This window comes from Sturnira hondurensis, unplaced genomic scaffold, assembly GCF_014824575.4.
Source record: "Sturnira hondurensis isolate 20B ecotype Veracruz unplaced genomic scaffold, ASM1482457v3 Scaffold0016462, whole genome shotgun sequence".
NCBI classification, from domain to species: Eukaryota; Metazoa; Chordata; class Mammalia; order Chiroptera; family Phyllostomidae; genus Sturnira; species Sturnira hondurensis.
In genome coordinates, this window is record NW_028089093.1 from 13,326,613 (window position 1) to 13,398,701 (window position 72,089).

The following is a 72,089-nucleotide window of genomic DNA, read 5'->3' on the forward strand; positions in this document are numbered from 1 at the left end:
ACTATTATCCCATACTACACCCGATATATAAACAAACAATAGCTGAAATAAAAGCAAACTTTTATATTACAATTTGTATCTGTTTTATAAGTTTCTTGGCCAGAAATTCAATACCCAAGAGGCTAAATGTTTCATAAAGCAGAGCTGCCATAGGGTTGATCTGGATTGACAGGCTTTGGGAATCCCATTAAATTACTTCTTTGTTTGCAAGTCAGTTTAGTTAGAGACATAAAAAAGACTGCTATTACTTTGGCAAAAAACAATGACAACAAGACCCTGTTTTTTACTACCTTCTTCCCAAATGGCAGTGAATGCTATTCCATCTTAAATAGTAGATTTTTTAAAGTAGACTTTTTTAAAAAAGATTTTATTTATTTATCTTTAGAGGGGAAGGGAAGGAGAGAAGGAGAGAAATATCAATGTATGGTTGCCTCTCATGAGTCCCCTGCTGGGAACTGGCCTGCAACCCAGGCATGTGCCCTGACTGGGAATCCAACCACGATCGTCTGGTTCGCAGGCCCACGCTCAATCCACTGAGCTACACCAGCCAGGGCAAAAGTAGACTTTTTAAACTGAAAATGACATCTATGAAAAAAGTCATAGCAGTACATGGTTTTGAAAATCTTCATCAGGGCTGAATTGGCTTTAAATTTTAAACAAGATACACAATTAGTCTGTTTCTCCTTGTATTGCTATTTCTGTATCTCCTTAAGTTTGAAGCGAATACCAATTACCATTTTTAACAAACTTTAAGATTTTATTTATAAAATAGAAAAGAAAATGTTTGGGAACTTTATTTTAAAGAAAAGTATAATCAGTTTTTGTGGTAAGAAGGAACACTGGCTTAATGGTTTCTCATTCTAAGTTTGTCATATCCTTATTAATCACAAAATCTGATCTACACTTGCCCTCTATAATAAAAACAGTAGATATATTGAATATTTTTTCCTATTTTTCTTTCTTGTGGCTGCACAAGATTTTGGTGCAATCCCCAGATGGAAATAGTGTTTTAGTCAAAACAGTATGCAACACACACCCACAGTATCCAAAACAACATTTATAACAAAACTTTCTTTAAAAAAAGTTTTCTCATCATATGAAAGATAGTATGAGGGCAAATTCAAATATTTATATGGTCAACAAAATTTAGGAATATTATTTGGGAAACATAACCACTGTAGAGGTCATTGGCAATAACCTTTTATGTGGATTACCAATGTATAAAGAGAAAAAAATAGTGAAACTATAAAAGCATGGAGTCTTGAATGAAAAAGCATCCACTGTTTGTCATTAATTAGATATATTCAATCATTGCCTTTAATTTTCTTTTTGAATTGGAGAGAGAAAGTCTCTCCCCTTTAATATCTTTTTGATATAGTAGGGAGAGAAAGTCTTCTGAAAAGATGATGTACCATCCTGAGGAATCTTTGTCTAAGGTCTGAGATGAAATCAACTTATAAATCTTTAAAAATGAATGTTCATTTTTAAAATACATAAAATATAGTGAATAATCTGTGTTATTGTTGTCCCTAAGTCTATATAACTACTACTGTTAGCATAGGTAGCTAGATATTAATGAAGAAAAGAAGCATGGGGAATCAGACATTAATCATAATAACCTGGAAAGCTGAATCAGTTATTAAGATAACATTTCACTAAGCATAGCAGGAAGTCACAGCATTTACAGACCAATTCACACACCCCAAGATCCTGCTGCCAGGGAGATTCCACCCTCTAGGCAGACAGGAAAGCCACTCCCCCTCTACTACTGGATTAGCAGTGGGAGGAGGAGGGGAAAACCATTGCTGAGCACATGCGCAGTGGAAACCAAATAAGGTAACAGAATTTGATTCGAGCAGGAGTCAAGATGTGACCATAGAGGTCGATCAGTGAGTGTAGCCTGTGAACAGAATGGATTGGCTAGAAGGCAATCCCAGCACTAGCCCATGAAACCTGGAAAGTTGATTGGTTATTGTGAACAAGTACCTGGTCATTCCTAAACCTGAGATAATACAATCTCAGGGAACAAAACCCTTCTTTCTCGTGTCCACATACTCACCCCATCCATTTGCACGTTCTCTCCGTGGCAGTCATGTGGGTCTAATGGCCATCTGGAATCCACAGCAGACTGTGTGGTCTCCAGTGGAGTAAGCTTTGACACAAAACAAAAACTCTGAACACTGGCCTTTGTTTTGGCCTTGATGAAAAAAAGATTGGAATTTTTTCTAGACAAGACATTAGAAACCCAGGGACTGCCCTTCTATTTCCACCTAAATAAATCTTGCCACTCCACAACCTCCAGTGTGTGGGTCTGTAGAGTGCTTTCCTCATGATCCCATAAAAGACCATGGTCTCCACCAGCAACACTACAATTGGAACTTTAACATTGACACACATCTTGAATTGCTCAATAGATTCTAAAATATTTGCCTGAATCTTGTTTACTTTGTTCAAAAAAGTACGTTTCTTACAGTCACATATCACTAACTTCAAACTCTTACTATCCTTCTGATGTAGTATTTCTCAGCATGAAAATATAGTTTATCTATCAATTAAATATTGAGATTTAGAACTGGTGTTCTAGTAGGACTTTTAAAATTCAATGTGTTTGTCGTTGTGTTTATTATTCTTTTTAGAGTAAATGGAGCAAAGGAAAGGAGTGTATTTGGTAGTAAAGGTTTCTTATTTCACAAATAAAATAGCAGTTCATGAAATATCATTCAATATTTGTGTAGTAGTGAAAACATTGTTTTGATCTGAGTAGCAATATAAAGGTAGGAAAGAAGAGAGCTAAAGGAGATATGCAAGAAAGGAGACATGTCTCAAAATTAGGTTTTGATTGGGTCAACGTTGAGGATCCACCTAAGTAACTGATAAGTGATAAGCAGTATGTACTGACTGGAAAAACAGAGCAAATGAGTGGAAACTGAACTGGAGTAAAGAATGTGGCAGGATCTATAGGAAAATTTTCATTTTAATCATAACAAGTTCTTGGACCATTTGATAGCATTTTTATTAACCTAATTTTTTTGTATAGCTTCTAAGACCTAATATTTATATAGATATTATATAAATCAGTATTTCCCATACTTTATTCTGAAAAATTATTCATATGTGAATGAAGAAAATTTGATGAGTGTGATTAGAATAGAAAAGTTAACCAGAGGATTGCGATTCGATTCCCAGTTAGGGCACATGCCTGGGTTGCAGGCCAGTTCCCTGCAGGCCAACTCCCAGCAGGGGACGCACAAAAGGCAACCATACATTGATGTTTCTCTCCCTCTCTCCTTCCCCTCTAAAGGTAAATAAATAAATAAAATCCTTTAAAAAAAGAATAGAAAAGTTAAATTCATAGGAAAAATGTTTCCACTGATATTGTTAGCATAGGTAGTTAGCTAATAAGAAAGGTTTTAGATTTCAGAAGTGAAAATGGGTGACTTACAGGTAGTTGAGAATGAGGGGAATATGTGTGGCAAATTCTTTCAGGTAACTCAGAAAGAAAGGAAAGGAACACAGGTATCTTGCTAACATGCACCTGCCTGAAATCCTTGTTTTTCATACTGAATTCAAATTAGGTTAAGGAAACATCCCAAGTTCTCTTTCCTGAAACAGGTTTCTCTGTCTGAATCTGTTGGGCAGGAAAAGGGGAGGTTCAAAGGTTCCTTCTGAGACTTGTCTCTTGATAAATAGTTTAAAATCATTGTCTCAAAAGGGCAGCTTCAGGGTGGCAGAATTTTGGTTCCCTTCCCTAGCTCTTTCACATTCACACACTTCCTGTGTGATCTTGGGCATATTGCCTAGCTTCTCTCAACCTTGGTTCTCTATCTGTAAAATGGAGTTAAAACATGTAGCCAAGATCACAATAAGGTAATGTGTGTGTAAGTTCTAGTGCAGCCCCTGGTGAAGTAGTCAATCAGGACATTCATGAGACAGTGAGAATAACTTTGCAATGGTGTGCCATAATGTCAGCAGCTTTTCCTGTTGAAGTGAAGCATTTTCTATGTGACTAGAATATTTCCACAGAAGATGTTATCATTTAACCTGTTTCTTTTGAAAAGGTTAAACTTACAAAATATACACAAACTTTTGATTCATTGTAAGTCAGCCTACCACTTGTCTGCAGGGACATTATGATACGAATTTAAATTAGAATTTCTGAGTTGAACAAAATTTCACTTCTTGTTTGCTCCAGTCCTTCAGACAGACTCAGAATAGACTTTAACATTAGAGAAGAGTCTGGGTAAACCATTTTAAAGCTTTTCATCAGGGTTTTTAAATATGACACTGATTAAACTAGATTAGCTGCCAGCTTTACTGGATCTCTCACTTTTTTGTGAGCATCACATTAACTTGATCTATAGAAATACATAGTAGTATATTATTATGATTCAAAATTTCTAGAAAATATTTGTTCCATTCCCCAGCCAGACGAAGAAAGGTTTCTTTGCAAATGTAGCAGATATATGTGTGTCTGTTAAACTAGTATTGAATTATAAGTTTTTATAACATTAGCGTCTTTCTGTCATTTGTGCTCCACACAACTTGGGTAGATATGGAAAAATAGAGAGAGCTGGAGAGAGAGAGAGAGAAGGGGAGGAAGTGAGAGAGGGAGGAAGGAATGGAGAGAGAGAGAGATTGGGAAAGAGAAAGAAAGAGAGAGAGAGAGAAAGAAAAATCACATCCTCAAATTGGAAAAAATGTAGTGTGCAAATTGTGAAAAATCCCTCAACAGTCTCATTTTTGTACAGTTTTATGCCCAATGTTTAGTCCTATTTTCAAATGGAATTTTTAGCATTAAAAATATACAATTTAAAGGACATGGAAAAGCCACTTGGTCTGTTGTTTCCCAAATGCATTAAAACTATCCTCTCTGTAAAACACATTGAAGAAGCCTGTAAATTTGCAAGACTTGTGAAAGTCACTGTTGGAAAATACTGTGCTGTATCTTTATGTGATGTTTAAGACAATTATTGGAAGTAACTATTACCCACATTGCTTTCAGAATCATTTCCAAGGAACATCTAAAGATGCTGTCAACTCTAAGGGACTCAGTCTGTCAAAATGTGTAAAAGTGACATACAATTAATGCTAGTTCACCCTAAAAAACTCATCCTGTAATGAAATGCTATATATAAACTCAGGAAAGATAGGAAATGCACAGTTCTCTTCTACGTTAGCCAGTATGTGAGACCCATGGTGTTAAAATACAGAAATGGTAATTTGATTCCCTGCAGAGCCTTAGTAATAACACTTTGATATTTATCTGTAAACATGCTTGCTTTTCTGAACATGTCTTAGAGACTTAGAGATGACATTTCTCCAACATGGAGGAAGGATTTGGAAGAAGATATAACTATAAAGAAGAGGAATGTCTTTTCCTGCCCACCCCCCAGCATTTGTTTTAGCACAAAAAATACAGACATTAACACACACACACAGCCACACTTGGAAATGAAGCATGTCTGTAAAGAGCATTTGCAAAGTGACTTTTTTTCCCCAAAATGGGAGCATCAAACACTGAACCCAGTACCACTTTCCTCATACTTGGGATAGTCATCACCCCCATGCAGGTCAGAGGGAAAGACTGGAAGAGACTGACATGACTACAGAGGAAGACCAAAATGAGGTCAAAGTGTCCACCATAATTTAGCTCCTTCTGAATCTTGCTAATGAAGCACCCACCATCAGACTTTCCAAAAGTCAAACTGGGAGAGAAAAAACAGTTGGTGTACTTTCTTAATGATTTATAATTTGACCAAATTCACAGTCTTTATCTGATCAAATTATTTGAATCCAGCTCAGAGGCACAAATCATTGAGGAGTTCCTGCATAAAGACAGGAATGGGGAGAGTTTTCTCTTTGTCACACATGAAAGTCAGAAATAAAAGGGAATCTTCTTCAGAAGCAAAGACTTCACGACCCAAGGACTTGAATGCCTCAGTTCCCGAACTAAAGATGGCTCTACACACAGGCGGAGACTGGATGCTCATCTGGAAAAAATGTCATTTAAAGAGTGCTTTACCACCTTGGAATTGCTTCCTCACTGCCCATCTTGTCTCTGTCTTCCCTCCTTCCTGACTTGAAATTCCCTTCTTTAGGAAGGCACTTTGTCTCTAGAGGTTTGCTATTAAACATGCTGCCTGGGATGCTTTCCTGACCTCTGCTTTCACAGCAGATTCGCTCATCAGATTATCTAGCTAACACTTGTCGTTCCAATCAGATAAAACAATTAAATTTCACTGGAAAAAAAAAGAGAAAATACATATCAAATTGATGTCATTATCATTTTGACTTTCTTAACATTTTGTACAGATATCCCTATTGTCTAGCTTTAATTTGTGTTTCCAACCTATTTTTTTTTTTTGCTCTTCCTTTTCATGTTCTATTCTTTGGCCTTCTGATTCTTCTTTGTGTAAACCTGACACTTCCACACCTGTAACTTGGCTCATTCTCTTCCTGAAGCACTCAAAAATGTCACATCCTTGATAATTTGTCCATTGGTAGATGAGACCACTTGAGACAGCTATACACAGTAAAGATTTTTAGCTTCAATGAACAGTTATGAGCCACTGAGTAGTACTAAAATCGTAATGTGCAGAAGAATCACCTTGCCAATAACGGAGATTTTGTGGATCCATCCCCAGTGATTCTGCTTTAGTAGTTTTGTAAGAGCCCAGCACATGGGATGTTAGTAAGTCCACCAGGTGATTCTAAAACAGTTGAGTCTAGTGCCTCTTCGAAAAAGAAACTGCACTAAGAACATCTCCCTTTGCTTTTTAAATTTCTAGAAAAAGACATTCTAGAAAACAATTTTCAAAATAAAAATGTTAAAATTAGTGTTAAATCTTAGAAATTCCATTTCAGAAATATTACATTACAGACAGGCTTACCCCTACTGCCGTACCTATATTGAAAGTATTTAGGTGGAAGATAGCTAAATGTGAGCTAATGAAATTGCCATTATTAATCACTTTTTGAGAAAATGTAGGAATCCCAAGAACATAATATAATTTGCATCGCTTTTGGGCTGCCTCTGCCAGCTCTGTAGTAAAGAGTAACAACACAACACTTTATGGAAAGGGCAGGTTTACTATGGAATTAATTCTTCTGCAAAACTCAGGAAACAGTATCAGAGCCTGTGAACTGTGCTCTTCCAACTGGAGAATCCTGTATTTGTAATAAATTCCTTTTGCTCTGGATGAGTTCTGCATTTTCAATGAGGTTAACTTGGCAACATTCTAGTTGATTTTAATAAAAATAGCTGCTTTGAGGACAGGGAGCTGAGGTTGCCAAATTTACAGCTGCCTTGCACAATTACTCTTACACCTCCTTCAGGGCTACTTAGAACCAGTAAGCAAATTAAGTGTATCGATTGCAATTTTGTTGGACTAACCTCCCTTTTTTTCTTAGGGAATAAACTTGATTCCTTTCAGTATGTGTCTGTTCAGAGTGATCTCTTTTCTTTTCAGCCATAACACAAAGACAACATCATGGCTGGATCCACGACTTGCGAAAAAGGCTAAACCTCCAGAAGAGTGCAAAGAAAATGGTAGGTTATTAAGTTTTTATGGTATTTCATCATTGCACTTCGAGAATGTTTGTGTTTCTTAAGAGAGGGTCTTGCCTAAAGAAGCAATAATCTAGTTGAAGCAGTTTTAAAGATGTGGTACTAAATGCTCAGAGAGGAGAGAGAATTAACTCGGCATTTCAGCATTGCCATGTGGTTTTCCTTTTTCTTTCTGGGGAGGCTGTGTGGGATCTCATGTCGCTGTCCTCTCTGTCGGTTCTGTTTGACTCCTGGTCTTGACACTGCACCAACTACTAAGGGCTTTTTGTTTGCAGTAGGTCTGTCTGAGTACTCTCATCTTTCCACTGGAGTTAATTATGATATGTAGAGAAATAGGAGTGTGAAACTATAAATAATATTTGATTTTGATAGTATTCTGGTAGTTAAGGAATTGGTGGTATGAAGACCTGTATATGAAGATCTATATCTTTCCTTTAATCAGACATTTAAATAAAGTAATTAATTTCATGAATGTACTGGGTTATCCTTAGTATTTCCCAGTTTCTATTAATTTGCTTAAAAATCGACTGTTCTCATGTATGTAAAGAGTTTTTTAAGCAATTTTGAGTATTAGATGAATATAAATCTTGAATTCAAATTAGAAAATTATACAGATGAAGTGTGTTATTTAAGATACCTCTAACTATTTTAAATATAGAGTCTAATGGTAAGAGAGTACTTACAAGTTATCTAAAGTCATACATATAATAGTCTCCAAATGACTTATTATCTGACTATTCGTAGCCTTTATCTGATCAAATTGTTAGAGCCTTATTCAGAGGTATCTATCATTGAAGAATTTTCAAAAGAGTGCTGAGGGCTAAACTTTTTAAAAAGTCTTTTAAAAATTAAGTTTTTAAAAGTCTTAATGTCAAAGTCCTTTTGTTTTGCAAGCAATTCTGGCTTTCTCAGACAGTTTCTGGAAAACATTATTTATTCCTGTGTTATTGGGGATCTGCTCACAAACTAGTTATATTAATGAGTTAATTTTTTAATGGGAATATTCAATTTATATGTACATATTTGAATGCATATGTATCCAGTTTTTAAATGCTATATGCATGTTTTCATTCATAACTGTATCTCTGTGCCTTCTCTACAATAGTACAACTACATGTGCTTGAATTCCATAAAGTTATTATGTGGCCTGGACTTTTGAGCACAATTAGATTATATCTTTGACAATATTGAGATATGTTGCAGATTGTGATGGGTTATAAATGAATTACCTGATCCATGATGTCTGGAAGTTACAATTTACTTGTGCCTCAGATGTAAAACCTTAGTATATACTAATTAAAGTAAATGTAATGATTTTGCAGTTCTGTGACATTTTGAACTTCTCAACTGTCTTGTTCCTTTGAGTTGTTCTTTTCACTATAAAACCCTATTAAAGTTACACTTTAAAACCCTGGGAGAGATGTAGGCATAATTACAATATTTCAATGTTATCTGGTTTCCCTACATCTGCACTTGTCTATCTCCTCAGGACGGTAGATGACTAAGTGTGATGCCAGGGTGTGTTGTCATTGGGAAACGAGTCCTAGAATACAGTCTTATAGCTCAGAATAATTTATAACTGGTCAATTACTATCTCCACAAAATAGATAATTCATAGGTTTTATTCCATTTATTATTGTAATGTTTTACAAAGGAAGCTGCCATCTAGTTATTTAGAATGTTAGCGTTCTAAACATGTTTTAAGTTTTCTTGCCAACAAAAGTTTTTTTAGGAAATACTGTTATTCTGTTTTACTTTTTTTTAGTAACATAGATTAAAATTGCTTGTTTACAGTTTTGGCTGTTAATGGATTAATGTTGATCCTGCTAGTTAAGTCAGGCTTCTTTATAAATACCACAGTTCATCTCAGATCAAACAAAGTTAGTGGAATGATTTTCTGAATGTTGAAATGTGTGTAAAGTATCTATTAAAATTTCATAGAGGCTCAAGATGATAATATCTTCTCCAGTGAAGATTTACCCTTCTTCTACTAGGGAGATGCAGTAAAATCACTAACTGTACCTTAACCCAGTTTGGAGCTGAGCCTACCTGAGGTTGGGCTGAGTTTCGGTAAGACCCAATCTGTCTCTGCTTTGCTCCTATTCTCAGGGTGTTTGCCCACCCACTCAGGTTTTTAACTAAAAGGAAAAGTATTGCAGGTTGGCAAATTATTTTGTGGAAGAGTCAGGTAGTAAACATATTAAGCTTTTCAGGCCATCCATTCTCTTTATTTTTCTTTTTTTTTCCAACCATTTAAAAGTATATAAACTGTTATTAGCTGATGGACTATACAAAAAATGCTGGCAGGCTGGATTTGATCCACAGGACCAACTCTGGCCTACTGTGTTTGTGTGGAGGCTGCCTATGGCAGGTCTTGAACGCCAATTATTTTTTAAGTGTTTTTATTTTCGGTAATAAAAGACGGCCAAAAAATCCATGGTGTTTTTCAGGGGTTCTAGCTTAGCTTTTTACCTCCAGAGTCTATAGCTTCAGAATTTGACCAATGCCCTCATGGGATAACTGGCCACGTGTTCAATATTTCTCAAGTCTGTATTTTACCACTTCAGTGCCTCAAGACTGCTCAACTCAGTACTGGCTCCTCTGACTCCCAGCAGGGGCCTTCTTCTCAGGCCAACTCCAGTTTATGCCCAGAGCCCAGAATCAACAAAATCTGCGGCAAAATCTTCTCTCACCTCTCCAGGGTTCTTTCCTCTTCAGATTCTTGAAGGTCTATACCTGTTATTTCAACGGTTCTCTGATTCCCTTTAACTGCTCAATTTTTATGTTATGTAGATTTTATATGTGTTCTCCTACCTTATAACCTGCTCACTCCATCCCACTTGGAAGCAGAAATTTTAGTGCAATAATATTTAAATTACACATTTGAGGCATTATTGAGTTGCATACTATGAATTCTTTATTAGTGTTATAATTTATATTTTGTAAATTAATCTCGCCCTGGCCTGTGTGGTTCAGTGGTTGGAGCGTCCTCCAGTAACCAACCGGAGACTTGTGGGTTTGATTCCCCATCAGGGCATGTACCTGAGTTGCAGGTCCATCCCCCTCCCCTGGGGCAGGCGCATGCGATCCCCTCTCCAGACGTTTACTCTTTCTGGTCCTAACATTTATAGAGGCAACAGATCAATGTTTCTCTCACATTGGTGTTTCTCTTTCTCCCTTCCTCTCTCCTTCCCTCTCTCTAAAAAAAGAAAATGAAAATGTCCTCATGTGAAGATAAAAAAAATTAATACCTCAAGATTAAATTTCTAAGTATTAAGTAATACTTTATATTGTATATGTGTGCCTATTATTATGAAGGTACAAGTAATATAGCTTGGGTATGTACATATGTAAATGTATGCTTCTTCAGCTATGTCTACACAGGTGCATACAGTTGATTCTTTGGTCAACTATAAAAGGAAGACAAGTGAAAGGCAGATGGAAGAAGGTATCAACTGATTTAAATTATTCTTGGACTAGAGAAAAAAACTAGCAAATGTTTCATTGGTACCAAGGGGAATGGGGAATGGGGGATGGCTCAGTACAAACACAAATTAGACAACCGCATGTTCTGTTGACACTGAAGCACTTATTTAGCTTTTTTATCTGAAAGATAATAATGCTACTAAACATGAAAACATACTTCCTTCTTTCACAGTACAGTTGAAAGTACTGAAATCATGCATTTGTCAGAGCGCTGTGCATTTAGGGGATTTTAGCACCAGTCTACATGACAAAAAAAAACATCTCCACCCACTACTGGATTCTAATATTATGTTTGGGGGAGTGCTGTTTAGCAAGCCAATACAGTCTTTTAAAAATACCACAGAAATAGCAGCTAACTATTAAATAACTTTGAGGCAAGCTTAGTTGAACTGCATATAAAGCATCATATTGGTCCCGCTCTCAGAACCAGTACCATGGGGTTTGTCTGAGACATTTTCAAGCACAAACACCCCTGTGGTGGCACATCCCACAGAAGTCACTGAGTCCTGGTTAGTACCAAAATGAATTCAATCCTGGTAGGATTAATATTTTCTTAAAGTTTAAATGTAATAATTAAAATCAGTAGGACCATGGTATTATATTCAGAAGAGGAAACTGTGTAGGATTTTTAGTCAGGGAAAACTTTATTCCAAACCCAAATCTGTGGGTTCTTGGGCAACGTAATTAATCTCTGGGAGCCTAGGTTTCTTTACCTATAAAGTGGAAATAATATTTATTTTGTGTTGTACTATACACTTTAAATAACTGTTCCTTTCCTTGCTTTTGTTATGCTCTGAACCAACAAATTAACCTCATAGAAGACCAATAGGCAGAAATTCAGAATAGTGGGCCTACTCTGATAGTTGGCCTACAGCCTTGAATTACTGGGGTGTCCTGGATGGATGGAAAAGGATAAGCCCATGTGAGCTAAAATGATCCAGCTAGCTAAATCCAGCTTAATATTAATAAATCAGAGATTTCCCCCCTTCATTCTATTAAACTGTATCTAAATTATCACAAAGTTAATAATTAAAGTTGTACAAACTAATTGGCTTCCTTTCTTGTTTATTGGTTTTGTACTTATGTGAATTGTGAGCTTTTCATGTTTACTTACAGAAAAGATTATATAATCTCAACCCATTTACCTATATGTAAATTGTATTCAGTTGGCCTTAACTAAACCATTTGAACCAGTTCTTAATATATCTTTTAAAATAACCATATCCAAAATGAACATAAACAAAGATAGTGTAAGCTATGTTTTATAATATTTAGTAAATAGATTTTTTAAAGAGAAGAAAGTTGCCTTTCTAAATATTTAAAAATGCAAATTAATTTATGTTGTTTCTTAAGTGAGTTTTATGGAACTGACACACACTTTTTGGGTTTTTTTCATTTTTATTAAACTTATTGGAGTAACGCCCTGGCTTGTGTAGCTCAGTGGATTGAGCGCGTGCCTGCAAACCACCCGACCACGGTTCAATTCCCAGTCAGGGCACATACCTGGGTTGCAGGCCAGTTCTCAGTAGGGGACTCACGAGAGGCAACCATACACTGATATTTCTCTCCTTTTCTCCTTCCCTTCCCCTCTAAAGATAAATAAGTAACATCTAAAAAAATGTATTGGAGTAACAGTGGCTAAAATAATTATGTATCATTCAAGGGTACAATTCCATAACACATCGTCTGTGTGTTGTAGTACGTATTAACCACCCCAACCCCAGTCTTCTTCTATCACCACTTATCACCATCTTCACCAACTTCTACCTCCCCACACACTTTCCCTCTGGTAAGCACCATACTGTTGTCTGTGTCTATGAATTCAGGGGTTCTTTTTGTGCTTAATCCTTCACCTTTTCACTCAGCCCTTTCCCCACCCTTCCCCTCTGACAGCTGTTAATTTGCTCCCTGTCTCTATGAATCTTTTTCTGTTTGTTTATGTTGTTCATTAAATTCCACATATAAGTGAGATCATGTGGTACCTGTCTTTCTCTGATTAGCTTATTTCACTTAGCATAATACTCTCCAGGTCCATCCATGATGTCACAAATGGTAAGATTTCCTTTTTTTTTTTTTTTAAATCAGTCAAGAAGGGCACTTGGACTACTTCCAAAACTTGGGTGTTATAAATAATACTGCAATGAAATGAACATAAGGGTGCATGCATATATTCTTTCAAATCTGTGTTTTGGATTTCTTCAAATGTATTTCAGAAATAGAATCTCTGGGTCATAAAGCAGCTCCATTTTCTTAATCTTTTTGAGGAAACTTCATACTGCTTTCCACAGTGGCTATACCGGTCTATATTCCCGCCACCAGTGCAAAAGGGCTTCCTTTTCTCCACATTCTCGCCAACATTTATTGTTTGTTGATTTATTGATGATAGCCATACAGACAGGTGTGAGGTGATATCTCATTGTGGTTTTAATTTGCAGTTTTCTGATTATTAGTAATGTTGAGCATCTTTTCATATGTCTATTGGCCTGTATGTCCTCTTTGGAGAAGTGTCTATTCAGGTTCTCTGTCAATTTTTTATTGTATTTTGGGGTGGTATCAAGTTGTATAAATTCTTTATAAATTTTGGATATTAACCTCTTATCAGTTAATACATTTTGGATAAATTTATTAACCATTTATTGGTATTGTATCATTGGTAAATATGTTCTCTGATTCAGTGGATTGTCTTTTTGTTTTGTTGATGGTTTCCGTTGCTGTGCAAACAAGTTTTTAGTTTGGTATAGTCATATTTGTTTATTTTTATTTTGTTTCTATCACCCAAGAACTTATGTCAGAAAATGTGTGGTTATGAGAAATGTCTGAGGTTTTACTGTCTATGTTGTCTTCCAGGATTTTTATGGTTTCAAATCTTACAGTTAAGTCTGTAATCCATTCTGAGTTTATTCTTGTGTGTGGTATAAAAAGGTGATTGGGTTTCATATTTTTGCATGTACCTGTCCAATTTTCCAAACACCATTTATTGAAGAGATCATCTTTACTCCATTGTTTGCTCTTGACTCCTTTGTCAAATATTAATTGAAGATAAAGGTGTGCTTTATTTCTGGCCTCTCTATTCTCTTCCATTGACCTATATGTCTGTTTTTATGCTATTACCATACTGTTTTATTACTATGGCTTTGTAGTATACTTTGATATAGGTAGTATGATTCCTCTAACTTTGTTCTTCTTTCCAAAGATCACTGTTGCTATTTGGGGCCTTTTGTGGTTCTATATAAATTTTTGGAATATTTTTTGTAGTTCTGTGCAATACACCATTGGTATCTTGTTAGGAGTTTAGTTGAATCTGTAGATTGCTTTGGGTACTATAGACATTTTAATGATGTTAATTCTTTCTATCCATGAACATGGTATATGCTTCCACTTATTTCTATTTTCAATTTCTTTCTTCAGTGACACACACATTTGAAAATGCACACTTTTATTTTCATAGTTCAGATTCCATTTGTGCAGCATAATTTATTTGCCCTTAAATAAGGACTTCGGCCCATTGCCTCATTAACTTTGTATTGATAATCTATTCTCTCAAGATTAAATATGACCATATTAATTTCATTTTAAAATATTTGTTTTTCTAATATAATAAACTTACTAAGATTATGTTTGGAAAGAACCTTAACATTTTTCTACCAAGCAGAATTTATAAAAACACTAAAAATATTAACTATTGAAGTACTAAAACTTCAAAATTGAAAATATTAATTTATTTTTCATGCCAATCTCCTATGTTTAAATATTATGAAAATTTGAATGTCAAATAATAAAATTAATCCAAAATATATGGGATGAATATTCCACTGCTGTGTACTGATAACAAATTCTGAGTCATTTGTGGCTGGCATCTGTTCCAATTGGCCCCATTCTGTTTTAATTATTTGGTGTCCAACCCATAACAGGTGTTAAATATTTTGAATATCTTTTCTGCACTCATTATTTGTATAGTTTCCATTCTACCTGTTATTATTTACTGTAGCTATGAAGTAATGCTTATGTAAGGGTTACAAAATTCTGTCCTTTGTTCTTGATTGTTCATATTACTTTTACATTTAGGAATGAGTTTGTCTTGTTCTTACTCCTTACTACATCCAAATTTAAAAATAATGTTGACATCATTGACTCTGTTCTGCACAGTAACAAAGTGATTTCAAAAATTTTCAAAGATGACTTTTTATTTTTTATTTTGAAAGAATTATAAATTCACAGAAAATATACAAATATATAGGAAGGTCCCAAACAGCTCACAAAACCTTCCCCAATGTTAACTTCTTCCATAAATAAAATGCAATGTCAAAATCAAGAAATTGACATTGATACAATTCAAAGACTTTATCCATAGTTTTACAAGTACTTTGTGTGTGTGTGTATATGTGTGCGTAGTTCCATGAAATTATATCACATATCTAGTTCCATGGAACTATGACCACGATCAAGATTCAGAACTGTTCTATCACCAGAAGACTTCCCCATGCTGTCATTTTACTGCCATATACTACATCTTCTCCCTACACAGCCCCTAACCTTTAACGACCACTAATCTGTCCTCCATTTCAATTAGATTGTTATTTCAGAAATGTTACATAAATGCAATTATACAGGGTGGCACAAAAGTGGGTTTACAGTTGTTTGTATAGAAAATAATACAATAATTAAAAAATAATAATACAAAAATAAGCTCTGTGTTTTGTGTACTTACAATTGTGAACCTATGTTTGCCCTACCCTGAACAGCATCTAAACTTTTGAGATTGCATTTTCTACTAAATTTAGTTACATTAAAATTTATTCAAGTGCACATATCAGTTGTTTGCTATGTTTTGTATACAATGTCTATTTAAACATTTACCCAATGTAAGACATCTGGGTGATTTCCTTTTTATAGCTACTACAAATAAAACTGCTACAGACATTCATACAGGTTTCATGATGAACACAGATTTTATTTGTTAATGACTAGTGCCCAATAATACAATGCTAGGTTAAATAGAAAGTGCATTTTTAGTTTCAGAATAAACTGCCGCACTGTTTTCCGAGCTAGCTGTACCCTTTTACATTTCCACCAGCAGTGTCTGGGCGATGCAGTTACTCTGCAGCCTTGCTGCATTTAGTGTTGTGACTATTTTTGTTTTAGCCATTCTATTATATACGCTATGAAAATATTGTGCTTTTAATTTGTATTTCCCTAATCATTAATGATATTGAACGTCTTTTCATGCGATCATTGCCATTTGTATATCCTGCTCAGTAGCATATCTGATCATGTCTTTTGCTTAATTTTTAATTAGACTGTGTTTTTAATTCAGTTTTGAGAGTTCTTTACATAATCTACATGTAAGTTCCTTTATCAGATATGTTATTTTCAAACATTACCTCCCAGCCTGTAATTAGTTTTTTCATTATCTTAACAAGGTCTTTTGCAAAGAAAATATAATTTTGATAAAGTACAATTTATTATGTTTTTCTTTTATGAGTCATGCTTCTTATGTCAAGTCTAAGAAATCTTCATCTAGTCCTAGATGCCAGAAATTTCTCATTTTTAAAAACTGTAGTTTTATATTTCAGATTTAAGTTTGTGTTATCTTGATATTTTGAATTAATTTTTATGTAAAGTGTAAGGTTTAGATTGAAGTTCATTTTTCCCCCTATGGCTATCTAATTGCTCCAGCACTATATGTTGATAAGGCCATGCTTCCTCCATTAAATTGTGTGTACACCTTTGTCATAAATCAATGGGTTCCATTGATCTATGTGTTTATCTGTGTTCTGGTACTGCTCTGTCTTGATTACAGTAGCTATATAGTGAGCACTAATATTGGGCAAACTTATACTTCATCGTTTATTCTTTTAAGATGATGATGACAGATAGATAGATATTTCAATTAATCAGGAAGAGATAATAATTCTAAACTTGTGTGCTGTGCTCTTAATATAATCTCATTATATAAGGAGAAGAAAAATGACACATCTAAAAAATTTTGAAAATTTTACTATCAGAGTATAATGATTTAGTGCACTTCTCTTACTATCCAATACCTTAAAAAGAAAAATAAATGAGATATAAATAACAATAGTATTCTTGATTGAAAAGTCATGTGTAGATACTGCATTTAACAAATGGAGAATATTCCTTTCAAGCACACATAGTACTTTGTAAACATTTAATACATAGTATTCAAAAGAGAAAGTCTCAACAAAATTCAAAAATGACATTCCCATATTACAGAAAATTTCATTATACATCCATGAAAAGAAAACTAAAATACTCTCCATACTTGGGAATTTAAAAATACATTTCTTTTTTCCATAATTTTATTAAGATGTAACTGACAAATCAAATTGTGTCAGGTTAAAGTATTCAATGGGATGATTTTATACACACATATATTGTGAAACGATTAACACAATAAGGTTAGTTAATACATGTACCAGCTCTAATAATTACCTTTTTGTGTTTGTGTATTGGAAACATTTAAGATTTACTCCCTTAGCAACTGTCACGTATATAAATACAGTACCATTAACTGTAGTCATCATGCTGTACATTAGTTCTCCAAAGTGTATTCATCCCATAACCAGAAGGTTTTACCTTTTGACCAATATCTCCCTATTTCCCTTCTTTCTTAGCCCTTACAAACCACTATTCTACTTGGTTTTTATGAGTATAACCTGTTTAGATTCCACATGTTTGTGAGATCATATTTCTCTGTCTTATTATACTTAGTATAATGCCCTCAAGAGCCATGTATGTCGTTGCAAATTTCAGCACTTCCTTCTTTTTTAAGGCGGAATAATATACCACCATACAGATACATCACATATTCTTTATCTATTCATCCCTCATTCAACACTTAGGTTGTTTCCATGTCTTGACTATTGTGAATCAAGCCACAATGAACACAGAAGTGCAGTGCTTTCTTTAAGGTAATGATTTAATTTCTTCAGATATACGAAACTTAGAAGTGGAAGTATTGAATGATATGGTAATTCTATTTTTAATTTTTTGAGGTATCTCCATACTGTTTTTCATAAGTGGTTGTTCCAAATTGCATTCCTACAGACACTGCACACGTGCTTACTTTTTCCACATCCTCACCAATACCAGATATCTCTTGTCTTTTTGATAATTGCCACTCTAAAAGTATGAGGTGATATTTTCTTGTGGTCTCATTTGCATTTCCCTGATGATTACTGATGTTGAACACCTTTTTATATTTATTCAAGCACTTGGCCCTTTTTAAATTGGATTACTTGTTTCATTTTTCTTTTTTTTCCCTTTTTTAAAGATTTTATTTATTTATTTATCTTTAGAGGGGAAGGAGAGAGGGAGAGAAACATCAGTGTATGGTTGCCTTTTGTGTGTCCCCTGCAGGGAACCGGCCTGCAACCCAGGCATGTGCCCTGACTGGGAATCGAACCGCGATCCTCTGGTTCGCAGGCCCATGCTCAACCCACTGAGCTACACCAGCCAGGGCTTCATTTTTCTTCTTGCTATTGAGTTTATGAGTTCCTTATATATTTGGATATTAACCCCTTTTCAGATATGGGGCTAAAACCATAACAAATGGTTTGCAAATGTTTTCTGCCATTTTATAGGTTGTGTTTTCATTTTGTTGATTGTGTGTGTGCTGTGCAGAAACTTTATAATTTGGTAAGTCCCACTTGTTTATTTTTGCTTTTGATGTGGTGTTATATCTAGAAAATAGCTGCAAACATCAATATCAAGGAGCTTTCTCCATATGTTTTCTTTTAGGAGTTTTATGTTTTCAAGTCTTACATGTGCATCTTTAATACATTTCAAGTTAATTTTTTAGAATGGTGTCAAATAGGGGTCCAACTAAATTTTTCTGAATGTGAATATCAGTTCCCTATACCATTTATCGAAGAAACTATTCTTTTCTTATTACGTGTTCTTGGCTCCCTTCTCAAACATTAGTTGACCATACATCCATGAATTTATTTTGGGCTCATTATTGTATTCCATTTGTCTGTGTCTTTTTTTAATGCTGGAACCCTATGGTTTTGAGCATTTTAATTCTGTGACATGTAGTAGTTTGAAATCAGGAACTGTGATGCTTCTGCCTTCGTTGTTGTTGCTTTCTCTTCTGGATCGCTTTGGCTCTTTCAGGTCTTTTGTGGTTCCCTGTGAATTTTAGGATTTTCTTTTTCTATTCTGTGAAAAATGCCATTGGAACTTTGGGGGAGATTGCACTGGATCTACAGATGGCTTTAGGTAGCACAGACATTTTAACAATATTCATTCACTCAGACTCTCAGCATGGGCTGTCTATCCACGTGTATGTGCCATGTTCACGGTCGTTCGTATGTAGCTTGTAGTCTTCAGTGCACAGACCCTTCACCTGCTTAGTTTCGTTTTTACTGTTTTGATGCTTCTATAAGTGAGACTGTTTTCTTTTTTAAAGATAATTTATTATGTGTCTAGAAATGCAACTGATTTTATATGGTATCTTTCTATTTTACAACTTTATTAAATTTGTTGATTCGTTCTAACAGTTTTTCAATGGTATCTTTCAGGTTTTCTATATATAAGAATGTATCATCTGCATATAGAAACAAGTTTACTTCTTTCTTTTTGCTTTGGATGCCTTTTACTTCTTCTACTTGCCTAATTACTCTGGCCTGGACTTGTAGTACTATGTTGAACAAAATGGTGAGAGTGTTTACCCTTGTCTTGTTCCTAATCTTAAAGAAAAAACTGTCAACCTTCTCCATTGAATATGTCTGCTGCGGGCTTGTCAGATACGGTTTTTATTATTTTAGGTACAGCTTTTCTATACCCAATTTTTAAAAACTTTTTATTATGAAAGGATGTCAATTTTCTCATATGCTTTTTGTAAATTATTGAGGTATCATACAGTTTTTATCTTTCATCCTATTAGTGTCATGTATCACATTTATTTTTCAGTCTACCTTTATCAGGTATGGCCTGTAATCTTTTGTTGTAGATTTCTTATCTGACTCTGATGTCAGGGTAGTGCTGTTCTCATAAAATGATGATGACTTGGGGAGTATTCCCTACTCTTCAATTTTTGGAAGAGAATGAGCAGGATTGACATTAATTCTTCTGTAAATGTTTCCTGGAACTTATCCAGGAAACCATCTGATTCTGAGCTTTTCTTTGCAGGGAGAATTTTCTTTTACTAATTCAATCTCCTAACTCATTATTCATCTTTTTATGTCTATTACTTTCTCTTTCAGTCTTGGTAGGTTGTATGTTTCTAGGAATTGTCTCCTTTCTTCTAGGTTATTCAGTTTATTTTTGTATAGTTGTTCATTGTGGTATTTATGAGCTTTTGTATTTCTGTGTTATCAGTTATACTGTCTTCTATTTTAATTTTTATTTTGAGTATTCTCTTTTTTCTTTAGTTAGTCTAGCTAAATATTTGTCAATTTTACTTCTCTTTATTATAAAATTTGTCTTAGTTTTCTGGATTTTTCTGCAGGGTCACTTTGTCTCTATTTCATTTATTTCTGATCTGATCTTTGTTATTCCTGTCCTTCTGACTTTGGGCTTATGTTGTTGTTCTCTTTTTAGTTCCTTAGGATAAAAAGTTAAGTTCTTTATTTGAGTTTTTTTTAATGTAGGCATTTATTGTCATAAATCATTCTTGGTGATTCTTTTGCTGTATCCTGTAAGTTTTGGCATGTTGTATTTTCATTTTCAATTGTTTCAAGATATTTATTTTTCCATTTACCTTTTGATTTCTTCTTTGGTCTATTTGTCTTTCAGGGTTGTGTTAATCTCCACATATTTGTCAATTTTCCCATTTTCCTCCTATTATTTATTGATTTCTAGTTTTATTATCTTGTGGTTGGAAAAGATACTGGGTATTATTTCAGTAAGTTTACATTATCTAAGATTTATTTTTATACAGAGAATGGTCCATGTTCACTTGGGAAGAACGTGTATTCTGCTGCAATGGAATGAATGTTGTGTATGTGTCTAAGTTCATTCGTTCTAAGTGTAGCTCAAGTCCAATGTTTTCTTATTGATATTCTCTCTGGATGACCTATCTATTGATGAAAGTGGGATATCGAAATCCCCAACTATTATTGTATTATTGTCTCTTTATTCTTTAAGACCTATAAGTACTTGTTTAATATATCTATGTTCTTTGATGTTGGTGCATGTATATTTGCAATCATTACATTTATTTGACTGATGTACCCCTTGGTCATTATGTAATGACCTTCTTTGTCTTTCATTAAAGTTTGTGACTTAAAGTATAATTTGCCTAAGTGTAGCTACCTCTTCTCCTTTTTTGACTTTTAAAATGGACATTTAAAATTAAATCTTTTGCCCAGGCTGGTGGGGCTCAGTGGATTGAGTGCCAGCTCATGAACCGAAAAGGTTGCCAGTTCATTTCCCTATCAGGGCACACGCCTGGGTTGTGGGCCAGGTCCTCAGTTTGGCGTGTGTGAGAGGCAACTGATTGATGTATCTCTCACACATTGATGTTTCCCTCCCTTTCTTTCTCCCTTCCCACCTCTTTTTCTAAAAATAATTTTTTAATGAGTTCAATTAAATCTTTTATTTTTGTAGGCAGTGTCCCTGTTTTGTTTTGGCATATAGATTCCAGCCTATTTTATTGTCTGTGTTTCCAAATACAATACAGTTTTCAGAGCCCTTCCAGTGCTGTTTTGGTCAGCTTATTTCTTCTTACTTGGGAGTTCCTGATAAATCCCTGCTGGTGCCATCTGCAAAGTATGAAAGGCTCTTTCCTGAGTTGCCCATCACTAGTATGAATGTGGGACCCTGTATCTGTGGGATAAAAAGTTTCCCCTTCCTATATTCTCTGCCTACCTAGTACTGGCAGGTGTAGAGCAGGGGATGGATCACTGGCTTGGGGTCAACTGATGCTACCATGGCCTCTATAGAAGGCCTCCACTCCTGATGGAGGATTTATTGACCTTCCTGGGTTTTACAGATGACACCACTATCGGTGGAAAGGGACCCACCACTGTGTCTGGTTATATGTGGTAGGATAAGGCTGTCCCCTTTCCACCTACAGTGGCTTCCCTTTCCCTGGTCCTATGACCAGAAAGAGTAGACTTTCTCATTTGTTTACATGCTTTTTGTTTATATATGTCTGTTGGTGTTCCAGGCAGAAAGCCTCCCTGGAACTCAAGATACATAAGAAATAAGGAAAAACTTGGGAACTCATAGTGATGTCGTTCTTCAAATCATGAGGTCCCTAGCCAATCTACTTTCTTTTTTCTATCTTTCCAGTATTTTAAATGTTTGTTGAATTATTTCCATGGTATTTAAAGGGGACAAACAGGGAAAAGTAAGTCAAGTAAGTCTACACCATCACATCTAGGACCACATACCTAAATATGATTCCTCATACTAAATGATTACAATACTTTAAAGCTAAAGAGTATTTTCCCTACATTTTTTCTGTTAAATCTACCAACACTCTGTGGGTTAGGTTAAAATTATTCACTCCCATTTTTCAGGTAATTATGCTATAGTTCAAAATTTTAAGGACTTTTGTTAACAATTTTAAATAGAAAATAAGGCATGAATTCAGGCCACATGGATTTAAGGTAGATCTGAATGTTAACATGTTGTACAATATGACAAGGTGCTTTAGCTAAAGACATTAAGCCCTCAAAATATCTTTTTAAAGTAGTGAAAAATATTTTTACTTTAAAAATTTGTATTTAAAATAAATAAAAATAAACTTTTAAAATATAAATTCCATATGATTTATGTTTTTAATTAACAGAATAAATTTAGCTCTAAAAGATATTTTTAAAATGTGTATTAATTTATAGTCTGTATTCCTCACTTTAAAAAACCAAACAGGGGAGAGGGGAGAGAATCACAGGGGAAAAGGGGAAGGACTCACATGAACAAGTATAAAGGACACATGGACAATAACTAAGGTGGGGGGTGGAAATGGGAGGGAGGTGGGGAGCACTGGCGGGGGTAGGAAGGGCTGGTAATATAAGACAGAAAACTGTACTTGAACAATAATTAAATTAAAAAGCAAAAGAATTACTTAGCAAAAATAAAAAATAAAAAAATAACAAGCCTCTATTAAAAAATTCCTAAAAAATGTTCACTACACTTCACATAATGTTGGGCAAATTTCTCTGAGAGCTAAATGTGGGTCTCTATCAATCATACTGTGAGGCTCAGCATTATGCATCTATCAGAGGTTAGATCTGTTCACTAATGGAGAAAGCAAAATAGAAAGGTAAAGCACTCATCTGAATATTACAGACAAGTTATTTCAGAAGTGGGAGAAATAGATCCAGCTCATCAACCCTAAGCCAAGTAATTACACATTAACTATTGCCTTGTACTTAAAAAAAGAAAACATGCTTAATTTCTGTTGCTGAAGTGAAATGATCTGATTTCCCATCTTGGTACATGTAATTTTAAGGTTTCCTAAATGCAATGCACCACAAAGCAGTGCTTCCCAAAGCTGATGATTATTTAAAAAGTAAACTTTTGATAATATAATCTAATGTATAATTGTGGCCTAACCACCAAGTATCTCAAAGTGTCTGAAATATATACACATACCTGTAGTTAAGGGCCTATTCACATTACTATTTAAAATCCATGTCTTTAAGGAATTATATTTCCATAACCTCAGGATTTTATGTGCTTTTTTGTAAAAATACATTGAGCTTAAAAATTTGCCCTTAGACAAAAAGGAGCATGCATTATTCATTGTTTTCATACCAAAATTATGTAAGGAACCCAAAGAGATTTAGAATCACCACTTTGAATCAGCAATCAAAAATCAGTGTGAAATCTTAGACTGTTATTTGTCCTTGAACTTCTTATTAATAATAATAAATCATGAATATTATACTATTATCAGTTTTTAAAATATTTTATTTATTTATTTTTAGAGAAAGGGCAAGGGATAGAGAAAGAGAGGGAGAGAAATATCAGTGTGTGGTTGCCTCTCCCAAGCCCCCTACCAGGGACCTGGCCCCCAACCGAGGCATGCGCCCCAACTGGGAATCAAACTGACAACATTTTGGCTTAGAGGTTTTGGCTCAATATGAGCTACACCATCTGGGGACTGTTATCAGTTTTTGATTCATAGAACTAAATCTTAACATTTTATATTGATATCTCAGTATTTGTTTTCATTTTAAAAAGGATCTTAGCTCTTCATTTCCACACTGTGTTTTCATAGCTTATTTTAATTTATATCCTTTCTCTTTGTCTTTATACTTGTTTGCTGAACCCAAATCTTTCCTTTCAGCTGTTCTACTTGCTCTTCCAGTGTTAGGAAGCTACAAAAAATGGCCTTTCCCTTCTTATTCTAGTGTTCAATTCTTATACATAAGTCACTTTGCTTCTTTTAAGATAGACTATCTACTTGCAAACAAAGCAAGTTGACCCACTCGTCCATATGACAACTATTTATTGGGTATCCATTCTGCTAGTAGAATTGAGCTATGACCCTTGAAAAATGCAAATAAATACAACACCCAAACCCATTTTTCAAAGAGCTGTGTAGTTGAAAGGACAATATACTAACCTCTCCAATATAATGAGGAAAGTTTAATAATAATGTGAGGAGCATCCATCACACAACAGGAAAATAAAGACAACTGATTCTGAACAGGAATGTTCAGGGAAGGCTAGATGAAAGAGATAGAATTTGAGCAGGATTTTTCAAAATATACTTTAGTGATTATGCTCTTACAGTTTTCCCATTTTTTTCTCCTCTTTATTCCCCTCTACCCAGTACCCTGCCTCCCACCAGCATTTCCCTACTTTAGTTCATGTCCAGGGTCATACATATTAAGTTCTTTGGCTTCTCCATTTCCCATACTATTCTTAACCTCCTCCTGTCTATTTTGTCCCTATCATTTATGCTTCTTATTCCCTGTACCTTTTCCCACATTCTGCCTCTCCGTTTCCCCACTGAAAACCCTCCACATGATTTCCATTTCTGTGAATGTCTTCCTGTTCTAGTCATTTACTTGGATCGTTTTTGGTTTTGGTTTTGGTTTTGGTTTTTTAGGTTCAGTTGTTGATAGTTGTGAGTTTATTGTCATTTTACCATTCATATTTTTATCTTCTTTTTCTTAGATAAATACCTTTAATATTTCATAGAATAAAGGCTTGGTGATGATGAATTCTTTAACGTGACCTTATCTGGAAAACACTTTATTTGCCCTTCCATTCCAAATGATAGTTTTCTTGGATAGAGTAATCTTGGATGTAGATTCTTGCCTTTCAGGACCTGTAAGGTTTCTTTTGAGAAGTCATCTGATGGTCTTATAGGAACTCATTTATAAGGAACTGTCTTCTTTTCTCTTGCTGCTTTTAAGATTCTCTCCTTTTCCTTAATTTTCATTAATGTAATTATGATGTGCCTTGGTGTGTTCTTCCATGGGTCCAACTTTTTTGGGACTCTCTGAATTTCTTGGGATTCCTGGAAGTCTATCTCCTTCACCAGATTAGGAAAGTTCTCCTTCATTACTTGTTCAAATAAGTTTTCAATTTCTTGCTCTTCCTCTTCTCATTCTGGCACCCCTACGATGCTGCAACATTTAAAGTTGTCCTGGAGGTTCCTAAGCCTCTCCTCATTTTTTTAAAATTCTTCTTTCTTCATTCTGTTCTGAATGAATGTTTATTTCTTCCTTTTGTTCCAAATCGTTGATTTGAGTCCTGCTTTCCTTCCCTTCACTGTTGGTTCCCTGTACATTTTCCTTTATTTCATTATTCATAGCCTTCACTTTTTCCTCTTTTGTGACCATACTCAACCATATCCTTGAGCATTCTGATTACCAATATTTTGAACACTATATCTGATAGGTTGACTATCTCTTCATTACTTGGTTGTATTTCTTCTAGTGCTTTATCTGTTCTTCATGTGGGCCATATTTTTTGTCTCAGTGCACCTGTGACATTGTAAGGGGTGAAGTCTTAGGTATTTGTCAGGGTTGGCAACTTGGGTTGGGCAAGGCAACCCAAGTTACTTCTTGTGGCTCTATATGTGGGGGAGGGGTCCAAAAGGGAACAATGTCACTTACCCAGCTCTCTGCCAGCTTTCAGTCACTTCCCCCACTATCCACAAACAAATTGGACCCTTGCGGTGCTGATTCCTGGATGGGTGAGATTGTGTACTATCTCACAGGGGCCTGTGGGTCTCTTCAACAAACTCTCCTGTGAGGCTAGGAGTTCCTCCCAGGATCTCAACCCCCACAGATTTTTTCAGTCAAATGTTTGAGATTTTATTTCCCCATGCTGGAACCCTAGCTTGTGTGGTCTATCTTGCACCCTAGCTAGTGTGATTTATCTCCATGTAAATGCTGGACCCCCCCGCTCTGCCAGCTGCCACCTTGTCCACCCCAGGCCGGCTGCTGCTGTCTTGCCACAGTCCTCACTACCTGAGGTAGTCCTCACCACCTGGCTGCCAGTTTCCACCCCTCCTACCAGCCTGGATAAATGTTTCTTCTTTAACTCCTTGGTTATCAAACTGCCCTACAGTTTGATTTTCTGTCAGTTCTGGTTGTTTTCTATTTTTTTAAATTTGTTGTTGTCCATCTTTTGGTTGTGTGAGGACACAAAGTGTACCTACCTACACCTCTATTTTTGTTGGATGGAACTTCAGCAGAATTTTAAGGATGATTGGATTTTTAGTCAGTCTTAATGTTCAGCTTCTGCTGAATTGCTCATTTGGTGACTTTCTCTTTTCTCTCCACTCCTCCTCCCTGGATGTTGCTTCTTTTTCCATGGCTTGACCTACTATTTATATACTGATGATTCTCAGTTTTTTCTTTCAACTTTTATTTATGTTTTTGATTCTAAACACAATATTGTATCCATTCCTCATTACTCCATGAGGTTTTGTTTTATCATCTTTTTATTGCTTATGTAATTTTGATAGCTCCATTCTCCACCCCTATTCTAACCAGATCTATATTTTGTATATTTTCTTTCCTTTCAAGTCCTTCTTAAAAAACTTATGAAACCAATTTTTCCATCACCCTACTGTTACTCATACATGCATTCTTTTAATCTTTTTTCTGTGTTTTCTTCTGTGAAATCCTTAATGCAAGAAAATATTTCTTCAGCTTTATGAAATTTATTTTTTAATGTCTCTTTCCAAGTGGATATGCCCTTTCACCAGTCACAATAATGGACCATTCAGTTACTCTCTCAGTCCTTGTTTTACATATTCAATCATAAATCCAGAATTTGTGTTATTATATTCAAGATTCCACATGATTTCTGTTTCACTAAATTTGGTTTCTTTTTCTAGGGAACACTGCCAGCTGTTGTTATTGTTTTCTCTGTTTTACTCTGATTGCAAATGATTTATGAAAAAAGTTTCAGAGACAAGCATTCTTGGATCTTCCTTTAAAGTAAAGTTTAAAAGGTTCAAGCACCAACATGGTGTATTGAAAAAGCATAGATCTGATCTGCAGGTGCTGGGGAAACTGCTTACAAAATTAGGACCCAAGAAAGGGAAAGAGGAACATACAACTTGACATATCATGGTCATCTTGGACATCATAGTACTTTTCATTTCACTATAACTACAACAAAAAACATCAGCTTCCAGTAGTTTAAACAAGAATATCAGGGGATTCACCCTTGAATTGAGTTCTGTGTGTCTGTGTAAACACTTTTTTTGAGTTTAATAAATCTGTATTTTAAAAAAGCATTACATTTGCTTCTCCCCCTCAAATGGAGAAATTACCATTAATTTCTATAGATGGAGGATTATATGTCTTCATTAGTATATGTATGGGTTAATGTTCCCCTAGTTTTATTTGTCCACTTGCCATTCAAGTTCCTGACGACATGAATTGCTTTGTACAAGAACCTGGCCTCTTGGAAACTGTAGCTTAGTTTAGCCTTATTTAAAATTTCAACATCTCACTTCAAGTTTTGAATTTGTGTTCCCTTTTGCTTTGTCTAATAATAGGGCCTGTCAATTTTCAATCACTGTTCATATTCAATTTAATTGGAATCCTAGTGCCTGGAGCTATATCATATCAGCTCTTTTTCCAACATAGTTTTAAAATTGCCTTTTCCTACCGTCCGAAACTGCCTTGTGAGTTTTCCTGAGACTGTAACTGAATGATTATTCCTTTTCCTAAGCTGATGTAATATCATACAGATTGTTAAAAAATCATCTTCAGGAAACTTATAACTCACAACTCACCAGATGTCTGAAATCATAAAAGCAATGATGCCTTTACAAAATTTATTGGGAGAAAGCCCAATTTGAAGGTAAATAAATAAATATATGTAAAAGTATATTTTTCTCAAATAGAATAACATTTCTATTGGTCAGTTCTCACAGTAATACCAGTATCTGAAAACACCTTTGTAAACTGGAAGATACAAAAGCATGTAAGTGGTGTTTTACGTCACAGTGAGGTAGTGCATGTGAACTGCTACACACTAGAGTCTGTGCCTGGTGTTGCGAAGGACTCAGATGGTGAAACAAACCACTGAGTTTGAGGAGGATGTAGCTGTTTCATGGCTATTTCACCTTTTATGTGTATCTGATCAAAGAGCTCATTTAATACCTGTCCTCACTCCTTTCCTTCCACTTTCAGCCTCTTTCATTTAATGGCACCTGACTTAGAGTTTTCTATTAGTGAGTGTATTTGGAATAAGGAATATAGAAGTATTGGGTTTAGATCCCTAAAAGGAAACCATTGCATCCATGTATTATGGCCTAAAAGGTTAACATAGGAAGTGTGTATATATGTGTCTGTGCCTGAGTGTGCTGTCTATCATTGGTCACAGTGAAGTAGTGTGACATGAGTAATGCATCTGGGTTAACTGCAGAACACCTCTTTTTTTTTTTTACAAAATGGGCTTTTGTGCTAAGTTTTTAATGAAGAGATTTTTCAGGAAAGAAAAGGAAAACAAAACAAATGTGTTATACACATAGGTTGACTTGAGGAAGATTTTGAATAGAAGAAAACAAGTAGGTTTTCCTAACTAACACTGAGATTAAAGCAAATATCGTCATATATAAGTATAAAAGTAGGTGAGCATAGTGATATGAAAGGCAGAAAAGTTTTAAAATTGTAGGCAATCGGGAGCAAGTGTTTGTATAACAGAAAAAGTCAGCAGATAAATTCCTTTATCCTGTGTATGATGGTCTTAAGCCATTGAAAATGTAGTGCTGACTCCAACCAGGGAGCTTACAGGATGCTTGAGGCAGGAATGGCCAAAGCGACCAGATGGTAACAATCCAAAGACATTTACGTGAGTTCTTATCACATGTTATGCGATTTCATACTTTACCTGCTTTTGCGGGTATTTGTAGTTTACAAAACATTTATTTTCTTAAGTATTTTTATAGATATAAAATTTTATCTTAGTGAATATTCAATGAAATAAGAAAAATTATGTTCACATTAAGAGACCAAGACCTAGAAAGGTACAATGATTTGCCCAAATGAATAGCCCTGCAGTTTGCATCCTTTCCTTACAATTTCTTAGTGACCTTTCCTCATACTATACTGCCACTTTGCCTGGGACAGAGCTCAGGGATAAACATCCATCAAAGTGTCCCTAGGATTATAATGCTCACTTTGCAAGATGTGAAGCATCACTGCCAGTGTAGCTATCTATCATAAGCAGAAACTGAGAACAAGAACAACATATGTTTAGGATGATGCTATTTAGCATTATTGTACAACTTGGGAATTCTTGCTTAGAAAAATGCATGAGTACTCTCCCAACATTCCATTGGGTTTATAACATCCCTTGAGGGTGGGATATTATTATGGTTACCATTTGCTAGCATCGTTCAGTGCACATGTTGCCTGCCATTCTTAGAAATACAGTATTCCTTAAAGAATGGTAAAAGCTGGCTTAAACTTATTAAACGCTTGCCTTGCTTTAAGAGAAATTTTCAGTCATTCAAAGAAAAAAGGCTTTCTTTCTATTAAAAGAAGGTTTTTATTGACATTCCACAAGGCAGATGGATCTAATAAATATTCCAGGCTGCTCCTTGGTTCCATAGTCCTTATTGTCTTCATAGTCCTTGTCTTGAAAGTTGTTGTTTTTTATACAAATGATACTTTAATGTTGTGTATACTGTATGTATATAAATTTATAGACAAATCTAGCAAAGAAACAACTTAATTTTTTAAAATAATTTTTTAAAGATTTTATTTATTTGTCTTTAGAGAGGAAGGGAAGGAGAGAAGGAGAGAAATATCAATGTATGGTTGCTTCTTGTGAGTCCCCTGCTGGGAACTGGCCTGCAACCCAGGCATGTGCCCTGACTGGGAATCGAACCGCAATCGTGTGGTTCACAGGCCCACACTCAATCCACTAAGCTACATCAGCCAGGCCAAAACAACTTAATTTTTAAAGCTGAATGTGAGGTAACAGTTTTAAGATATTAATATAGATTGGGGAACTAAGTTTTTCTATGAAAACAAATTCATTATAGCAGCAAAAATGTGATGCAGTGTTTCAAAAGATAAAGAGATGACCATCTTCAAGCCCAGTTATTATAATAATTTAACGCTGTCCAGACAGCTCAGACTACCAGTAGGACACCGAGGACAGGCAGTAAGGATGTGGAATACCTCTGGAGCCACACTACTTGAGTTCAGTCGCTGATTGTGCCATTTACTTGCTGTGTGAACTTGGACAATTTTCCAAATCTCTGGGTACCTAGGTTTTCTCATCTATAAACAGAATTAAAAATTAATCTTCCTCACAGGTTACTGTGAAGATTGAATGGATTAATATATTTAAAGTGCTTAAAACAGTTCCTGACATGTAGTGAATTACTATAGAAGTAATTCTTCTTATTCTTCTAATTATTATTATTATTAAGCAAAATATATCATTTTATTTCTAATAATCTTTCATCAGACTCCTATTTGGAAAAAATACTGTGAAATTTCTTGAAAATATATATTTAATCATAAATAAAACCCACAGAGTTGATTTTAATATATTCCTGTCATCTACTGCATAGTTTCTCTTATGTTATTATCATTTTTTTTAATATTTTATTTATTTATCTTTAGAGGAGAAGGGAAGGAGAGAGGAAGAGAAACATCAATGTATGGTTGCTTCTCGTGCATCCCCTGCTGGGAACCGGCCCCTGCCGGGAACTGGCCTGCAACCCAGGCATGTGCCCTGACTGGGAATCGAACCACGATCGTCTGGTTCACAGGCCCGCGCTCAATCCACTGAGCTACACCAGCCAGGGCTTATGTTATTATTTTAATATTAGTAACTCCCAAGTATTAAGTGATTAGTGTGTGCTGTCATCTCACGTAACCTCCATAACAGCCCAGTGTACACATAGCATCATTATCTACCCACATTTTGCAGAGGAAGAAACTTATGATCAGTTGATTCTTCTAGTAGACTTAAGAAAGAAGACTTAGAAAATAAAATCTAGGCAAATGTAGTTCCATGTATGTCAGTCTTTTTAAGTCCCACTACATTTTAATTTGATTGTAGCATGTAACTGCATAACATACTTCCTTTTATAAAAGAGCAATAGATGGTGTCATCCTAAATGTGGCCTTCTTAATGAAATAGAGTTGATAAACATAATTCACTTTTTTTAAAAAAAAGTTCACTTTCTGATACAGTATAGTAAGTACTCTGCTTCACTTTTGACATGAGATAATTAAAAAGCAATATATATTTTCCATTCTTAGGCAAGTCGAAGATATGTGTTGCCTTATGAAACAATTTAGGTCAGCCACTGAAATGTACTGCAGTCACAAAACACAAAGAATCTTAATTCTCACAAAAAGTTTAATAAATGTTAGAACCTTTACAAAGAAACACTGGGGTGTTCAATTTTTCTGAGAATTATTTAATTTTTCCTTAATATTACACTTTTTGTATTTTAAGGCTTTCCTTGAAGACATGTCAACATGCATCTTTTGCTGATTTGGTATATCATGAGCTTAACAATGCAGCTGACTTTACTGTTGAGTCTTTTTTCCCCCGAGGAAGTGACAGCTGTGTGTTTATTTATTACCAACCCCACCTAACAGACCCATTGTGTTCAGCCGATAGATTGAAATTTTCTTTTTGTAAAAGTCTGTTCCTATAAACGTAAACAGATTATTACTTTTCTATTTTTCTGTGTTCTATGAAAGGAGCAAATTTAGTGGCTAACCCAAATTGTTTCAGAAATCTGTGTATATTTTATGAATTCCTAAAAAGCAGAAAACGTATATAGTTTTTTGATCATCACAAGCCTAAACTTATCTAGAGCATCAAAAGTGGACTGCAGGGGAAAAAAGGTAAATTATGCTGATCAACTTTACTCCATTAAAAAAGAAGCATAAGATTCATTAAATATCTTTGTATAACCAATCATGCATAATCTCTATCACCAAATGAAGAAAAAACAATGCTTTAAAGCATTTTGATATATTGCAACCAATTTATTATGATTAATTCTGCCACAGTTTTAATTTTAATTAACAATGCTGATTAAATCTGGTTTCTATTGTTTAATGAATGTTCTGTATGTAAATGACAAGTTCTACAGTGGTAGAGTAAAAAGGTAGAAAATGTGGAATATTTTTTAAAGAAAGAGTAATAATCTCTCTTTAAGTTCAGTTCCCTTTTGAGTCAATAATGATTTCTCCACCTGTGTCATGCCAGGCAGAGTTTGAGGCTTGCGCTAGAGAGATGAAAAAGGTGGTCCTCAGGATGGTTTTACTTATGGATAACGAGACAAACAAGTGTTGTGATCTTTTCAGTGCAAAACCGTGGAGGCTGATTTCACAGAGGACTTAGGGCCCACAGGAGGAAGACTGAATGATCCAGGGCATTTTGTAGTTTCTGCATGACTTTTATTGATTGCTCTTAGATTTAAGGCACAAAGCTAGGCACTGGGTAGAAGAAACTATGCAGACAAAAATCACAAAGACAGTGGTTCCAGAAAGGATGAGAGGATGGGAATTAGGACTATTTAAGAATGAGCTGAGATCCAGTATCCTCAGGATTCCAAATGGGAACATTGGGAATTCCATCCCAGAGGCAAAGTCAATATAAAGCACTTTTCCTGCATAGGAACCAAGTTAATAAGCTCCAGATTGGTAGTACTATTGAAAATAGAACATCTCTAAAAAGGTAATTGGGAGAAACACAATCAACCATTTCTTAAGAGGAACTCCTTAGATTAGGGAGGTGAGAGTTCTTGCACCTGGTACGTTACACATTTTTCTTTACCTGCCTGATTCTAAAGGGAAAAGAAATGCCATCCCATTGGTATGGGCTTAGGGGCATTTTTCAGTTCATCAAGTATATGCACATTTATGTAGCGCAAGTTCCTCACTCCGTCACTAAAGAAAAATGAGGTAACGTGAAGTTACTTCCCCTTACATCATTTGTGAAACACTTTCTACTACCTAGATTTTAGGAAGGTATTTGCACAGAATAAATAATCAAAATGTTTCCCATTTGGCCCAAGTCTCCAAAGGTTCAAATTCTAGGCTATTTCACAAATATTGGTCAGCTATTTTTGTCCATACAAGTTTTCATTTATTTTATATAGAAATTAATGGGTGATGCACCTGGTTTTCATAGGGTGTACATATTTGTGTAATACAATAAATGGATATGTATTATGACTTGTATCTAAACTTGGCCCCTGAGAATCTACAGTGTCTCCCCAAAATCGAGTGTTATGTTTTTAATACTTTATTGTTTATTTAACCTTGGCTTATTCAAAACAGGAAGTTTGTTTAGGCAAGGACTACTGAATCATTACTCGCCTAAATCTGACCATAGTACCTGAAATTTTTCTCTCATAGCTTTGGACCATTATCTTGCCCACTTGCGTGTGATTTTGCTGTTGTTAGTGTCTGACTTGGCTTCACTGTGTCACCTCTGCCTGACTCCTACCTCAGTCAGATTTATTAGCCGCAAGCAGCAGTGTTCTCTTTATCAAGCCTGTCACCAAGAGCGATAGCCACGATCTTAGAGTCACCCTTCACTTTGGCTTCCCAATTGTGGTCTGCAATCAGTAGCTACATATTTCTCTGAATATATTTTTTCTGTGAAAAAGCAAAGCTAATAATGTTAAATAACCCACCTTAGAGAAAGGTATTAAGAAACCTAATTCGAAAAGAATTAATTATTTTAATTTTAATGTTAGTGTGATGTAGTTGAAATGATTTTTAGTGGTTTGAAACAGATGCTGTATATGACATAATTTTATAAAATGCAGATCCCTGTGTAAAGCAAGAATGACAACAGAACAGCCAACAGACTTTATATAAGTGTGTAAGCTTTATACTTTGATATACATGTTTAATAATGTGAATACCTGCCATTCAGTGGTAGGTACTCATAGTTGGTCATAGTCCCTACATGCAACCTGTGTCACATGTTTATATTACCTGCGTGGACCAGTAGCTATTGGATTTTGTGTCATCAGAGGAAGGAAAAAAACAGAGAGATGTAGTATTTGTCTACTATGAGTTAGAGTCTGTAGTAGAAGCTATCTATATATCATCTTATTTAAATATCATAAACCTCTGTGAGGCAGGAACTGTAATTACCATTTCACAGATAAGAAAATGAGTCTCACTATGACTGGTGTGGCTTAGTTGGTTGGATATCATCCCATGCAACAAAAGGTCACCAGGTTCAATTCCCAGTCAAGACAGACATAGGGCTGGGTTGCAGGTTCAGTCCCCAGCTGGGATGTGTACCAGAGGCCACTGATCAATGTTTCTTGCATCATTGTTTCTCTCCCTTTCTTTCTCCCTCCTTTCCCCTCTCTAAAAAATAAATAAATAAAGTCTTTAAAAAAAAAGAAAATGAGTCTTCAAGAGTTTAATAAAATTAGCCCTAAATTACCCCAGGTAAAAGCTCTGGGAGTCAAATCAAGATTTGTTTTGTTTTGTTTTGTTTTGTATTTTTAGTGTGACTGTTTGAATAAGTGATTCAGTACATGGCCTAAAACAAGTAAGCAGTGAAGAGGTTTCACCACTTCTCATCCTAAGCTACCCGGTTCCCTTCCCCAGAAAAAAGCAAACTTATTGGTGCCATGTATTATTCTACAGGTGTGTTTTATTCTTAAACAAAAATAAAAACAAAAAAGAAAAATATGCCACGTCAATTTATATATAGCTTTCTCAGTCTTGTTTTTTATTTTGTTTTTAAAACATAGTGTTTTCACTGTGTATGTATATCAAATCATCACATGTTATACCCTAAGTTTATGCACTTTTTATTTGTCAATTATATCTCCATAAAACTAGAAAATACTGTTTTTATATGCAAATAAATAAATAAGACTATGTTTTTTAAAAGTGTTTATTCTAATATTATAGCATTATTTATTTGCTTATTTAAACTTTGTCCAACTTGTGTTATTAAAAATCATACTACAGCTTGGCCAGGTGGCTCAGTTGGTTGGAGCATCATCCTATACACCAAACGGCTGTGGGTTTGATTCTTATCTCTAGGGTTCAGGTTTAATCCCCAGTTGGGGTGCTTACAGGAGGCAACTAACCACAGTTTCTCTCTCACATTGGTGTTTCAATCTCCTTGTCTCTCTCCTTCTTCCTGCCTCTCTCTCTAAAATTCAATTTTATTTTTTCCATTTACCACCACAGTTGTCCCAATTTTATTTAAGAAGTCCATGCTTTTCCTTCTAACATGAAATGCTGCATTATAGACTAAACTGAGTTTTGCATTTTCAAATTCAACTCTTTCTGACTCTGTGTTTTATACAGTATATGTCCCCACCAATAATAATACCCTATAAATATATTGTTAGAGCATTCTAGATATCTATTAATTTCAGTTCTAACTTACATTTCTCAGGTCCCACTAGTTTAACTCCTGGTGCTACAGATAATATTTTGTTTTAATTAAAGTCTCTTTTGTGTCACAAGATGTCTGAAGCATAGCAATCAGCCAATTAGTTCTGATCAGTGAAGTATAAGTATCTCTTTGGCTCTGTTTCTACCAGGGCACAGCCATGCTCACAAAGGACCATTTCTTAGGATTAGAGACTGAGACTTCACTGTGTGCCCTAAGGGGCTAGTTCCTTATAGGTTATATGAGGACTAAGGAGTTAATGATGCAAAATTCAAGAGATGCCAACTAGCATGGGGAAAGCACTCCAGACGTAACAGAGAAGCAGCACAGTGGTGAGCTGTGCAGACCCTGGAGCCCAGAGCCCAGTTTGTACCTCATTGCTGTTGCCCATTAGCTGTGTAACCTTTGGAAGATTTCTTAATTTCTTTCTGTCTCCATTTTCTCATCTGTAAAATGGGAATAACAACAGAGACTACCTCCAGGGACACCACTGGCTTATTGTGTGCCTTTATGTGAATTTGAAAAAAGGCAGATGCTGATTAATTTTGCCGAAAAGGTTCTTTGTGTGGAGAAACAGGAGCCCCTTCATTCCCAGGCAAGGGCAAGGGCAAGATGCACTGAATAGGGGCAAGATTTCCACGCTGTCCTCACATTCTACATGTGCCTTTGTGCAATACAACAGTGCCAACCCTACTCCATGATCACACCTACACTGTAGCATTATTGTGCTCATTAAATGGGTTAACGCCTATGAAACACTTAAAACCAAGCTCAGCCCTTGTAAATATTAGCTGTTCTCCAACCTAGTCCTTCTCACAGTTTATTTCCCAGCCCGGTTTTACCACTGACTGCCAATTGCAGCACCATGGTATTTTAAACCCCAAAAGGCAGGTAGAGAGCTTTTTCTAATACATCTTTATTTTTATAGCCACTATCCATTCTAATTATTTGTAATACTACTTATATCTGATGTAATCCAAATAACTTAATTAAATCATATAGGTGTGAGTGCTTTTTTCTCCTTCGGGGCAAATTAGAATTGACCCAATCATTCAATTGAAAACCTGAGCTGAATTCTCAGTTGATATTCACGACTGGGTCTGAGCAAAGCACTTCCAGTGCAGAGTGCAATGGGACACAGAATTGGACTTCTTTCTAGAGAAAGCAGTGCTTACAATTCAGGGTGATGTATGTTAGGCTCAGGTGGAGAGGAAGCACAAAGTAGGGGCAGATTAGAAAGTGGGTCAGGAAAGACCTCTGTAAGATGTGATGCCAAAGTTGTTCAAAAAGGTAAGGAAAAATCAGAAAAAGGTAAGTTCAGGCAAGTCAAAGGAATAGAGGTGTTGTCCAATTCCATTTCACTTGGTCTGAGGCTTTCAGTAGTAAAGAGAAGGTTGAAAGAAAATGTTGAAGCCAGATTGGTATGGATCATAAAACAAGTCAGAATACTTAGAAGTTGGTCCTGTGGGAGAGAGCCATTTAAATACTTTGTGCTTGGAGTTCACCTGTCTAAAACTGTATTTCTAATTTTATGGCTGATTTGTGTAGACTATGTGGGAACAGAGAAATAACGGCAGTAGACCACGCCAGAGATGATGAGGAGCTTGAAGTGGGAGAGACTCTGAAGGAGGAGGTGGTGTGGTGGGTGTGGTTTGAAGATGCCACTGCATGATCATGGGGCTCGCTGTCATTTACACTGTAAAAGTTAAGCAGAGAAATCATAACCAAAGGATGACATACTCTTTTTTTCATTGTATGCCTTGCATGTAAGGCTCTTTTCGAAAGATGTTATTTGATTTCTCTTTCAAAAAACAAACTATATTTCTCAGGCCCTGGTTATCTGGAAATAACCTCAGATTTTCTAGATTGGAGCAAAGTTACTTAGAAGATTTTCTTTCTATGAGAATCTACATCTTTTCATAATTATCTCCTTATCCATGGCATATGGGACACCTACTTATGTTTGAAGCAGCAACATCACCAGATAATACCCTAACAATTTCTCATCATGAAATGCATCTGTTAACAGCATGATAAACCACATTGTGCAAGGTGAACCTCATGTGCTGTAGTTTGGAGCATGGCACAAATCCCCCATCTGTGCATATGTCTGTGTGTGCCTATGGCCATCATGTGATACAAGTGTCTACAGACTAAGACTCATAAGCTAGGAAACCTGCCCTGGTTTATGATGACTTTCAATGACCTACCTATAGACACCTGCTCCTGTCAACACAAATTGGGTTAGTTCTCTAATGCCATATGTGTATGCATTTGAAGCCTAGATTTGCTGATCTTCATTGGATTAACAGTGAGGACACTGAAAGTGTATTTATTTGATGAATTTCTTCTGTTTTCTCCAAGTTAACTATAATCATTTTGGATATGTTATGTCAGGTAATTTTTCTAATTAGTATTCTATAATAATAACATGGAGAAAACTGAACATAAAAGCAAAGTATAATATACACTGTGAAAGTATTATAGAATTTATAAAACTATTCCTGAGGGCTAATAGTAATGGGATTAAAACTCTTAGAATAAAAGATACATACTTGCCTATAGCTCATCATCACGTATTTCTGAAAATTGTAAAGGATAGTATGGTCATTTGAAAAGTTTAAGTGCCATTCAGAACAACTGACTATACCTGATTGAGGGCTTCCATTTCTTTGCTGTATCACTTGCAAAGAAATCAAATTCCTATCATTTTATTTTGTGAAAAATATATTTGATCCAGTATAGAAGTCTGTGTGGGCCATTAACATGTGCAGAATAATTTTTTCTAGAATCTGGTCTGCAAATTAATGTAGGCTATTATGGTCATTTTCTCTATTCTTAAAATTAACTAAATTTTAAGAATATAAATTAAATTTTTGAATTCTTTTGTTCTCGAGCTCTGAAGAATCCCACTCCTCAAGTTGTAGCTTCTCTGGAGCAAGAAGCTCAGGAAGGAGTCTCAGTGATGGCTGAAGGCATAGGAGGAATCCAGACAGGGTGTTGACACAAATGCCAGAGCTGAGGGCTTCCAGAAGTAAGAGTTCAGGAACAATGATGAATGATCAATGAAGCAGGCAAGACGTAAATGTAAAATTCCCCACTGGATTTTGCAACTAAGAAGTTAGTAAATGTGCCAGGCGTGGATTCTTGGACTGCCAGTGGTTGATCAGAAGCTAAACTGAAGAGGATTGTAATGGAAGTAGGAGGATTATTGACACATATTAGTAGGTCATGGCAAACCAAAGCATTGCTGATATTTTACTTCTTGTTAAAGATGCTCCAAGGAGATGGTGATGATGATGATGATGATGATGAATTTTAGCATTTCTTGAATGCTTCCAGTAAAGCAGATATTGCAGTAAGCACTTTACTTATTTCATCTCTCATAAACTCCCAATTCCCATTTGACATTAAATGAGACACTGGTAGATTAACTCACTTTGCTTCATCTGTTTCTGCCCTTCCTGCCCCCATACTTGCCTACCTTTCTTTCTTGCTTTATTTCCTTCTGTCTTCTTTCTTTCTTCCTTTATTTCCTTCTTATTCTCTAGCAAACATTTATTTAACTCTTTCTAGAATCTAGGTATTTCGTTATATGCAGGAAATACAATAGTGACTAAAATACTACTTATTCTGCATAGAGTAGACATGAAAAATAATGGCAGTCTTTATTCTTTTTTGCTTCCTGAGCAAAAACCTTTTCTTGTGTACTTTCAATTTCTCTGACTCATCACTTTCTCTATGTCAGACTACCTGCATCTGCCAAAGGCAGTTTCCCCGAATGCTGTTCTTATGTCTTTGCTACCCTCCTTACATGATAGGGCCTTGCAGAGTAGCATCTACTCCCACGTGTTTAATTTTCTGCGAAAGCCACACAGTTAGCAGACATTGATACTTCTCATGGAAAGTCACTGTGTTTATGTACAAGGCCTCAGGTGTCTGTGATTAGAACAAGTCCAGAAGGTGGTGAGAGAGGGGGGAGAGAGGGAGAGAAAGGGAGATAGAGAGAAACATCAATGTGTGGTTACCTCCTGCATGTCTCCTACTTGGGGACTTGGCCAACAATCCAGGCATGTGCCCTGACTGGAAATTGAACTGGCAACCCTCTGGTTTGCAGGCTGGTGCTCAAACCACTGACCCACACCATCCAGGGCTTTTTAAATTTTTTTAAAAATTTTTTATTTAATTATTTTTAAAGAGAGGGGAAGGGATGGAGAAAGACAGGGAGAGAAACATCAGTGTGTGGTTGCCTCTCACACATCCCCAAGTAGGGACTTGGCCTGTAACCTAGGCATGTGCCCTGACTGAGAATTGAACCTGTGACCCTTTGGTTCACAGGCTGGCACTCAATCAACTGATTTACAGGAGCCAGGGCTATTTTTTTCATATTTTTAATGTCTTTTCAGTCATTTATACTACTCACTTAAATGCAAACCAAATGAATGGCTTTTATTAAGTGATGTAGCACAAATAATATGCCCATCTCTTAGTAAAGGGTAAATGCATAAATATGTCTTGAATGTAGGAATGATAAGTGGGAAGAAAGATGAGTGAAAAGATGGTAAAAGAGAGAAATATTGGAAGAGGGAATGAGAAGAAGAAAGGTAGATGGAAAGTTTGTTAGAAAGAATGAAGAGATACAGAGAAAGATAAAGAAATAAGAGGATATCTATGAGTCCATTTCTGTTTCATTGGCTCATTTTTTAGATTCCACATATAAGTGAAATATTTGTCTTTGTCTGATTTATTTCATTTAGTTTAATACCTTCTAAATCCACCCATGTCACAAATAGAAAGATTTTATTTTTTAAAAGATTGTATTTATTTACTTTTAGAGAAAGGGCGAGGGAGGGAGAAAGTGAAAGAGAGAAACATTAATATGTCACTCAGTGCTCAATCCACTGAGTCACACCAGCCAGGACAGATTTTACTTCTCACGGCCAAGTAATTCCACTGTGTATATGTACTACAGAGACAGACTCATAGATGCAGAGGACAAAATTATAGTTGCCAAAAAGGAGATAAATGTGGGGGCTGGGAGAGAAGGTAAAAGAAGTACACATAGACAGTTACAAAATAGTCATGGGGTTATAAAGTACAACATAGGGAATATAGTCACTAATTCTGTAATAACTGTGTGGTGCCAGGTGGGTACTAGACATATCGGGGAATCACTTTGTAAACAATGTAAGTGTCTAACCTCTATGCTGCACGCCTAAAACTAACATAGTATTAAGTATCAAGTATAATTGAAAAATAAGAAGAAGAATGAAAGAAAAAGGGTAGGAAGCTGCGAAGTGTGTGCACATGGGTGCAGCACACAGTATTCTGTCTGAACCATGTGTTGGTAATTTAAATGACAGTATTTGGTGCATCAGTATATCATAAACAACAAAAATGCCCCTTTAGAATTTTCAAAATAACTAACCATCAGTTTAAAATAACAGACTCTGGATCTAATAAATATGAGTTTAAGTATAGAATTCTTCTAATTGCTAAAACTGAGGAAGAACATGTGAAGCTGAAGGGCAGTTTCACGATAAAATATAATGAGTTACTTCGTTTCACAGACACACACATGCAGATTCTTTCTGACCAGATCGGGCGTATTCAGGGTGGTATGGCCATAGACCAGATTCTTTCTGTAATATGCCAGTAAACCTTTGTGCTAGCCAGCCAACGCTCAGACAAGTCTGGGAGTTTCTGAATAATTTATTTGAACGAGTAGATATATAATCACATGGTGCCAGGTCAAAATACTAGGTAGAGTGAATGCCAGCTATGTTTAGAGGTTGAGTATCAAAGTTCATGTTGTCTCTGAAAACATTAGAGAATTTAAGACAAAAATCAGATGACCTGAGGAGCAACTGAGTGGATGTCCATTTGTGAAAAGTCATCATTGGCAAAATGTGCAGCAGTCATTACATCTGCATTTACCAAGATAACTGTGGCTCTTCTAAATGCCTGGCTTGTTTAAATGTACTTACATGTTTACATTGTCGGCTTAAAAAGGTAAAACATTCTCCTCTTCAAAATCTGAAGGCCATGCCCAAAATTCCATAGGGAATTTGAAAGCACTGAGTGGCCCTAAAGTCTTTCCTTATTCTTTGAAGTATTAGCTTTAAAATATTTGTACACAGCATGGTTGAAAAGCATTTGAGTAAGAGAAAATAAACACGTGAAAATAAAGTATTCAATTAAGTTTTATGGAATTCATTGCACACTTAATTAAAGTAGTCTTTATCTCTACTGCTCACAGGGCTCACTTAACAGGAAAATAAAGGAATATTAAATTAGTGGAATATGTCTCATATTAATATATTTTCTAAAATGTGCAAGTGTGGAATAATTGAAAATAACTTTGTTCTTAAGAGGTTTTAAATATTTGGCCCCTGCATTTATAATTAATCTAAAGACTTCATTTTTAGAACTCTCATAGATGTGACTAAAAAGGAAAATGAGCCATAACAGTGTTGATACTACCTTTTGTTCAGGACAGTCTGCTCACCAGAGCACAACTAGTTATCACAAGAAGGCAAAGATTCTGCATGTAATTGTTATTCTCCACTCTGCAGGTTATTATGCAACTCCTAATGAAATGTTTATATTAATCAAGTTCAAAAGTTACATTGCTATCTCTCTAAAATCTTAATTATCAATTTAGTATATGTATTTTTAAAACATGGGAAATTGGTGAAAGTAGAAAGCAGTTTCTATTTCTATTTATAAAATATAAAAACACTCAATTATAATTTCACTATATAAAAATGTAGAAGTACTTTGCATGCTTTGTCATCAAACCGAATATCTATTATCAATCAGTAGCTTTTAAGTTAAAGACAAAGTTACTTCAATTACTCTTATAATTTAACTTTTAGACTCTTTTCCCTTCTAAACACAAACCAGAAAAAAGAACAATTCATGGCCCAGAAGTTTCTTTTCCACTTTTGAGAAAAACAAAACAAAAAAACAAACAAAAAAAGCATGCCAATAACAAATAGGTTTCTGTTCAAGAGAGATATAAATACAAATATATATGTGTGTGTGTATATATATATATTCTGAAGAGAAGATTTACCTTTTACCTTTATTCAATTGTTATTTGTCTAAGATGAAATATTAGAAGGGAGATATTATATATGTGCATATATACACATGTGTATATATATATGCAAATATACACATAAAAATGTATGCATATAAATCCATTCTTCAGAATAGAAGGGCATTCATAAGGCAGTGCTTCCCATTCATTTGCCAAAAATAGCAATTAACAGTTTTACTTTGTGATTGCCCTTCATGCCTGTTGGTGTTGAAAATAGTAGTGTTTCATGGTTTCAATAAAAACACAAGATGTTTGATTCAATTTTATTCTTTTTTATTGCCTTCATAGTTTTGCCTTTTCTAGAATACCATATAGTTGGAATCATACAGTATGCAGTCTTCTCAGATCAGCGACTCCCAGATGGGCTGTACTTTGTTGGTCAGGGCACATGTGGAAAATGGTGGACAAGTCATTTGGGGCACATGGTACATTGACAGCTCACACATGTTCATCCAGAATGTTGAGTTTGTGCTTATATCGGTGAAAAAGTGGAGAAAGAGAAGAACAGGACAAAGAGAAGTACATATACAAAATGTCGAAGGGATTGCATCTGTGTGAGATTTCAGATTGCTAAAGAAAGTCTCCCTACTCTCAAATATAAAATGGGGTTAATTTTACTAATCTTCAGCAATTTCTTGATAAATTATATGGGATAATGTCTACAAAGTGCTTAGCATATTGCCTGACACATGACAAGTGTTCATCATTGCATCGGATACCCAATGGGGATCTGGAGGTCAGGAGGGAGGTCTTGGCTGCAAAGCACATAAGTGATATTTGAAGTTAAGTGACATTTTCGTGAATTGACTAGGTCACCAGGGATGCATAGAGAGCAAAAGAGAAATGGCACAAGACTTTGTCTGAAAAGATCAGGAACAAAAGGGACTATATTCCAAGAACAATATTGCAAGATAAAAAAATGGACAGATACAGACCTTTTGTAGTTCTTGGCCTCAAATACCTAGGGAAACAGTGGTCTCTTTATGCAGATTTGCTTCGGCTGCTTTCTTTCCTTTTATTCCTGATGAAAGAGTTTCCCCACCCCTTAAAGTATCAGCCATTAGTGAGATTATGTGGTGTTAATGAAGTCTTTCAGTTTCTCCATCTGTGTATTCGCATTGCACCTGTCACCACAGTACCTGGGTATTTACCCGCTGTACTTGCAGGGAAAGGTTCACATGTGCTCATTATGCAGAGTCGCTCTGGCAGATTTAGGTCTGCATGTGGCAATCGGGAGAACTGTGCCATCGTAAGATTACACAGTCAAAATTAAAAGTAAAACCTTAGAGGGTACAAAGAACAGAGGAAACAGCTTAAGGTCAACATGATGACATGTACATATTACAAATAAAAATAATTTCAAAACTTATTTTTAATTATGATGTTAAAAATATGATTTTTTAAGACAATTGCAATTCAGTATGGATTGAAATGACCTTATTTTCTAAAATTTAAAAATATGATAATAAACAGTAACAACATTCTACTTTTGGATGTTGACAATGAATTTGTGTATTTTTGATTTAATCTTAAGTAATTTTAGTGTTTATTTAAAAGTCGTTTTCAAATTACTAGATATTTTTATACTGTTTGTCTGCTACCTGGTACCCTGGTATATGTGTTAAGTTTTTCTCCATATTTCTTAAAAGGATAGTTGTTTTACATGTTCTGCATGGAAAATTTCCTATAAAAGATTAGATCTTTCTTATCAAAATTAGTCAAACAACACTTGATCACTTGATTTGGTTGTTCTTCCAGAAAAAATACATTTTTATATTTTGAATCTTCATTGGTTTTATATCTTCTACTATTTATTTTGAGAACCTTTCAAAACAACTAGCATATAAGTAGTATACTGTTTTAATCCCAGAATTAAGCTAAAATATCATAAGCATAATTTTAATACTATTAATACCCTATACTCATTCTGTGCTCTAAAGAGTTTTCAAAGCTCCTTAATGTATGTTACTCTTAGCCACCCAAATTGTGGGTATTATTATCAAAATCCAGGAGACAGTACCACTTCGTGGTTGGAGATATGGGCTTTGGAACCAGATAAAAACAGATTCACACTGTGATTCTGCAACTTGTGAGCTTGAATAAATTATTTAACCTTCTAAGCCTCAGTTTCTTCATTTTGACTAAAACTCATAGAGGTTCTATAAGGAGTGAATGAGATAGCACGCATCCCACACTCGTTGCAGTATTTGGCACAGAAAGGCAATAAACTATTTTAGTTATCATCATCATTATCATTACACAGGTATTGTTATATCAATCACCTTAATTATTCAACCAGATCTAGAATCTTGGAAATAAAGCAAAAGCTCTTAAGTCAAGATCCTCTGATAAATGTGACTCTCTGTCATTTATGCAAAACATTTTTAAACACCTTGTATTTCCCAAGCATATACCCCAAGGGAGCATTATTAGTCTTATAATGATGTTCCTCAGCAAAAGGCCAAATGATGTGGGGAAATTCTACAGCACTTCACCTTCTCGATTATTCACAATGTGCATTAGTATATCGAAAACCTTGATACAGAAAATAAACTTTACTGTAAACATGGCTAAATGTGCCAAAAGTGCTCCCTCTATGCCAGACTATTCTGAGCTCTTTACATAGAAATTCATCTAATTCTCACAAGCTTAGAAGGCAGGTGCTATTGTTATCCTTGTGGTAAACAGGTGGGGTATAACACGCCCACGGCCCTCAGCTACTTAAGGGTCAAAATCAGGGTCAGAATGCACTCAGGCTCCAGCAGGTGCTCTCCCAACCTCTGCCTCTGTCATCCTCACAGGACACTTTATGATCAACTAGGTCCTTGCTCAGTTCTACCACCAGAAACTCTCGAGTCCTTTGGAGACTGACACTGCATACTTTTAATGCCATCAATACATTTTTTTCTTTTTTCACACGCAGAGTTCTTTTAATAAATGTTTTTAAGTAGATTATAAAACAATTGTAGTTTTATTTTTCTTCTGCATTCTCAGCATTGAGGAATGCCTTCATTCTAATGCAATATTTAAAAAGTAAGTTCTTAGAGTAGTAGGATCATCAAAAATTTCTGAAGTCACATGCATTCATATATGCAGAACAGAAATCCTACAAAAATAGTGCTTATTTTGCACAAAATCAATATTTAACACTGGAGCTCATCCAGTTCACGCATGGTGACTGAACTAATAGAGAGAAGTCCACCAAAATGATGATTTTACTGAAACTCTTAAGGGGTTTCACTGTAACTAATGCAGGAATGCTTCTAGAAATGACATTGTTGTCAACATTTCACCACTGCTGCTCACCACTGAAATGATAACTTCTGGTCTTTGTCTTACTTGTCATACTCTATCATCATGTGAAAATTGTATCACTGTTACATTTACCATGATACCGTGACCACAGCACGAAGCTCCAGGCCACTGTTCATTGCCTGAACCTGTCACTGTGCCAAACCAGGTGCTGAATGAATGAATGAGCAAACAAACAAATGAACTAATGTCCACCAATGGTAGAAAACACAGTAGATGAGAAGCTGGAGTGACCTAGTGTAGTCTTAGCTGCATCACTAATCATTTTGTCACATGTTATAAATTACTTCCCTTTTGACTCTGAGACTCTATTTGCCATCTGTGCCAACAAAAGTGACAAAAAGTGCAAAAAGAAAACATTAAGTGAGAAAATGAAAAATGTTCTTGTCACCATCAAGTTAATAAAGACCTGTTTTAATCACAGACACAATCTCCCTAAGAATGGTTCTTTTTAAGCTCAGAGAATCTTCAGCATTCTGTCTGAAAAGAACTCTCATCACAATGAAGCATGTGCTTTCTGCCTGCTGTATCCAACTTAGTCATCTCATTAATGAAAGCAAAATTATAGAACATTTGTTTGAGTTGATTAAATTATCCCTAAATGGGGCAATTTTGAGATATGAATAACTTTCCATCTTTTATATTTCTAACTAGATATTTCTTTTCTCCTTTATTTTGCCCCAAGGGTATATTAAGTTTATAAATAATTTAAAAGAATATTTCCTAAAATGTCTTGCAGCTTAATGAATTCCAAAGATTGAATACCAAAAGGAGTTTAATGTTATTAGATCATATGAATGATACGCATCCGTATTTTATGTTGTTCATGAAAATGTAGTCCTTATACTAGTACAATTTGATAATATAAAAGGAAGGAAAGATAATACATTGTGAAAATAGTATAAATAACCATTGGAATGTAGAAGTGAAGGGAAATTCTCTTATTTCTTCAAAAGAAAAATCTCCACTGGTTTCCATAAAGAATACATTCTTAAATGAATCAAATATGTTGATAACTATCTCAGAAAGTTACGAAGATTCATTTGTGTGGCAACTGCCATAGGCGTACCCCCTAACTCAGTGTCACTCTAAGTGTGGAGAATGTGCTCTGAAAGACGATTTTAATTGTGAAACAGATGCAGCTTCAGATTAAATAAAATCATAAGCGAGGAAGTTATTTTTAATCTCTTTTGATTACTTAGTTGCAGTAAACTTCAAGTCTGAAAATCTCAGTTTGGTGATAACATTTCTATATCACCATTTAAACATGTATCAATGGCTGTTTTTAGCATGTCAAGCCCTTCATTCTAATGCAATATTAAAAATGTATAATCTAATTTACCCATATTCACAGTTTATATTACCCATATGTTTTGAATTGGTTCCTTGTTTTGAAAGCTAGATCAGACTCCATTACAACCTACTTTGTATTTTGTTTATAATTTTTTATTGATTGATTGATGTTAGAGTGAGAGGAAGGGAGAGAGGGAGAAATATCAGTTTGTTGTTCCACTTATTTATGTATTCACTGGTTGATTCTTGCGTGTGCCCGGACTGGCAATCAAACCTACAACCTTGGGATATTGGGACAATGCTCTAAACAACTGAGCTACCTGGCCAGGGCTCTCACAACTTATTTGAAAGTAGGCCTACACAATGGCAGTGTTAGCCATGGAATTTGGGATAGCATACTAAGATTCGGTACATTCCTGTTCAGAGGGGCTCCTTTTCCAAATGCCTATTCATAAATCAGGCTCGCTACCTACACTCTTTTGATAATATGTATCAGCATTATTACACCAAATATTGTCCTATATTTGAAGATATAGATAGTATCTCTCTTGGTAGTGCCAGAATCTTTCCAGAACCATTCTGATGACAAATTTGTTGTGACTGATGAGCTGCCTTCCACACAGGAATCAAAATGACTGATTCTTCTGAGAGACTGTTAACGGTGCTTTCTATAATGGGCTATGGTTGATTGGTCTGACCCGAAGTTAAGTATAAGTGTCACAACTTAGATGGGTTTTATAACTTTTCTGCTGCTAAGTATATAGTCACAGCCTGGTTGTTTCATGCTTATGAACATAACTGGGATGCCAAAAATAAGATGAAATTGCTGAAGCTTCATTTCAAGAGCTGAGAGAACTATTTAACAACTTAGCATTTCTAGTTTATGTGTTTGTACATTTCAGTAGCAACAATCCATTTCAGGCTATAGGTAATGTTCATAAGTTCAGAGCCTTTTAAAAACATTTTTATAAATAGGGCTGTTTCTCTGCTTGCTCACTTTGAGCACCAGAACTTGTCTTCAGAGGACTCATAGGACCTATCTGACACAGGTCTCTATCAGTGACACAATCTGGAAGGATCTCTTTAATTGGTACTGTATGAAGACAACTAAAAGATTACCTGGATATATCCATTTTGCTTTGAGGTAACTCATAATTGTTTGCATCAAAGACTCGCTATTATTTATGTACAGTTCCCTTTGCCCAAGGAACTGGTAAAATTCTTAGCTTGGATTCCTCTGTTCATTTCAGATTTATTATTTTTATATGTTCATCAAGTATATTTTTATTATATCTTTGAGAGTTCCACATTGAAACTTCCCCCATTGAAATTAGCAGTTTTCTTGCAGAAAACTTTAAAATCTATAAAAATTAAATCTTGAGAGCATCTGCTGAAATATGCCAAAGTAAAAATATTTTTAACCCACTCTCCTGCTCTTGTATTCCACTAAAAATTACCATAAATAATTATATAGAAAAAGGAAAAGTATCATCATCAGAAGTTAAATTTATCATATTTTTAATTTCAAAAATCCAGAAAACATTTTCAAAAAATATTTAAAACTACATACTATATTTTTAAAAAGAAATTAAAGACTGAGACAAGATAAACATGAAATACAAATCAGGACTGCAAAAAGGAAAAAAGGAAAAAGTATTAAGGATAGAAAAGCCACATTAAAGCAACAGAAAATAGTAAAACATGATTTTTAAAAATCAAGAAAGACAAGATAGATTTGAAAGAAATGTATGAATGGAGTACTAAAAAGAGCATGCAGAAGATGATATGTGTGAAAGACAGACAAGGTAAATCTCACATTTGCATAATTGATGTTTCTAAAGAGGAAAATACATCAATAAATAAAATAGAAGAAAACTTTCCCAAAATTGTTAGGCTTGAATTTATAAGTAAAAACATTGGGTCTCAGAAAATCTGATGTTACATAACCAACATCAAGGTGAATCCTGGTAAATTACTGGAATTTTCTAAAATATACATTCATATTTGTACCTAAGGTTTTAAAAATACAGTACATGTACAGATAATGAATGCCAGGTGTACCTTCTACATTTAGGTAGCAACAATCAACTTCAGACTATAGATAATGTTTATTAAGTTCTGAGGCAAAGTAAGTTTAAACCAAGAATTTAATTAATTTGCAAGTATGTATGAAGAATTATGTCAACCAGTAGACATTCTCAAGCAAGCAAGTATATAACACTGGGTTCCTTTTTTTAAAATCTTACTGGATTTTACAATTAAGCTATTTGAAAGATAAATCAATATAAAGAATTCAGGGCCCTGGCTGGTGTAGCTTAGTGGGTTGAGCACAGGCCTGCAGACCACATGATCGCGGTTCGATTCCCAGTCAGGGCACATGCCTGGGTTGCAGGCCAGTTCCCGGTTCCCGGCAGGGGTCGAATGAGAGGCAACCATACATTGATGTTTCTCTCTCTCTCTCTCCTTCCCTTCCCCTCCAAGACGGATGAATAAAATCTTTAAAATAAAAAGAATTCAGGAGGAAAAATTCATGATTATGATCATTGATTAATTTTAACTTTGGGGGAATTAACTGAAAAAACAGCATGAAAACACAGTAATGCCTGATAATTTAATAAAACTTTAAATAAAAAAATTCAGGCAGAGGATGGCCAGTGGTCAGAAGCTGTATGCTTTCAATGCACTGAGAGAGGTTTGGTTTGGCTAGAACAGTAGATACACACAACCAGGGTGGAAGCTAGAGACTTACCTGAAGATTTTATCACTCTGGGCTTTTAAACCACATTAAGAAATTTAGACAGTTTTCTAAGAGCGTTGGGAAGCCATTGTAGGCTTCACACTGGGCTTCCAGTTTTTCTGAGAAAACAAGGCAAGGTCTTCTGCTAATAGTGATGAGGGGTGTCAGAAGGAAGAGAAAGAAGGAGGTGTAGAATGCTTGTGTGAAGAATGACAGAGAAAGCTCATTATAGAAACAGGAAAGTGGTAGAGCTTGCGGTTGGTTTCCTGCCCAGATCCTTTCCTGTGCTGGTGCTGCTGTGCACATTGTCTGCTGATGGCCATGGCTGTCCCCTTCTGGGGGTTGAGACCTGCTTCTTCTGGGTGTTGAAATCTTCACTCCCCTAAGCCCTACCTTCAACCCGTAGGTGAGGGGAGCTGGCTGGCATCAGAGTTCAAAAGTTCTGCCAACAGCTTCCATGGAATAGGCAAAAGCTACTTTCCAGCTAAGACCACAGCTTTGCTTAGTGTCCCTCCTCCCATCCTACACTCTCATGCTTTTGTTTTTCCCATTTTCCTGAGTGCACTCCCTCAATAAATCCTTACACAAAAATTTCTGTCATGGGTACTTCGAGAAAACCCAAATTGAGACAGAGATTTCACAGTAGTAGTTTTGAGAGCTAAGTTGAAGTTAAATACTGCAAGTATCTAGTGGTTTTGGTCTGTGTATCTGTGCTTTTTTCACCAGTGCTGATCAATAGCCCAGGGGCAGATCTGAAGATTAAACATTTAAATTAATTCATGGTTGTGAATTTTGCCACCTGGTGGGATAGAGTGACTATGGAGTAAAAGAATGGCAAAGAAAGCTAGATTAGGTAGTGAAGAAGTGCAGACCCATGAAAATGAGGAATAGAAGGAAAATAAAGGAGAGAAAAGATTGGAGTTACTAATAATTTTTAAAACTATATATAGGTACACACACATACATGTACAGTATTATATATAATATCCTGCATATACATTAATGTGTGTATGTGTAATATGTTTGTGTAAATTGAGGGAGAGCAAGAATAAAGAAAAGTAGAAAGACCGAAGTTGAATTTTTAAGAGATAGGCACTTCATTTAAAGTAAATGCATAAGGATTATATTATGGAACAATTTTTATTCTTGTTTTGCCAGGCTTTATTTGAAGCAGTACTACCTCCCCAATACAAGGAGGTAATCAATTTTTTTGATGAAGCTAAATCCTTAGGCCAATGAAGCATTCATCCTTAATGACAACTATAATTAAGTAAGAAGTGTCACTTCCTCTTTCTGTGCCCAGCTAGAGCAACAGGAAGAAATTTCTGGGTATAAGTTCGGATTTTTTTCTCCTCTGGAGCAGAGATTCTTAAAAGGTGGCCTAGGGCTCCTAAGTGAATTGTGAAGGTCTTATTAATAGACCAAGAAGGGATTCAAAATTGGAAGTCCTTTTTTTGTGGCTTTTCTGATTAGCTGCCTTACTATTTCATAAGGTTTAGTTATCATTTATGATCTACAGCTCTGTAAAGATAGGCAACTGAATGAGCTGGTAATCATTACTAAATTCGTAAACTAACATTTGCACATTACCCCAGTTTATTTATTTCTTTTTTTAGTTCTTGTTTGTTCTATTACAATTGTCTCAGTTTTTCCCCTTTGCCCTCCTCTGCCCAACCTACCCCCTGCTCTCACAGTCAATCCATGTCCACAGGTCATTCATACACATTTTCTGCTAATCACTTGTCCTTCTTTCCACCATGCCCCACTCCCCACTTTCCTCTGGCAGCTGTCAGCCTGTTCAATGTTTCCATGTCTCTGGTTCTATTTTGCTCATTAGTTTATTTTGTTTATTAGATTCCTCTTATAAGTGGGATTATGTGGTATTTGTCTTTCACTGACTGGTTTATTTCACTAGCATAATAGTCTCCAGTTCATCCAAGCTGTTGTAAAAGGTAGGAATTCCTTCTTCTTTCTTTTTGCTACATAGCATTCCATTGTGTAGATGTACCACAGTTTTTTAATTCATTCATCTACTGGTGGGCACTTAGGTTGTTTCCAAATCTTAGCTACTATAAATAGCACTGTTATAAACATAGGGGTGCATAAGTTCTTTTGAATTGGTGTGTTGGGATTCTTAAGGTGCATTTCCAGCAATGGAACCTCTCAGTCAAAAGGCAGCTCCATTTTTAATTTTTGGAGGAAAATTCCATACTGTTTTGCACAGTGGCTACACCAGTCTGCATTCCCACCAACAGTGCACTAAGGTTTTCTTTTCTCCACATCCTTGCCAGTGCTTGTTGTTTATTGATTTTTCTCCACATCCATTCTGAGATGTGTGAGGTGATATTTCATTGTACTTTTAATTCACACCTGTCTAATGGCTAGTAACTTTGAGAATCCTTTCATATGTCAGTGGAACATCTGTAAGTCGACCTTGGAGAAGTGTCTATTCAGGTACTTTGCCCATTTTTTAATTGGATTGTTTTGTCTTCCTGGTGTTAAGTTGAATGAGTTCTTTATATCTTTTGGAGATTAAACCCTTGTCCAATGTATCATTGGCAAATATGTTCTCCCACACAGTAGGTTTCCTTTTCAGTCTGATGTTTTTGTTAGCTGTGCAGAGCTTTTTAATTTGATGTAATCCCATTTGTTTATTCTTTCCTTCATTTCCCTTGCTGTAGGAGATATATAGGCAAAAATATCGCTACATGGGATATCTGAAATTTTACTGCCTATGTTTTCTTTTAGGACTCTTATTGTACCATGACCTATATATTTAAGTCATGGTACAATAAGAGTCCTAAAAGAAAACATAGGCAGTAAAATTTGTTTCGATGAATGAAAGTTTTGTCTTTTATCTGTTTTGAGTTTACTCTAGTGTATGGTGTAATTTGGCAGTCTAGTTTATTTATTTTTCGCATGTGCCAGTCCATTTCTCCCAACATCATTTATGGAAGAGACTATTTTCACTAAACTGTGTGCTCATGCCCACTTTGATATTAATATTAAATAGCCATGGAGACATGGGTATATTTCTGGGCTCTCTATTCTCTTCCATTGATCTATGTGTCTGTTCATATGCCAGTGCCAGACTGTTTTGATTGCAATGGCTTTGTAGTGTAGCTCAATATCAGGTAATGTGATTCCTCCTACTTTGTCCTTCCATCTCAAGATTTATGAGGCTTTCAGGGTCTATTTTGGTTCCACATAAATTTTTGAAATATTGTTCTAGATCTTTGAGATATGCTATTGGTATTTTAATAGGAATTGCATTGAATCTATAGCCTGCTTTGGCCACATTATCCCAGTTTCATTATGATTTAAATTCAGCGATGTGACTGCAGCTCAGCTGTGGAATACAGAGCTGAAATTCGAAGGTCTTTAGACAGCGGGAATAGGAGGTGGGCCACTTTTTGAGTGACTTCACTTTGTGGAGTTCAAGTAAATAGCATCTCCATTTAATAGCAGAGTATGAAAATTTAAAACAAAACTCCTCAGAAAAATCATCTGTTACCACCATTTCCTCTTCTGCATGCATCAGCTCCTATGGAAAGAAAGAGGGAAAAAAAGGGTCATGTTCTCATCTTGTTTAACCAAAGAGCAAGATTCTAATTTTGAGACACCTTTGATGTCTCCATTCCCAAGCCAATTCAAATTAACTCAGCTTTTGGATGCATGGTCTGGGTATACAGATTAATCAAAGACATGAATAGGAAGGAAACTATTGGATGTTTTAAAAATCCCTATGAAGTTATTATAAGATGAATGTAGATCAGAAGATAATTGGTTATTTTCATCTAGAAAAGAGAAAAACATATGAAAATGGCTTTAATAGTAAAGGATTAGCCATATGTTACAACGGAAGAATAAAAGAATAACACTGTTATGAATTCATTAGGTTTAATTTATTCAGAAAATATGTATGATTGACTTACTATATTCCAGGCACTGTTATGAATACAACAGTGAACTAAAGTGATTAGGCTTTGTTCCTGGTGGTTATAGGTGAAAGAAAGAAGACCAGATGTGCCTAATCTGGAAGAGGATACTGAACTTCAAATACTGATTGCTACTACTGTTTCAGGTCCCACCCACCCAGCACTACCCTAACCAATTGTGTTAAATGTGAATCATATCACTACCTTTGATCTTTACCCATCTGTTGTAAGTCCGCAGGGATTTCAGAATATTCAGAAATGCTCTTCCCAAAATATTTTACAAAGCTCAAGTGATTAATGTATAAAATGTATTTTTATTTACATAGCTCTGCTTAGTGGTGTTGTAAAGATGAATAAAGGAAATTTGTCACAAAGAGGGAGACACAGGGCCATACACTCACTGTGCAGTAACTGGAAATAGGATACAAACCATGTTTTGTTCTTCAGTGTCAGGTTAACTGACAGTCAGCCCATACGGTATGTATTTGATTTGTTTAAACGTCCTTTCAAATAAAAGAAGAAAAAATTATATTTCACCTAACTTGTTTTTCCCTGAAAGAGTAAACTACCCTTTCTAATCTGTTGTAGGCAGCAACAAAAGGTTTCCATTAATAACTTCTGTGTTTAACACATATGTTAAAAAAAAAGTGAATACCAAATCAAACCGTTTTAATGCTTCATTATGTTAAATAGCCCCCATTTGTATTTCTCTTTCAAAATAAATTTAAGTAAATATTGATAAGCAGCAGAAAGCATATCCAAAATTTGTTGTCAGAGCTTGCTATTTGGGGGATTAAAATCATCATCTGAGAGAGCAAATAAATATTACAAGTTGTACTGCATGGTATTTGTCAATCTTCCTAAATTATTGGCAAATCCACTGGGTAAATGCAGTGGCAAACCACACTCTGTTTCCCATGCAAATTTAAAGCCCACTTACAAAGCATAACAGGGTGTAGATGGGATTTCAGATAGATAACTACAGGGGAATTATTGGTTCACCATTTTCATTTCCAAACAAAGTCATTCTAAGAATCATCTTGTACACTTACCCAAAATGAAACAAAAGAAGAGTATATCAGGTTTTTTATTAATTTCTTCCATGAGTACAGATTTGGAAGTCAATTTAATCAACTTGTACCAAGAAGACGAATGGTGTGAGGTATGCAGAGCCTATCCTCAAATGAAGTGCATAAATACATGGGAAGTATATAAAATACATGCACAAAACGCTATACAGAAAAGAGTGAAGGTACCTATCAGCAGTATGAGAGCTGTGAGGGGAGAGTATGTATTTAGATGGGAGAGTAAAACTGGCATTCTGCATTTTTCAATTGAACTGAGTCTTGAATTGGTTACAAATTTAAGAAGAAGCAAAAAAAGCAAAGACTTCGGAAGAAAACTTTGTGTGACTAAGGATCACAGTCACATTTGCCTTCCAAGTAAGGAAGATTCTTTCTTTTTTCTGAGGATCTTAATGAGCAAAAATATGAAGAGGAGGCCCTAAAACTACCCTGGGGATAGGTTAGAGAAAGCTGAATTGCTTTGCTTAAGGAAACAAGACATCAGACATTTGCTACTAAGAGGATGAGGGGAGAGGAAAGAAAGGGAAAGAATAAAAGAAGAGGCAAAAGCTAAAACTGAAGGACTTTCTGCAACAGGACTATCTAACACAGAATGTTAATTATTCAATTCCTACATTGTAGGTCTTAACATCTCCCCACACTCCCATATTTCATTTCTTCCAACTAATATCTGGTATGAACAGGGTTTGTTTGGTTTTTTGTCTGTTGTATTTCTGTTTTACTTTGGTTTGCTTTTGATTTTGGAATCCCCTTGTCCCCACCACAGCCCTTTATTAAAAAAAAGGGCTGAAGAAATTTCATGACTGGTTAACTAATATAAAAATGAGTCTGACTACATTAGCAGGAAAGTAAATAGGGCTGTAAACTAATCACAGGCCCTTCTTTAGTTAAAATGAAGCAACATTTGAGGTTCAGTTCCCAAAATTATCAGGGCACATCCAGGGAATGAAAAATTCAAGAACACTGTTTTTTGACTCAGTGCTAATGTTCAAACTGCTTCCTAAATGGCAGGCTCTGAAATCAGTTTGGACATAAATCAGGTGACCAGGAATGTGGAGTTTCTGCTTCCAACTATTTTTCAGGTTCACCAGGGACAGAGGGTTCAAGGTGCTTTTCTTACAAACCTTAAATTTCTTAGTGCACTTTTCAGTTAATTTATCTTCAGAGGAAGATGTTTTCATCCCTTAGTCATGAACAGGAAGAAATTAATTTTAAAAGCAAGCAAAAGAGGAGAGCTTCAACAGTCTGCTAATGATGCCTTTTTCCCACTTCCTGCTCTTGATATATTTTATTCCCGTGAATGATGGGGTGAACTCCAGCTTTATAAATTCATGTTTTGTGGAGAAAATCCATTTCTATGCCTTGCAAATCAGAACCACAGGTGCAGCAGGCAAGTAAACAGCACAAGCTGCTGCTTGGCAGTGGTACTTTCAAGAGAAATTAAAGACTAAGCCCAGGTTTGGAAGCAGTGCAGAATCACAGGAGGATAGCAGCAAATTTCCCACGACTGTGGTCCCACCCGAGCGCCTCCACCGTGGAGCAGAATGCTCAGGATGCGTGTAGCGGGGACATGTCAACGCTCGTTTCTGCCCATACTCTGGTGAAGTTATGCGGTGATAATGTCTGGGAAGGCGTTGTTGACTTAACCAGGTTCACATATCAAAGTGTTCAGTAGCTGATTTGGGATATTATGAAGAGTGTGTAAAAGTATAAACAAGTCACTGAAAGAAAAATGAATTCATATCATAAATTCTTTTAAAAGGTCATAGTCCTGAGGAGGTAAATGAATCCATGTTTTATTTTGTTTTTTTTAACTTACAACATCAATTCACTTTTTGTGACTAATTTATGCTTTTAAAAAGAACATTCGAACAGAGTATATCACGATAAAAAGGAATATGATATAGATATCAGAAAAACATGACTACTTTTACTTATAACATAAATTTACTTTTTTAATGATAAGCATATTTTTAGAGAAGAACCCTTATACAGAGTCTATCAGAATAAAGAGAAATATATGAGGTCTGTCCAGAAAGTATCCAGCCACACACCGTGAAGAATAGAGATATTTATTGAAGAAGATACAAAAGAACATTGAACATATAATAGTGACGCTTCAGTTCCCTTTAAAGTGGGCATGTTGGGACCTCACATGGTTCTTGTCATCATCAGCTGCCCCATCAGACTTCCCTGAATTTCACTGATGGTCTGAAATCTCTTCCCTTTCAAAGGCGATTTTAGTTTTGAGGAAAACCAGAAATCACAGGGAACCAAATCTGGGCTGCAGTGGGGCTGAGTCACTTGGGAAATTTGATTTTTTTATGTGAGACATGATGCATAAGCAGGAACATTGTCATGATGAAGCTGCCAATCACCAGTTGGCCGTAGCTGCAACCTTCTGAGTCATCTGAATAGTTTCCATGGAGGAATGTTCACACTTAATGCAAAATTTTATGCAGTTTCATTGCTTAATCCACTCAGTCATTTTGAATGTGATGGCCATCCAGTAGGTGAGCAATCAAAGCAGGGCTTGTGCGTGTGGCACCTGGGTGCCTGACCCAACAAGTAGATTTGAGGGAAACAGGTTTTTACTTACCAGATTCCGACCTTGGGCACTTTGGGAGCATACCAGCTGGGAGCCCTGTTTCCCCATATTCTTATCTGTTCTGAAGCTGTAAGCCCAAAACACCAGACGTTCCCCATATTCTTATCTGTTCTTACACTAGCTATGCAAACAGTTCTCCAGTTCCTGCAGAAGGTACAGTCATGATTTTCAAAAATGCCATCTTCTCACAGCAGCTCTCCCCTTCAGAATCTGGGGTACATTGTCCTCTGCCTCCATGTAATAGTCCAGGAAAACTCATGCCATGTTGCACTGGATCACGGTGAAGTTCAAGAAGGCACAAGCCCCAAGAGAGTGGCCCCTCCGTGTGTCCTAAGTCCCAAGAGCCCGGAAAGAATCCAGGTCTGCAGAGCAGCAGGTCAAAGTCTTGCAAGGCAGGGTCCTTCGTGGCTTTGGACTCAGAGCGGGCACGATCAGAGCAGCAGCATGCCATTCGCTCCCTCTCGGTTGCTGCTTCCTTACTACAGCAGGCCACATGGTGGAATCCTGATTACAAACTACATAACTGTGTGCTGCTTTCTCACTTGGACTTCATGAATGAATACTTCCCAGCTCACAGCTCCTTTCTCATGGCTACTTCTTTTTTTTTTTACTAGCCCAGGCCTCATGGCTACCTCCCTTTCATACCACAAGACCGCATCTTTCTCTCTCCCATGTCTGACCAGCTCTTCTCTCCCTGCCTGGGCCATGTGGTTGAACCCCTCAGAGAAGCAGAAGTTGCTCCTTTCTCACTACAGGCAGCGTGGCTCCATGTTGCTTCATCCATATTTCATGGTGGACCAGACCTGACTATCTGCCTGTCCTTTAAATCCTGACCTAGAACTTCCTACATGACTTCATACTCAGCTCCTCCCACAATGAGCTACATTTGCCAGTTTCCCCATATCATTTACATTCTTTTGGCTGCCATCTTTAGTCAGGGCAAGAGTGACTCACTGATGCAGGGGCCTCCACCTCCCCTGACTATGTAATGAGTCCGGATATATTCTGAAAGTCACCTACATCTTTTGCCAGGTCAGTAGCACAGCAATTATCCTGCTCCTTGTTATGCAAAGTATCTTAAACACCATATCCTCTCTCTCCCTTCTCCCACCCCCAAATATGGGCTGTAGGGGACATCTCTTATATTTTAGGGACCCTTGCTGTGTACCTCATTTCAAGTACACATACCCATTCAATGGTGTCTGTGGCCCCCAATGATAACTACAGTGAAGTCATCATTGTCCTCTCATGTGCATTCCAGTCCACTCTCCTTGGGTGCCAGGTTACAATAAGGGTGTGCAAATTATTCTCATTACAGTCCAGCGATGGTTGGACTTCTTCCGGACAGGCCTCTTCATATAGAATATCAGCCTCCAAAGTGTTATGTAGGCATCGTTTTTCTTTATTCTCATCAGAGACACATAAGACAGAGACACCTTCCCTCTGTCTCATAGCATATGTTCAGTTCCACCAAGGGTCAAGGGAATGACACTACATGTGACATAAACTGTGACCAGTAATAAAACCGTTGCTTTTATTATTGCTTCTGAGTCATTTTTGACATGTTATTACTTCATTTGACATTTGGAAACCTTTCATGATTTATGGTAAAGGATTTTCATTAGATACAGTCAGTGATGGTAGAAGCTGAAATTACTATACCATTTCTAAAACATAAATATGGAGAACTTTTTCTACCTAGATAGCAAATTATAGGCCTTCATGGCTCTCTTTTTTAAAAACTTTGTAGTAAATGCTGTGGACTGTGGTATGTCCCTTGAGAATGCAAAACAAATGCTAATAGAACACTTAGTAGGCATGTCATACCATTATCTCTTTAAAACATGTTAGTAGTGCTGTAGTCATCACTTGCAATGCAGTTTACTCCAATGCAACCCACTTCCGTGTCGCTACCCTTACACTTGTACTGTCATTTCATTTACCCATTGCTTTCATCTGCTGTCAAGACAAGGGTGCAGAGGCTAGATGAAAAGGTAAATGGAAATACCAGGACACATTTTCTGCATGTGAGTGGAAGGCAAGCTTTATTTTTAAACTGGGTCTTTTCAGCCTTTGCCCTGCTTTGTACATTGCTTTCTGTTTAGAATCTGCTGTGCCCTGGGAGAAGAAATTCTTGCAATGTACAAGTTCCTTTTGCTTGACTTCCTCCCCAAGTTTGAAAATGTTCTTGTGAATCAGTCTGCAGAAAATAGAAAGGGTAAGACCTTGCCTGTTGAAAGGATTGTGTTGTGTTGTGTGAGGAGGGGCCCCTGCTAAACTGTCATCTGCCCCACTGCAGAGTGAGGGTTGCAGAAACAGACAACTAAGAAGCTGCTGAAAGGCAGCCATGATGCTTCATGGGTGGCTCCCTGCCCCATGAGCATCTGAATATTTTCACTGGCACAGAGAAATAACACTCCTGTTGCCCTCAGGAGCAGCTTTCATGTTTTCAAGTATGATAGGGAATTTTTCTGTATTCTCCAGGCTCCTGCTCAGTCAGACATCTTTCCCGAGAAATCCTGTTGTTACACTCTGATTCTACTGTGCCTTTGGTATAGATGAACCCTGGAGAAAGCTGCTGGGATCTTTGCATACTTGTGCTGCACCAATATCACAGCAGGTGACTGAATGCCATCTCTGCCCCCCAGCTATGAATCAGTCTAAACATGTATAGGTCCCTTGCATGCCTCAAATATTTGGGTGTGGGCTCTGGAGGGCATCTGGATGGCTTCTGAGGACTGGCCAGCTCAGGGCTGTGGCTGGGAGTTATGAGGTGTGATTACCAGGGGAACATAGTAGGGTTAACACAGAAGAGTTGCATGTAGACGGGGGTTCTGCAAGCAGAGATGTATGATAGAGCAGATCCACAGAGCAACCTGTGTGTTCTGCTAGGAGTGCCGCTAGGGAAACTCAAGTTGTAAAAGCTAAGTGGAGGAGACAGAAAACCTATTTGATTTTTGTTGTTTGTTTGTTTCTGGTTTCGTTCTTCTTAGCCATAAACATGGCTTGGTTTGAGTTCCCATGTACGGAGCCCCAAACTTCTCAAGTGTCACTAACCTCTCAGACCACTGGCTTCATGATGACTCCAGGTAGAACTGAAAGTTGAAGAGGAAGTCTGTTGCATGGACTTCCTCCTCATTAAAATGTCTTCTCTACAGCGTTCTCTGAGACTTGGCAGCCTCAGCCAGAAAGGATCCAAGTGACTTTTACCTCATTGGCTTTCACTTCATTGCTTTTGGCTTTCGTGAGAATTGTTTACTTGGCTTACTATTGTCTCAGGGGCAGGAACTTACAGAAGGGCCTCATTTCTAAAACAGAGTCTTCCTCTCCGAACCTGAGCTGGCTTATTAAACAAATACAGCCCCTTGACCAATCTGACTTTCATATAAGCATAAATGTGATCATAGGCCATATTCTTTACCTGTATACTTTTTAAAAGTAAGAACTCTCTTGAATTAAAAAGACTGATGAGCTAGCTTCCTCCAGGATCTTTTTCTGAAAAATCTCGGGAGACTTTATTATGTGAAGAACTTTGTTCAAAATAGCATTTTTTTTCCTGCTTCGTGTTTCACCTGGTCATATGCTTTGAGAATGTGTAAAACTCTCAAGGAAAGTATATTTACATCTTTCTGTAGGACTTACCTTGGATGCGGTTTTAGACAAAAGTAGACACTACAGTAATAGCAGAGAGATCCAAGATAAAAGTCCCCTTGTCAGTGGAAAGTTATTTATTTTGCCTTTATCAGGGAGTTCTTTATTTCCTGGGCTCCGGATTTTCAGTCTGCTGATTGAGGAAAATGCCCCTAAAGTATCGGAGGGTGAGCGTGCTGGGTGCTTTATGGCTGAAACAGAACCATTTCCTGGGGTTCTCTGGGACCTCGTGTACCGCTTGAGAACGAGGTGGTGTATGCAGCCTTACTGCCTGCAGACTCCTGGGTTCCTGGAGCTTCTGCTTGCCGTTCTCAGCTTGTGGGCCCATTTGTGCATGTTTTGTTTTCTTAGCTTACAGAGTTCTAAAAATACAGAATGTACCAGGACAGGCTCCGCTGGAGGTGACTAAAAGGAAGTCTTGGGGGAACTGGCAGAGGTCCACTGGGGAGAGACAGGGACAACTGAGACCTTTTTGATCTTCTCTAAAGGAAGGCAGTTTACTGAGTGGTTGATAAGGAGGTTAACAACTTGAATTTCAGATCTATAATTCTTCCATTAATATTTCAAGGTTCTGGTGGAATGACCATTCACAAAATATATCTGTTAAATAAAGAACATAATAATGCTAGCTGGCATTGATTGAGCATTTATTATAAGCCAGACACTGTGTTAAGCCCTATAAACACATTGTCTCATTTTGATTCTCACAAGAGTTCCTAGATGCTAAATACTTTAATTACCCCATGTATAGGTAGGAAACAATCATAGAAAAGTTGAATGAAGTATCCAAAATAACCCAGGTAGTAAAGTGGCAGAACTGGGATAAACACCCAAAACACACTCCAGAATTCAAGCTCTAACACTGCTGAGGCATTTAATTATATAGTCTCTGTCCTAGGCAGGTCCCAGTTGCGGGATGGGAGGCAGAGGACCACTAGGAAATTAGTGAGGATCATAATGGCCAGACAGCAACTTCTCTGATAGTGGGAAGATAGTGGGTTTTCAGCCAGTTATTAACCTTACACTTTCATTTTGCTTTAAAGATTGTGTTTCTTGTCTTTCCTTATTTTTATTTCTTCCTCTTCCTGCAAGAGGTGATATATGTTTCCTTCTATTTGTCTCCCCAATTTTTCTACATCACCAGATTTTAAGCTTTTCTCCTTTTATACCTCACTGTCTTTCTTGATTCTTATCTAGAATTAACCCAATGAATGGGTTATTTTAGAACAACCAGGGTCTCTGAAACCCAGTCTCTCATTATTTGTAGAGGAAAGGGGATAATATAGGAGATGGAGTAGGCTAAAGTCATTACTATTCATCCTATTAAATAACAAAAAATCAACCAAGTAAATTTTACAATGAACAATAAGCAATTATGAATCAGGCAGCAAATAGAAAAGAGCTCCAAAGGGTTTTACAGAATGGAAGGCCTTTAAATACAAAAAGGTGGGGGTGGGGGTAGAAATTATTACCAAAAAAAATGCATTGTTTCAGGCAAGTTGCCCTCCCAAGGGAAACAGGAAGAACCTATCAGGCAGATTACTCACTAGTATTGTCCAGGTAATTCTATGATGACTGGTTAAAGGTTACATTTCTGGCAACCTGATATTTCAGTTAGGCTAAGTATTAAATCTTGCTTGGCTAGTAGTGAGGGGTAGCACAAGTGGTTTCATTTTAGGCTTACTATCACTTTTTAAATAGGCTCTCCCCTCTTCTTTCATTCCCTCTTTGTAAGAAAGGGATGACACATATTCTACTCCAATAAAAAAGAAGAAGGAATGGAGGTGTTTCTTGTCTTCTTTCCAGAGACAGCTACCCAAGCCAGTAACCTTCCACCCTCTGTTTCCACACCTTCTTGTAGTAAGTTATTGAGGTCTTCTGTTTGTCTTTTCTGAAAGCGGGAAGCATGTTTTGACTCCCAGAGATCCTTGCTTGTTATTGTATAGCTATTAGATTTGCGTATATGGTTGTAGTTTTCCACAATAAGACCTTTCTGCTTGATCTTCCAGGTTCTCATCAATATATGATTGTTGTAATTTGCTTAATTGCCAGTCATGCCATGGTTCTGACATGGAGGGGTGTGAGGGGGGAGGAAGTCCATCTGCCCTTCTAGGTTCTTGGCTGAGACCCCCTCATAACAAAAGGCAGATTAATAGGAAAAAAACGCACGGAAGTGTAACACAATGCATAACTTCTATAGAAATGGGAGACACCCAGGAAAATCTGAGCCACTTCCCAAGTAGCCCAAGCTACCACCTTCAATACCATCTCCAGCTAAAAACAAAACACATTAGGGAGTGAGGAAGCCCCTTATGGGAGGCTATCAGGAAAAGCACAGTAAAGCAAGATAAGGTTGTTATGCAGAGTGAAGTTCCGTAGCTCTCCACTTGATAAGAGTTTCTAAAGTCATCTCCCTCTTCCTGGCACAGAAAGGGACACACCCTTACAGATGGAGATTTCCATTATAAATGTAAATATGTCTTACAAAAGGGTAAATTTTACAAGGTTGTCAGAGCTTTTCTGTGTCTGCTGTTTCTTAATCAGCATAAAATAATCCTTTGTCAAAGAGGCATATTTTGGGGTGGCAAATCCTGCTCCCCTTGACAGATCCAGTATTTATTTTTCTGTCAATGCAAAGATTATCTACCAGAGCTAAATATTTACACTTTGGTCTTGGTAGAGTCTAATCTTTGAATCTGTACCTTTAAGGAAAAAGAATATTTGAATACTATATTTGAATTTTTTACTTCTGGGAGGAATATTTATATCAATCTATATTTTCCTCCTGCAGTATAATAATAATTTGATCATAATATTTTCCTAAATTAGACTGTGACCCTCATGCTTCAGTCATTTATTCAGTTACTGGCTAAGTGAACTGTATTAATTCTAGTCCTTAGAAACCAATAACATAAAAAACCCTCACATTCTACAGTATAGGAAAAATATGTGCATTGAGTCTAAATCAGTTATATTCTGGCTCTAAAAATTGATGTAAAGAGAATCAGAGTTTTATTTTTTTAAGATTTTATTTATTTATTTCCAGAGAGAGGGGAAGGGAGGGAGAAAGAGAGGGAGAGAAACACCAGTGTGTATTTGCCTCTCATACACCCCCAAGTGGGAAACTGGCCCATAACCCAGGCATGTGCCCAGGCTGGGAATCGAACCCATGACCCTTTGATTTGCAGGCTGGCATTCAATCCACTAAGCCACACTAGCCAGGGCAGAATTTTTTAAAAAAGAGAAATTTTATCTATCTTGTAAAAAGTGTTCTGTGCTTTTCTACACCTTGCACTGTTAACTTTCAACCCAGGTGCTGCTGCAGCTGAGAAAACCCATCATTGCTGATCTCATCCAGAAAGGTATTGAAAATAAGAGAGAAATCTCTTCACTGCAAAACCACGAGATGCTCTTACAAAGAGGGACCACTTCATGATATTCTAATTGGGACAAACTTTGCTAGATTAAACATACGTGGAGAAAGTTCAGAGGAGGACAATATTTTGAATAGTTGAATAGGAAGGTTGTTTAATAATAAGATCGATCTGGAGTTTTACAGGTTGAGAGAAATTAATTGAAACCTATAAGGTTTCCTCCAGAAGGATATAGATAAGGTAAAGAATGAGTGAATCATCAAATCCTGAGAATCAACAATTAGAGGTTTTCCTTTAATGCTTCAATGGGAAATTTTAACAAATGAAGAGTAGTAAACATATAACAATTCATTTCTTTTAAAAAAATTATTTATTGCTTTTTTAGAGAGCAAGAAAAGGGAGAGAGAGAGAGAAACATCAATCTGCTGTTCCACTTATTTATGCATTCATTGGTTGATTCTTGTGTGTGCCCCGACTGGGAATCAAACCCGCAAACTTGGAGTATTGCGACAATGCGTTTTAAGTAACTGTGATACCCAACCAGGGCTCACTTTATTTCTCCAGAAACTATCTGATGCTGTGTTGATTAAAATCTTCTGTAATTTCTTCTAATGTCCTAAAATATGGTACAGATTTTTTTACTGCTGATTTGTGTAATAATTATGCTTTATTGACTATTTGGAAGAGAAATATTAATATTTTATATCTGATGAGTAGATTTAGTAATCATTCACCTTTGGTGTAATTACTCAGCATTCCTCAAAGGATTACATTTAGTGTGTAAATAAGGGTTACATTTAGTGTGTGAATAAACACGATCTACCAAACTTGTACTACTTGCAGTATACTTTGTTGGTCCCCTATTGTTATTTTTTGTATTATGCTACATAGTTTAAAATTCTTTGTAATAAAATAGACTGAATATTTGTCCTATATTATAAAATAAAAGAATGAATAATGTATTCAGGTGCATATATAAAGTACACATTTCCATTATGCATGGTACTAGCGATGGGTTAGGTATGAACACTCTGTGACAAATATTTAAGATACTGTTAACATCTCATTTTAGTGAGAAATTAATTATGTAATAAAATAACCTGGTTAGTGTTTATGCTTGTAATTCCCATGTTCACCATTACTGGAGTTGCTTGTGAACAATACAGAGGTCCGAGGATATACGAGGTCAAAATAAAAATTACCATCACATTTCTCAAATTTCATCTCTCTCCCAAAGGCATCAAATATCAAGTCAGTTGTCCTGGGTTCTATCTACTAGAAATAAAAAATGGAGAGAGTTTGTTTACTTCTGCTATTTAAACATGGTTAGAATTAGAATCTGAAAAGTGTTTTAATTATTTAGGCTTGCAATTGTTTCAATCTAAATGCCAGAGGACCTTAATTTCGATTTTATCATGTTTCTATTTTTGTGAAGTCAAGGATATATTGTTTCTGGCAAAAGGAAAACCTCGTTTTACCTGTCATCTTTTAGCTAGATCTATTCTGGATATTTTTTCTACTAATGAACAGAGTATCCAGCTGAATTCAGCTTAATTTGCTAAGTGTCAAGTAAGGATAATGTTTTCATATTAATTTAAATTAATTGCAATTTAATATTTAAACTTACTATTTTACATGAAGTATGAATAAGTTGCTTATTTTTTAAATATCCATTTTATTTTACTTATGTTTTTTTTTAAATTAGGAACCTAAATTCTAAAGATTTGGCCTAATTCAGATTTTATGACTCATACATTGACTATAGTATGTGGAAAATGTAGAAGTTTACTTAAATATCTTAGCATTTTATTTATTTTATTTTTTAAGATTTTATTTATTGCCCTGGTTGGTGTGGCTCCGTGGATTGAGTGCTGGCCTATGAAGAATCACTGGTTCAATTCTCAGTCAGGGCATATGCCTGGGTTGCAGGCCAGGTCCCCAGTAGGGGGCACATGAGAGGCGACCACTCATTGATCCAGTGGTCAATGGTTTCCCTCTCTTCCTCCCTTCCCCTTTGTCTAAAAATAAATAAGACCTTTATAAAAATATTTTTAAATAAAGATTTTATTTATCATTGTAGAGAGAGGAGAAAGGTGGGGGAAGAGGGAGAAAGAGAATGACAGAAACATCAATGTGAGAGAGAAACATCGATTGGTTGCCTCATGCAGGTACCCCAACCAGGGGCTGAACCTGCCACCCAGGCATGTTCCTTAATTGGGAATCAAACCAGCAACCTTTCAGTTTGCAGGATAACACCCAACCAACTGCACCACACTGGTCAGGGTAATAACTTAACATTCTATCAGTAGGAAGACAAATACTGATTTGTAAAATCATTGGTAGTTCCCTTTCAGATTTTACCTTTTACCTAAGTACGTTTTCCCCCTTGGCCGTATTTGTCCAAACCTTCAAAAGAAATATAGTTCCAGTCTGCTTAAGAATCTATGAGTAGCTACACTCAGATTATCAGATTTTGAATATTAAAATGCACCTTAATATACATACTCAATATTTTAAGTAATAATAAAATGTTAAGCTATGTACTGATGGTGTGAAGATGATAGAATCTGTATTTGCCATAGACTCTGGGATCAACTTTTTTTTTTCTTGCTTTGGCCGGTTACATAAATAACTTGGAAAAAAACTTCTGATTAAACACCTATATGTAAAAAGTATTAATACGATTTGCAAAGCCAATAAAATATTTGATAAACAGAGCTGCAGTCATTTAGCCTTTGAGAAGGAACAGTCAGTCAGTCAGCTTCCCTATAATAATCGGATTCAATTTTAAAAGTGAGTTACCAACCACTGATTTCCTTACTGTAATTAGCAGTTATTAGCATTGAGAGAAAGTCAAAAGAAAATAGGCAAACTGTGATCTGCCTTCACACCTTAGTCAGCTTTTGAAAGTCCTAGTATTTGCTAGTATCTCAAGTAATTACCAAACTACTCACACCCTTATTCCCCTAAATCAAGTTAGTAGTCATGGAGATTAATCAACAGTTCATTGAATCAACAGGAGTATATGGAAAGTATTCATAAACTAAATAGGTATTTTCCTCTGCTAAAAAAACACACAGAAAACAAAACAACAACAACAAAAACCCTCTAAATGGGAAATTCAGCTCATAGAGAAACTGTGAATCTATATGCCTGACCCTGTGAAAGAGAGTCAGAAATGATATCGTATGCTCAGACAAACTCAGACAAAGTGGTGAGTCCAGCAGGAGTTTCCTCTCTGGACTTTCTACCTTTCCCTTAGCAATCCTTCCTGTTGGACCAGAGAGACCTTAGTTAACTAGTGATGTTTGTTAAAAAGCCATCACCTTTGAAATGTAGGTTATGAACACATTACCATTTACTATGCTGCATGTGTTGGTGTTTTAGTAGAGAGCTTTAAGGCCTAAAACATTTCAAGACCTGAAGGGCTGGTGGTCTGCTGGGGAGCCTCTCGGAAGTTAGGCCGACTGCAGCCCCTTGGAGGGAGCAGCTGTGCCAGCTCTTTGGCTCTCTCGTCAAAGTGCTTCAGGAAGTTGGAGAGTTTCCTCTTTTTTTTTTCGGTTTCTAGCCTTATTCATAGATTTTCCCAATGTAACTGTTTAAGGGATATTCAAGGATTCTATTACTTTCCTCATAATATGAGATAAGATAAGGAATTTCTGAGTCTCAAGAAAAAGGAATAGCTTAAAATCTGAAAACTAAATATGTTAAGAAATACAAGGGTGTTTTTCTCAAATTTTTATATGTTTCCTTGAATACTGCTTACCTCTTTAAATTAGTACTGCACTTAAACCCTGTATCTAGCCCATTACAAAATGAAATCCACCCTCTGTAGAATGTTAGCTCTGGAGTTTATATGCACATTTATATACATATTTTTAATTTCTATGTATTTCTTTTCTCATCAATCCTAGCCCTCTCAAAAAAAAAAAAAAAGGCTTTGCTAAGAACCCTTGAACATTATAGTATTTTATTTAAACCGTGCCCCAGAGACCAGAATTACCTGAGGACTTGTTAAAAATTCAGAATCTCAGGCCTCTTTATTCTAAGAATCTGTATTCTAATGAGATCACCAGATGATTTGTGTGTACATGCAAGTTTGGGAGATCGCTACAGCACGCTTTTAGAAAGGCTGGATGATGGTGGCTAGGAAGATACTGAACGTGAAATGGCTGATTCAAATCCCAGATCCTTTATTTACTAGCCATGTGGCCTTGGACAAATTACTTACTTCTCAGGACTTCAATGTCTTAATCTATCAAAATGGGAATACTTATAGTACCCACACCTTTGTATTCTTGGGAGAATAAAATGAGTAAGTGTGTGTGAAACATGAAAGTTAGGGCACATAACGAGTACTATGTAAGTTTTAGTCATTTCATATTAAATACAATTATTATATTTTATTTTATTATTGCTATTAAATATGAGAATTATTGTTACTATTAACAGAGGGGAGCCTTTTCTGTCATTTTGTTAAAATGTCTTTAATAAACAACATCTAAATTGCTAAGAAAATTAGTTTGAGAACGATGGTGAACATTTATTCTTTTCTTAATTGTGTGATGTTAATGAGGCCAAGGCTGTGGGTTAATCCCTTTGTCAATCTACTAGCTTTTCATAGAAAAATAACAGCAAAACAAAGAAGGAAATCCTTCCCGGCCGGTGTGGCTTAGTTTGTTGGAGCCCCGTCCCATAACTGAAAGGTTGCAGGTTCTATTCCTTGTCTGGCTGCTTGTGATCCCTGGTCAGGGCATGGGCAGAAGGCATCAATGTTTCTATCTCCTTTCATCTCTCTCTAAAAGCAGTGAAAAAAAAATGTCCTCATGTGAGGATTAAAAATAAAAATATTTTTAAACAAAGAAATCCAGTTTTTTTCAGTGGAGTTTCCAGTAGAGAAATCACCTCTCCTCACCTGCTGCGGAAACCGTGTTAGGATGGTCAGTGACATGGGTCATGAAAGAATTTCCGATGGAGGGAAATACAGAGAGTATTTTAATTCACTTTCCAAGGGGGGAAAGGAGGTAGAAACAGAGAAATGCACCAGCCCTGCGTGGTTGTGGTTTTGAGCTTTGAGCTTTTATTGGGTTATTAAGGGCAAAGGGGTTATAGTTGGGTAATCCAGCATTTTTAGAGCAGGATGTTTCTCATGGTCTTGCATAGGCTGCGGCTTGTTTTGATGTTGTTTTTGGGTGCAGGGTCTGGGCAGCACATCCTGGTTTGTAAGTCCTCAGAACCTCTGCACCTTCAGGGTGCTTCCAGTAATTTTCTAGTCCTGAGGACAGAGGCTCATAAAACTCATAAAACAAGGGTTAGTCATGCTTTATGGGGTCAAGCAAGCTCTGGCAAAGTGGGCTTGGAAAAGGGGCTTGTCTGTTTATTCTCTTTTGTCCCTTTAAACCCCTACCTTCAGGCCCTTCCATTCTGCCTCTTCACCCCAGGGAACCATCTCACCAATGTGTTCCATTATCTAATGTGCATATAAGAAAATTTTTCGAAATAAATAAAAATCTGTCAGACAGAGCACCAAAAAGAACCAGATGAAGAGGAAGTGGGAGTGGTGGAATGTTCTGATTATGATTAGGTCAGTTATAAAAATGTATTGCAGTCATTAATCAGTAGTTTTGCCTCACCTGTGTTTTTAATCGTTTTTATTTCTAATTATTTTTAATTACACTTTATTGATTATGCTATTACAGTTGTTCCAATTTTTCCCCTTTGCTCTCCTCCATCCAACTTCCCCATTCCCTCTGGCAATGCCCACACCTTTGTTCATGTCCATTGGTCATGCCTATAAGTTCTTTGGTTACTCTACTTCCTATACTGTACTTACTTTACATCCCCATGGCTATTCTGTGAGGGCCTGCCTATTTGTACTTCTTAACCCCCTCACCTCTTCACCCATTCCCTGACACCCTCCTTCCAACTGGTAGCCATCAAAACATTCTCTGTATCCATGATTGTGTCTCTTCTTTTAGTTTGCTTAGTTTGTTTTCAAGATTCAATTGTTGACAGGTATGTATTTATTTCCATTTTATTGTTCATAGTTTTGATCTTCTTTTTCTTAAACAAATCCCTTTAACATTTTATATACAGTCGTCCCTCGCTACATTGCAGTTAACTTACTGCGGCTTCACCATATTGCAGGTTTAACCCGCGATATGGTGAAGCTGCAATAAATAAACATGGATATAGCAAAGGACGACTGTATACTTCACTGGTGAATACCCATATAGAACTTTATATGTTGTTAAAATTACGTAGGTTTAAGAGTGTAGAAAGTGTTTAAGAGCATATGAAGTGTTTATAGAGTGTGGGAAAAGTTTATAGGAGTGTGGAAAGAGTTTATAAAGCCTTAAAATATACATAAATAATAAAATAAATATAATGCCACCACTTTGCAGATTCTCACCTATCTCAGGGGTCTCTGGAAAGTAACTCCTGAGATAGGTAAGGAATCACTGTAATAATGGTTTGGTGGTAATGAACTCCTACATTTTCTTCTTGTCTGGGAAGCTCTTTATCTGACCTTTTATTCTAAATGATAGCTTTGCTTGGTAGAGCGATCTTGGCTGTAGGTCCCTGCTTTTCATGACTAAATATTTCTTGCCAATTCCTTCTGGCCTGCAGAGTTTCTTTTGAGAAATCAGCTGATGGTCTTATGGGAATTCCTCTGTAGGTAATTATCTGCTTTTTTTTTCTTACTGCTTTTAAGATCCTCTCTTTATCTTTAATCTTTGGCATTTTAATTATGAAGTGTCTTCAAGTGGGCTTCTTTGCACCCAACTTGCTTGGGACTTTCTGTGCTTCCTGGACTCACAAGTCTATTTTCTTCACCAAATTAGGAAAGTTTTCTTTCAGTATTTTTTCAAATAGATTTCCAATTTTTTTCTCTTATCATTCTGACAACCCCATGATGCAAATATTGGAGTGTTTGAAGTTGTCCCAGAGGCTGCTTATACTATCCTCATTTTGGGGGGATTCTTTTTTCTTATTATTGCTCTGATTGGTTGATTTCTGCTCCTTTATGTTCCAAATCATTGATTTGATTGCCAGCTTATTCTCTCTACTATTGTTTCACTGTAAATTGTTCTTTCTTTCAATTAGTGTATCC